The sequence below is a fragment of the Camelina sativa genome, chromosome 5 (genome assembly GCF_030686135.1).
Source record: "Camelina sativa cultivar CO46 ecotype springtype chromosome 5, ASM3068613v1".
NCBI lineage: Eukaryota > Viridiplantae > Streptophyta > Magnoliopsida > Brassicales > Brassicaceae > Camelina > Camelina sativa.
Window position 1 is genome coordinate 22720261 of NC_141884.1, and position 72089 is coordinate 22792349.

Sequence of the window (72089 nt, forward strand, 5' to 3'; positions counted from 1 at the left end):
ACAAAAATTCATTCACAAATCAGAAATATAATATTTACAACAAAATTACAGCCCAATTAAATTGAAATCTACAGGCCCATTACCATTTTGTGGGTATTCGTTACCAACTAACCCAATACTATCACTAAAAATTTTTTTATTAAAATTACTACTAAACTTAATAAAAACCTACAATAATTATACAATACAAATATATAAACTTAAACAAGTATTAGTTTGAGAAACACAAATATGAAAAAAAAATTCAAAAAAACCCTGCACGTATGTGCGGATCCGTCACTAGTATGTTTTACATTAGAAAGCAGCTAAATCTACCGAATTTACTTTACAAGTCTACCAAATTATAATTTAGAAATTTGCAAAAACAAATTTTCACATCCACCAAAAATGAGCAGACTTTATGAAAATATATTGAAAGTCTATTAATTATATGTCTCGAAGATAGATTTTTAGAAGTTTGCTAAAAATATGAAGTCTTTTTACAAGTTTTCCAAATATGTGTAGACTAAGTATAAGTCTAGTGAAAAACATACAGGTAAAAAAATACACAGATTTTATGCATGTTTATCATTTTTAGTAGACTAAAATGTAAGTTGTTGCTTAAATTTTAGAACTCTACCAAAAATATGCATTTTAGTATGTCAAATTTCATAGACTTCTACCGAAAATATGTTCAGTTAGTCTATCAAATGCATATAGAATAAATATAAGTCTGCTGGAAAAAATATTAAAAACTATTTAAAATACGCAGACTTTATGTATGTATTTAGGACTGGACATAATATCCGAATCTGAAAAAACCGATCTGAACCCGAGTCTAAAAATTTGATCCAAATTTAAAAATATCTGAACGGATTCTAAATTTCAAGATCCGAAAACTGAATCCAAACCCGATCCGAATAGATATCTGAACATGCCAAAATATAAGTACATAGTAACAATATCTTAATAATTTAGGTGCCTAAAAGTTTAATTTTTTGGATATTTTAAATATTTTTATGTATTAGAACTATTTTTGAGTATATTTAGGTAAAAAATACTCGTAATTTAGATATTTTGGTTCTTTTCAAGCACTCTCTTTGTTTCATAAATAGTATCTTTCTATAGTTTTATTCTTGTTTCAAAAAAGTGCAATTCTAGATTTTCAAAGCATTTTTTACATTAAATTTCCTGTTTTTACACTTAATCTAAAGCTAACTAAACCATTAACCACTTATTAAATATGTGCATCCTTTATCCTATAAAGCACAAGACACTTGCCCAATAAAAACATGCCACATAGATGTTTTTCAATTTTTTGGTAAACAAAAGATTAGATCAGATGAGCCAATTGGTTGGGAAACTGTTTACATACACAACCTGATGCGGAGAAGTACGTACTTGACGTGTCAAAGAGTGTGCAATTACATTTGCATTCTCAACAGTTTTTCACAGAGGTCTATACAAGTAATAGACGGGAAGTCTCAGTACAAGACTTTGCAGATTTCCAAAGCACTGTTTCCCCTGCAATTAATGACGATTTAACAAGATACTTTGATGGAGAGGAAATATACAGAGCTCTGAGTCAAATTGGCGATGATAAGGCACTAGGTCTAGATGGATTTACAGCAAGATTTACAAGCATTGTTGGGATATAGTTGGTCCTGATGTCATAAAAGATGTTAAACTCTACTTCTAAACAGCTTGCATGAACCCCTCGCTGAACCACACAAACATATGTATGATACCGAAAGTAATAAGTCCAGAAACTTTATCCGATTATAGGCCAATTGCTTTGTGCAATGTTCTCTACAAAATAATATCAAAGTGTCTTGTGAATCGACTGAAACCTCATCTTGACGGCATAGTTTCCAATTCTCAGGCAGCCTTTATTCCACGTAGGGTGATCAATGATAATGTGATGATCGCACATGAACTCATGCACTCTTTAAAAGTACGAAAGAGGGTTTCTCAGTCTTACATGGCTGTCAAGACAGATGTTAGTAAGGCATACGATAGAGTGGAGTGGAACTTTCTGGAAACAACAATGAGGTGTTTTGGTTTCTGCGACAAATTGATAAACTGAATTACTGGAACAGTTAGGTCGGTACACTTCTTAGTGTTGATAAATGGATCACCACAAGGGCTAATAACTCCACAACGAGGGATTCGACAAGGTGACCCTTTGTCACCATACCTCTTTATCCTATGTGCAGACATGTTGAGTTACTTGATAAAATCTAGAGTAACTGATGGAGATATTCGAGGTATAAAGATTGGAAATGAGGTGCCTGCAATCACTCACCTACAATTTGCGGATGGTTCTCTATTCTTTTGCCAAGCAAATGTTCAAAATTGTCAGGCCCTGAAGGATGTTTTTGACGTGTATGAATATTACTCAGGACAACAGATTAATATGACAAAATCTGTAATTACTTTCGGTTCACGGGTATATGGTTCAACACAAAACAAATTAAAGACTATACTACAGATTCCAAATCATGGGGGTGGTGGCAAATATTTAGGTTTACCTGAACAGTTTGGTCGGAAAAAGGCAGAAATGTTCACAAACATCATTGACAGAGTAAAGAATCGCACATCTAGTTGGAGTGCTAAATGTTTAACACCTGCAGGCAAGGAAATCATGATTAAGTCAGTGGCTTTAGCTATGCCTATGTATGCAATGTCTTGCTTCAAATTACCTGTAAGTGTAGTTCATGACATTGATTCTCTGCTTATGAACTTTTGGTGGGAGAAAGGTTCCAAAAAGCAAGGTATACCATGGATAGCATGGAAGAAAATGCAATACACAAAAAAGGAGGGAGGTTTGGGATTTCGTGACTTAGAAAAGTTCAATGATGCTTTGCTAGCCAAACAAGCATGGAGATTAATACATCATCCAAATACTCTGTTTGCTCGCATGATGAAAGCTCGTTACTTTAAAGATGGCAGTATTCTAGATGCTAAACCGAGAAAGAATCAATGATATGGCTGGTCGTCGATGTTAGTAGGCATTAAAGTGCTAAAGAGGGGAACACGGTATCTGGTTGGAAATGGGGAAACCATCAATATAGCAGCTGACAACCTAACTGAGTCTCATCCACCAAGACCCATTGACATGATTTCACCGGATGTGGACCCTAACACAAAATTAAACTCTCTCATCTCGAAATGTGGTTCTCATAGATATTGGAACACTGACCACATTCAAGCTTCCGTTCATCCTCGAGATCATGAATTTTTACACTCAATCCATTTATCAGTCATTGAAACGGAAGATAAGTTAATTTGGCACTACACATCAGATGGTATATACACTGTGCGGTTAGGATACTGGTTTCTCACCCATGACCCTGATAATCTCAACCCTCGACCTCCGGCTCCACATGGTTCGTTGGAGCTTAAAACAATGATTTGGAAATTACCGGTTTTGTCAAAAATTAAACACTTCCTCTGGCAAACTTTATCTGGTGCACTTGCAACTCGGTCTCGTCTTAATACAAGAGGTATGATGATCGATAATTTATGCCCACAATGTCGTATAGAAGAAGAAACCATAAACCATATTTTGTTCACTTGTCCTTATGCTACTCAAGCCTGGAGGCAATCAAACTCAATTCAACAGTGTCATAATCCATTTGATGAACTTGAAAGGAATTTTGAGCACATACTGGATTTAGCCAGTTCAAAGGAAATACAGGAGAGACAGCTTGAACCTTTTTGGGTAATATGGAGTATCTGGAAAGCAAGGAACAACTGGGTATTCAATAAATTTTGGGAAAGCCCGTCAAGAATTGTTATGAAAGCTAAAGCGGAAGTATCGGAATGGTGTATCTTACAAAACTCACAACATCCTCTGTTATCCATGCAACGGATAGATCAGCGACAAGACATACATTGGACTCCACCAACAAGATAGGGTTAAATGTAACTTTGATGCAAGTTACGATCCACAAACTTCAAGTGCTCAAGCAGGTTGGATCATTCGGGATCATCAAGGTGATTGGAAAGCTTGGGGATCAATTGATATGGGTAAAGTTTCATCTCCGTTAATAGCAGAAACCAAAGCCTTATTAGCAGCTATACAACAAACATGGATTCGGGGATACACATTGGTAATTTTTGAAGGAGACTGTGAAATACTAATCAAGACTATCAATGGTACTCATGCGCGATGGGAGATTGACAATTTGACAAAGGACATTCACTATTGGAGGCCAAAAAATTTATCTCATTCAGTATGTTATGTTAATAGATCTTGCAATATTGTTGCAGACCACCTTAGCAAGGTTCCTTTGTATGGAAGTTTCATTTCTGCCTCTGTAAACCCTTCACTAACATTACTGCTTTTGCTGTTGAATGATTTGAAATGAATATAAGTTATTTGGCGAAAAGAAAAAAGAAAAAAAACTCCTCTTTGTCGATGTTGATTTCTGTCGAGATATGTCGAGAAAGTCGGCCAGTCTGAAGGAGAATACACCATCTTCACCAATCTTGAACATTCTGTGAAAAATGCCACGTCGCGGTAGTCATGCCCGATCATGCACCGCATAGTCTAAATGAAAGCTTCTACTTCAGCATGCCAAAAGGAGAGGCTACTCGGAAATTGGTAGCACCAGTCGGCAACAAATCATGAGCACGCGAACAGAACCATCGTGCACCCGTAAACGTGTCACCTGCTTTCCAAGATCCATCTACAAAACACCGATAACCCGAGACACTAGTGGGAAGGGATCCCCCCAGCAAACGAGGGATATGAGCTTGTGGGGTTGAGGGGAGATCCTCAACATCACCCTCCCCTTGAGCCTGTTGCCAGGTTATCGCCTCACCTTCGGCAATTCAAACAACCTCATCAGGCCGTTCGACCTCATTCTCGAAAACCCGTGGATTTCTCACTTTCCAAATATACCACATAATCCAGGAAAAAACTAAAACCTGTGAACCAAGATTCTTAGGTCCAAAAAAAAGATCCATATTTGCATACACGGAATCCGTTGGAAAGGAGATTGAACCCAATGGTGCCTGAGATAAAGCCCATACCTGCCGAGCAGGTAAACAAACAAAAATGGCATGGTTAACGGTTACCTCTTTAGCACCACACCGTGCATAATGCAAATCACAAGTAATATCCCGCCGTCGCAGATTTGTCGATACCAAAATAGAACCTGACAAAACTTGCAACATAAAGTGTTAAACTTTTGGTGGACATTTGACCTTCCAAAAATGCTGGCAAGGAGAGGGGTATTCTCAGGACCACAACCAAAAACCTGTAAATGCCTAAGAGCTGCCATGCGTGCCTAGGGATGTCAAACGGGCCTAAAGCCCGCGGGCTATGCCCGATATGTCACTTAGCGGGGTGGACTTGGGCCTTTAAATTAATGCCCAAAAAAGAGCGGGTCTCGTGGACTCGACCCGTTTGGTTTGCGGGTCAGGTGGTTTATGTCCGATTGCAACCGCGGGTTTGCGGGTGGTCCGATGAATCTTTTGTCTTCTCCGGTTCTTCCAATCAGTGTCAATTCATCTTGAATTCTCCATGAATTGGGAGATTTTTCTTATGAATTTGAGTGAAAAACGGTACGAAATAAATCAATGATAGAGAGATGGCATATCAATTGACGTGAATTGCTACCATGAGTCTAAGTCGTTGCAAGCCAAAAAATTATGAAACTAATTACACAGATGATAACGCTTATGCGTTGTTGTTTTTTTTTTCAGAACCAAAAGAAGGTTCTCTAATCTCACAACCATGGCAAGAGAAGACTAGTGGGTTCTTTTCTTCATCAGGTTTGACAATTTGTTGTACTAATCTCCCTTTTTTGGCGTGTGTGTGTGTTTGTTGTGGAAAGCTTACTATGGCTTTTACTAAATTACTATATATGGGTGTTTGATTTTTGTTGTGTTCTGATAATCGATCTGTTTTTTTTTTTTTTTTTTTTTTTTTTTATTGCAGAAGGGTATCCATTTGAGCCTCCAAGATGCAATTTTCAACCAAAGTTTGGTAAGAAGATGATGACTCGTGTTTCAGTTTTTGTAAGATTTTAGCTTTGATCTTTGAGTCTGTGAAAGAAAGTGTCTTTTTTTGATAATGTCCTATTTGTGGTCAGGAATATCTATCGTAAAGTTGTGTTAAAGGGTCACTAACACTACTAATGTGGATGCAATGTGTTCTAATTAAAGGTTTATCTTTGTTGATGATTCATTTTAATCAAACCCATAGGCACCCAAATGTTAGTAGTCAAAGCGGGACAATATGCTTGGATATCTTGGAAGATCAATGGAGTCCAGCTATTACACTTACCAAGCTTCTAGTATCTATTGCGGCGAGAAAGCTAAAGGTATTTCTCTAGCTAGATTTTTCTGTTTTGTTTCCTTATTTTGCTTCTTCTATGTAAACAGAGATGGGAATAGCCTAGGTTGTGCTGCTTAAAGACCTTTACATGGAACATAAGAGAATGGAAGAAGGTTTACACACACAATATTCTGTTAATGTTCTCATGTTTCTCTTTGAATCCAAAGAGTTGTGAACTAATTCATGGAACTAGGTCTTTTATTAATGAATTGACAACATATATACCCACATATGGACCAGGATTGCCATTGCTCGTTTGAGCTGGTCTGCTTTGTATTCAGTAATTGAAGCTATATATACACATCACACATATATCAGCAACGAAGGACAATTGTGAATTTGTGATATGAAGTTAATTATTGACGTTTGCTCTTAGACTCTTAGTTTTTTTGTATTGAACTAGTTTTCTCATGCTCTTAGACTCTCATGTTCTCTCAAGTGTTATTAATAGGTTAACAGATAAAGAATGAAAAAAACAACTGATGAGAGAAGATGGCACTCTACAACTGAGGAGAAGAAGAAGAAGATGCCCGCGGGCATGCCTGTTAATCCGCAAAGCTAAGCGGGCGGGCATGGGCAGTGATACGTCACCCGCCACCCGTGGCAGACCTGTCCGCGGTGGATCACTAAAAATTCGAGACCATCACAGTCAGTCCGTTCGGGCGCGGGCATGCCCGTTTGACAGTTGGATGCGTGTCGTATGGTACCCGGACTTAACAGTATACTTCCCAGTTTTCGTAAAATGCCAACATAGAGAATGTTCCCGCAGTAAGCTTCCTAAGGGTAAAGCTGCTTTCAGAGCGACATCCGCTGAGTCAAACTGCTCAATGAGCTTATCCATACGCCATGTATTCGTCTGACGATCAATGAGGTGAAACATTTGGAGATAAGGTTCCTTAAGCGGACCCTTACTTAAGACTGGTCTCGGGTATTGAGCCGGAATCCAAGGATCAGTCCGTATAAAGATGGATTTTCTGGAACCTACTATTTTAATAAGCCTTTTATTTACCAGAGAGCAAGTTGAGACAATACTCCTCCAACCATACGGTGGAGAGTATGGCCTAATTGGAAGACCTTGGCGAACAAAGATTTCAGAGCTTCAAGTGGGAAGAGAATATAAAATCTATAAGTGGGTTTTATGATCATCAGATCTTGAACACAATTGATGACTATATTTTTTATTTTATTATATTTTCTTCAAAATATTGCTGATGATATTAATCATTGAAGTATCATCATTCCTTAAAACTGAACTTACTCTTGTAAATTCACTTTCACTTTGTTTTAGTGTTTACGATAAAAACTTTAAAATAAAACTAAAAAAATCAAACAAAATATTCAACCAAATAAAACTAGTCGTTGATATCTTTCACAAATATTTTGTATAGTCTTATCTCTTATGACTCTTATCCTATATGAACAAAAAAATTCAAACAAAATATTCAACCAAATAAGCTTAACAAATACAAATACCAGCTTAACCAATGCAAATATTACATCCTTAAACCAAACTAGAGTTTTAATTCTGATTTATTTATTGCTAATCAAACCCAAAGACCACCTTGTAACATCCACGAACCAAATTAGAAGTTTTTGGGGAGAGTGTCGATCGACACCCTTGCTAGTGTCGATCGACGCCATCAATTTCCAGTTCGACTGGGTTGATTTAAATTTGTCAATTTGGTTCGGTTTGGTTCAATTGAAATCCCTAACTGTCATATTAAAAGTTGGAAGTCGACTTGAGGGTTTGGGGATAGCCGTTCTTTGTCGTTTTTAGAGAGTTAGAAGAGAGAAAAGAGTTTTGAGAGATTTTAGGAGTTTTGGTGTTTTTCCTTGGAGATCTTTTGCTGTGGAGTGAAGATCTTGTGCTAGGAACTAAGGAGAAGCCTTCTAAGGGTTGGATTCGTCGTTGTTGGGTCAGAACTTTCTGCAAAAGAGGTGAGTGCATGACCATTGCTGATCTAAGCCTGAGAATCCTTTGTTTTGCTTGTTTTGTGGCTGTTTGTGTTGTTTTCTTGTATGCTTTTGGTTGGTTATGGGTTCCCATGAGTTTCGAGGATTTTTGGGTGAGTTTTGGAAAATTTGGAGGATTGGAAAGGGGACCTACGACTTTCGGCTTCCAGCAGAACGTGTCTACGGAGTCAGTGTCAATCAACACCAAGGTGATGACGGCGCGGAGACTTGGTGCATGTCAGATCAAGGGTTTCCGGGTCGAGGAGGGGTGTCGGTCGACACCAAGAGGTGGTGTCGATCGCCACCAAACCTTTTCAACAACGGCTGATACTTGTTTTCCTGGTTTGTTTGTGTTTTTTTGTTGTTTGTCTAACATTAGAATCTCAGTTGCTTGTGTGTATAGTGTGGTAGATGTGGGAATTGTCTCAATTTCTGTTTGTGGTGCAGATAAAGGCAAAATGTGATCGTGGAATCATGGCAATGAGGAGGAGGATGTTCTAGTGGCTCATTGATGTGTTGTATGGCTTCTGTTAGGTTGCTAGAGTTGAGTCATTAGAATGTTGCTAGGTTCCTGGTTTAATGTTTTATGACTATTGGTTGAATTATTACTGTTATTGATATATTCGTTACTAGATATTGGTTTAATGTTTGGTTAATTCCACTGTTTGGTGTGATTGTGTTTAGGTGGTTAGTGAGTATGAGATCACTAGATAATTATTAAATTTCTTTTATAAAAAAACGGGCGGGTTGTTTTAGTTTGATATCAGACCCCTTACGGTTCTAGGTACAGGTTAATTGTGTTTTTGTTGTTGATGTTGGGATTGCATGCTTTGATTGATTATTTGAGTTAGTCAATTGTGTGTGGCATGAAGTCCTAGAACATCCTCTTCGGGCCTACAGTGTGATTCATTGGTAAGTTATGTTTTGTGTACAGTTTAGATTGCTTCCTTAGCCTTCTGTTTATGGTAGTGCAGATGGTTAGAGTGGGTGCTGTTACTGGTCGTGGACGCGAACATGGACGGGGACGCGGATGTGGGCGTGGTAGAGGCAAAGGCCCATCGGTTAGTGATACCATGGATTGGAGTTTGATAGATGAGGGCGTCAGCGAGTCGCAGGGTTTCCAAGAGGGGTCCATGAGTGTGCCCGGTGTGGGTGCCGATAGTTCTGTAGGCGCCGAGGGAGTTGGTGTGGGCGGTGTCGGTGCCTGATTGGCCGGTGATGCTAGGTGCAGGAGTCCTAGTAGGTGGAATCCGTGAGGGAGGTGTTGACCTGTCGGGCTTGTTGACGCAGCTGTTGGAGCGGTTGTTGGGAGTTATACCGGCACAAGCTCAGGTGGTGCCACCTATGGTGGTGGAAGTGCAACAGCCAGTGGCTGCAGGTGCAAGAGCTCATTCTCGGTATGTTAGTATGCTGAACAAGATGGGGAGGATCGGTAAGGTGCATTCCTTTGGTGGTACCGACCCGACTGCTGCGGATGCATGGAAGACGAGAGTGTAACACAACTTCCAGTCTCTCAGGTGTCCAGAGAATTTCTGGGTGGACATAGGGGTCCACTTCCTAGTAGAGGATGCTCACTTGTGGTGGAGGTCAGTGGCTGCTAGGAGGGTGCAGAGGGAGATGTCATGGGTTGATATTGTGGAGGAGTTCAACCGCAAGTACTTTCCCCATGAGGCACTAGACCGGTTGGAGGTGCAGTTCCTGGAGTTATCTCAGGAGACCCAGACAGTGCGAGAATTAGACGTGGAGTTCAGTCGGCTTATGATGTATGGGCGTCGGGTGATGGAGTCCGAGGAGGCACAGTTCCGGAGGTTCATGAGGGCCTTTCGGAATGACTTGAGGGTTCACTGGTTGAGATCGCAGCTGTCATTGAGGAGGACATTCAGGCACAGGCTGTGACGGTGAGTCCAGCGTTCCATCCTAGACTGGCTCAACATCCTGGAGGTTCCGGCAAGGGCGGCAAGGCTTCGCAGGGAACCAAGAGGAAGTGGGTGGCTACGCAGAGGCCGAGTGGTGCTGGATGCTACGAGTGCGGTAGAATGGACCACAGGGTGGCTAGCTGTCCCCAGAGGAGTGCCACGCCGATAGCTCATACGGTGGTTTGTGTGTTACCATTGCAGGGAGCTTGGGCATATCAAGCCCAAGTGTCCCAAGTTGCAGCAGATGACGGTGGCAGTGGTGCAGTGCGAAATGCAGCAGTGGCACAGATTGAGCAGGTGCCGTGGGTGTACACGACCACATAGATTGGTGGCACCAGCGTTGGGTCACATGTATATTTTCCGAGACTCAGACTTTGTGAATTTCAGTAGTCCAGATTTTATTAATGTCTATGATAAGTGTTAGTGTTCTTAGCACATGAGGTTTGTGTAGGGACCTTATTGGTGGGCGGGTTTAGGGCCCACGTCATGTTTGATTCTGGAGCAACCCATACCTTCATTATCTCGGTCATGCAGGCCAGGAAGATGATCGAGGGGCAGTGTCGTCCGACACCAAGAGCCAATGTCGACATGACACCAAACCTTTTCAGCAGCGGCTGATACTTGTATTCCTAGTTTTTTTTGTGTTTGTTTGTTGCTTGTCTAACATTAGAATCTTAGTTGTATAGCCGATAGATGGGAGGATTGTCTCACTGAGTGTTTATGACAATACTAATGCATCTCAATTTGTGTTTGTGGTGCAAGTAAATGCAAAATATGATGAGGAAGATGTTCTAGTGGCTCGTTGATGTGTTGTCTGGTTTTTGTTAGGTTGTTAGAGTTGAGTCATTAGAATATTGCAAGGTTACTGGTTTAATGTTTTATGACTCTATTGGTTGAATTATTATTGTTATTGATTTCTTGGTTATTGGATATTAGTATAATTTTTAGTTATTTTTGCTGTTTGGTTTAATTGTGATTAGATGGTTAGTGAGTATGAGATCATTACATAATTATTGTATATATATATATATATTTTTTTTTTGTTAATCATTGGGTCACAACAGACCGGCCCATTAGCCTAATCCCTATATTCGTAGGAAGCAGGACTCGATCCCGGGTGTGATGGTGCCTTGTGCATTAAGAATTTACCTTTAGCTACACACTAAGATCACTTCACTATTATTATATATTTTTAAAAATTCGATTATCAGCTTTATCACCGATTGACTTTTGTAAAAAAAGAAAATACAAACACTGATATGGTTTTTAGTGGGGGTACAAACACTGATCACTACATTAGTGGGTACTGTTTGAATTCATTTTTTTGTTTTTTCATATGGTTTTTAGTTTTAGACTTTTCTATTAGACTATTATTTTAAGAATTCCCAAAAACTGATATTTGGTTTTTGAGAACAAAATACGTAGGAGTAAAAGCTAGATTCCCTAGATCATAAAAGAACTAGAAAAATAAAATATTGAATGGGAGACTACAACAAAATTTTTTTTTCCAAATCTACAAAACATTCAAGCGATCACCATCATTCTCACCAAAATAATATTTTTCATCACTTCCACCATATAATAAATGATCAAGATGGTATCAAACCCTATAACGCTGACCAAAATTTCATGTTTTGTGGGATATCTATATTCAACAAATTAGCTTCTTTTTTTGCATTTGGCAGACGTAGGAAAATTAGCTTCCTTTTTTGCACAATTATTCATACATTTGTATTATGTGCTCAACTTGGTACACTAAGCATCTGCATAATGAATTTCATATTAAAGTTATATATATATATATATGTGTATATATATATATATATATATGTATACATTCACCCTATGTTCCATTTCTTTGTAAGCTTCACCATATTTACTAGGACTCCTTGGAACTTGTTTAATCTTGAATTGAGACCAAAGATAACAAATATTCTTCCATCTAGGTTGGAAGAGAATATAAAATCAATAAGTGGGGTTTATGATAATTAGATATTGAACAAAATTGATGACTATAATTTTTCATTTTAGTATATTTTCTTTAAAATATTGCCGATCATACTAATCATCGAAGTATCATCGTTCATCAAAACTGAACTTACTCTTGTAAATTCATTTTCAAATTGTTTTAGTGTTTACGTTGAAAAGTTTAAAATAAAACTAAAAACATTATCAAAAGTATCATTGTATTTATGTTGTCGATATCTTTCACAAATACTTTGGATAAGACTCTTATCCTAGATTGACAAAAAAAAAAAAAAAAAAGACTCTTATCCTAGATGAACAAAAAAAATCAAAGGAAATATTCAACAACTTAAGCTTAACCAATGCAAATATTACATCCTTAAACCAAACTAGAGTTTTAATTCTGATTTGTTTATTGCTAATAAAACCCAAAGACCACCTACACGTCAAACATAATATTTTCTACAATATCTTCAAATCAAACAAAAGCTAATCAGGTAATAATAGATAATCAAACCAAATATTTTTTACAATATCGTCACATCAAACAAAAGGTAGTAATAGAGAATGTTTACTACATCGAGAGGAATACATTTATATACAAACAGAATAAAATAACTAATTAAAATTAAGGAGAACAGAGAATGCACAAGTCTTGTCATTGATCATCAAACAACTGATCTCGTGAGTTTATTTCCAAGTGACAACAACATAAATAGAAATAAAGAAATCCAAAGAATCAAAACATTTTTTAAGTCTACAATTGATCATGATACATTGATACTGCTACATATTATTTTTGTTACTTACAATCATAATTAACAGAAAAACCTACGAATTCCACCCAAATAAAAGCATATTTTTATTTTCTTACCATTGTAAAGCTAAGACAGAAGAAAAACATGAACAAAGAGAACCCATTAGTACAAATTTTTCGAAACTCAATCGTCTAAGTCAACTACCTCAAATAAAACAATTAGATTGGTTATATTGGTTCTCCTCTCATATGGTGGAGAAACATTGGATTTAATTCATTGATTGGTACTAATTTCATGAGAAATTTGATTGACATTGGTGGACTAATCTGCAGAAACAAATGGTGATTTCTAACATAACTTGGCTAATTTGTATCTCAAGAATCCTCTGTATATAAATACGAATCAATATGTGGGCACATTACACTGCAAAAAAACTCTACGTTATTCAGCTCCAATTATAAGCCAATAGATCTAATGTCCCTAACTCTAGCGAGCTAAAAGGTTGATCAGATAACTAGAAACGCTGGCTGAAGCAAACCGGAGAGCCTCGAATGATGCTGTTAAAGATGTGAAAGTAAACCGCAAGACAAACAGTGATTATCACTGAAGATTTGGCACCAACATATCCAACTACTTGACGTCCTCTCTCCGTAACTTCTTCATGAATCACATCCAAACTCCTCTTAAAGCTTTGTGACATTTTCAAGATTACAAATTCAAGAACTGATCTCATCGTCTCTAGCGTCACTCTTCCCGTAACATCAAACATAAACTTCCTATTACTCGGCACTGCTAACGTAGTCGTAAGCGCCTCAGCCCATCCGTTACCCGAATATTCTCGATTACTCGACTTCCTCACGAAGGAATCGTTCTTCTCCCTTGAAGACGTGAAGACATCGTGAGATGTTCTCATGAAAGTCTCAAGAGCTCCGTTACAAACCGAAACAAGAACATCTCTAGCACTATCTCGATGTTTCGGATTCGTCAAACCAGAGAAGATCTGATCATAAGTGTTAATCCCAACCGTCTTCTCGATATATACTGATACAGCTGAGCTAGTGAACCTCTCAATACAATCTGCTAAAAGCTCTCTACACTTATCATCACTAAGCAAACTCATCCATCTAGGTTTTGAAGAATCAGTATCACTCTCAGTCTCATTAGAGTAAAACCCAAGAACAAGATTCTTAGCAAAGCTACCAACAACAACAGAAACAAAACCAGCTCCTTCCTCTGAGAAAACTCTATCAACAAAACTCGAATTCGTTTCCTTTTCTACATTTTTCGAATCCTGATCCGAGTTATACCCACGGAAAACCCCAATCGCTACAGCTTCAGAAACCCTAGCTAACGAATCAGTGAACTCTTTCGATTTCGTAATCTTAGCTAATTGTTTCAAGCTATTGGGGATTTCGTCAGAATCAGAATTTAGAAACTCTTTCAAATCTCGAGACACGATACTTATCGTCTCAGCCGAATCGATTACGAGTTCGGCGAACGAAACAATGCCTGAGAAGAGTTTCGTAAGCCGCTTCGTCTTCCTCGCGATGTATTGAGAATTGTAAACCCTGTAAACTCCATAACCCGAAACACCGAACACAGCGACTAGAATTAGCCATTTCTTTCTTCTCTGTGAACCTAATTCTCCCAAACGAACCAGGTCCATCAAAATTAACAGTAAAATTGAAACTCAGAGAAAGAGAAAGAGAGAGAGGTCTAGGGATTGTAATGATATGAGAATTGGGGATGGAATTGAAACTGGGGAATTGTTGAAATAGAAGAAAGTGATGATTTTTATTTACCAGATAGATTTGGGTACAGACATGAATGTAGAACCAAGAAGTGAGGAACTCAAAAAATGCGAGTCAGAGAGAAGAAGATACAAAGAACAAGTTGAAGAAGAAGACAGACGAATCTTTAGATTTTTTAAGAAACCGGACCGGTCTAACCCCGGTTCAACCGGGAAACGTTTTTTAGGCAAATAAATGTATGTTGATATTTTTCTTTTTTTAAAGCCTATTAAAAAACGTAAGTAATATTTTCAGATTTACGTTTACCTCTAATTATATTATTTAAAATATATATTTCCATAAAAAAAAAAATAAGAAATTGAAATACTTAAATACAAAAATCATAATTTCCTTATATTTTGTAATTATATAACATTCCTATACCATAATAAAATATTAATGTTACAATTTTCAAAAACAATTCAGATTTATAAAATTTAGTAATATTTTCAAAAAAATCTTATTATATAAAATTTGATGTCAAAATTATTCATTAACAAGATCATGATACGTGTCAATTGTATCATTCAGATATTAACACAAAAAAATATAAAAATGTAAAAATCAAAACCTACCATAAAAAGGTTTTATATAAAAATAAAATAGAAAAATGAAAACCTAATTTTATTTAAAATATTTAAACAGTTTTAAAATTTAGAAAAAATTATTATAAGGAAAATATATATATATATATATAATTCGAAGTTATAATATTGTTTACTTATTTTAATTTTAAGTTGCTAATTTTACAAAAAAAAATATTAATTTTTATATAAGAAAAATGTTTGTGAAAATTATACAATTAATTACTGTTTCTAAAAAAATGTAAATACTCACCTTTACACAAAGAAAAATATTGTTGGAAAAAAAAACATAAAAAAATAGATTGTCTCATATTTTTTTCACCAATCAAATAATTTATTCAAAAGACTGCTATTATAATATATAAGATAGGAGTATGTAAGATTAACATATGCGTTTTTGTAACTACACAAATGTTAAAGTAAAGAGACATATAATACACTAGTGTCATGGCCCGCGCGTTGCACGGCCTAATTAAACATGGTGAATTTTAACGTTAAAAGAAGAAATAAATAATATTTCTTTGTCTTCCTTCTTTTTTTTTTTTTTTTTTTTTGTCGGCAATAATTTTTTTGTCTTCTTTCATCAAACAATCAATTTTTATCTTCTAATCTGATTCTCAGTCTCATCGGCGTCGACTGACCTCATGCTCTCCATCTCCAACAGAGTTAAATCATCCACCGACTGTTTAAATTTCAGCAAAGGTGTTATTAAAACCTAAATCAATTTCAGCTCATTCACATAATCAAACCAAATAATGAACACATCCATGTTGAATACTAAGTTGGGGATTATCATTAACCACTTTAGGTTCACAAATTGGAAACTGGTTCTAAAGAAATGAAGCAGAATACTCATGATCTAAAAGACCAATTTCAACATAAAGATACATAAGAGAGAGGGTTTCAACGAAATGGAACCTTGCCAGTCACGCATTCCACAAGCTTAGATAGAGAAAAGCCTCTTCAATATCACACAAAATTGAACTTGCTCTGAGTTCTCCTTACCAGAAAACGGTAAAGCTACAAAACTTCAAAATAAATCTTATACTCACTAAGACTCACCCAATTAAAAGCCACTTTAAATAAGGGAAACAAAAACAAAGGAGAGAGATCGTTGCTGAATTTGTAACCTTGACAATAAGCTTAGGGTAGACATCATCTCACTTTGGAGCTGTCCTTTTGGTCTTTTTTCTATTACCTTCAGCGATCAAATCAATACCCTGCAAACACGACCATTCAGCCTCAGAATCAAACCTTGTAAGCTTACATGTCAATCTCAAACCAAACTAAGAGAGATGAACCATTCACACTCTAACCCGAGGCTTAAATGTCAGAAGAAAACCTATCCATGTTCCAAATTTACTATACAACTACATAAATGACATAAAACACCCAAAATTCCTTGAAACTTCAGTAGCAAACTAAAGAACTTGTAGAAGAAACGAAGATTGGAAGACAGAGGAAGGGAGAAGTGTCATTGTAGTCCGGTGTTGTGGTGCTGGAACCGCCAACCATGTAAACTGAAAGATTTTGAAATAGAAAAACACTTCAATAACAGACTACAAACACTTGGATAACAGACTAAATAAAATTGAAGTTATGAATCTGTTTTATATAACGCAAGTTCTTTATCAAACTTGTTCCGGTTGTTAAAATATAAACAGAGAATTTGAGGAGACATAGATATTGATTGATTAAGCAATGTTGAACAAAATATACCAGAAATCAGAGTTCGTAAATTGCAAGAAGAAGAGATATGTGATTGATTGATGAAACCCTACAATCAGAACATGTAAGAACTTAAAAAAAATTACCCGGAAAAGTTGGAGGAAACCGGAGAATGAAGTATCGATTATGAACCTGCAATTCCGAATCAAAATGTAAGATTCATAATTCTGAAAACTAAGAAAAGATTGTGAAATTTTCAATCGGATGGGTATTAATAAGAGAAACAGTGATGAAGAAAATAAAATAGAATTGAGATCTTGGATTTGAAACAGCGATGAAAAACCTAAATCATAAGAAATTTGATTGAATATAAACAGAAGAAGAAAGCGATGAAAAATCTAAATCATAAGAAATTCGATTGAATACAAACAAAAGAAGAAAGCTATTAAAACCCAAAATCATAAGAATTCGATTGATTGAAAAACAAAAGAAAGCTATTAAAACCCTAAATTCAAAATAGAGGTTTTGATTTTTGTACCCGATTAAAGGAAAGAGAAACATGGATGAGAAAAGGAAGAGATTGAGAGGTTTTTGAAAGAAATCAGCTTGGTGTTCCATAACTGATCGAATTAAGGTGAAGTGGAGATCGTGGGGGAAGAGGGTAGTAGTTTTTAGCTTTTGCGTTTTTTTCCTCTGTCGCGAAAATAAATTAAGTGTTTTTTTGTGTGTTTTAATTTAAGATTTGTTAAGCAAAAATTGTGAAAGATGATAATTTGGGACTTAAGACAGGTGTCAGATGGAGAGAGCTGAAGTTAATTGAGAATTTACTTATGACTTATAGAATAAGGATTCTTTAATGTGTTCATAAAGACAATTTGTTGGTAGTAGTAAAGGCTAAAGAGTATATTTTAACAGTAAAATATATTTGTGTGTACAAATACACTTTTAATGGTGATGTAGATAGTAGATTTGTAAATGGATATACATTAGTATATTATAGCAAAAAAACAACAACTATTTTCTCTAATTAAAAGTTTATCTTTTTACTTTTATATATTGTTTTTACATACGAAAAGAACTAGATATATATATTCTTTGTTAAATTTAATTTTGTTTTAATAACTTTGAACTCATCTACATCTATTTTTCTTAACTAAAAGTGTATCTATTTACTGTTTTTTTTTTCAATCAAACAATTAAAAGGAAATTTCTCGGTTAGCTACCCAAACCGGAAGCAAAGGATTTACAAAAGAAACTTCAAAGATAAGAGAACACGAAGCACGGACAAGACAATCCGCCTTCGTGTTTGACGCACGCGGGATCCAAGAGATGGAGAATAGTGGGAAAGCCTCCAGGGAGTTAAACTCATCGAGCAAGTTGGAGAAGGACGGCCAATATTTAGAAGACTGAACCATAGTGAGTAACTCAGCACAATCAGTCTCAAAACGTTGACAAGCGATCCCTTCAACACGTATCCGCTCAATGGCCCACAACAACGTTTTTAACTCCGAATGTAGGGGGAGGGGCTCTGTTTTAGACACTTGGCCCCCAACAACAAAATTCGCTCCTCACCAATGCAACACCACCATCCCAATCATGAATGCACATTGGTTGCTTTCCAAGAACCATCAATCTAACAACAAGGTGAAGAAACCTGGACATCTGAATACGAAGATGGAGCTGACATGCCGTAAAAGAGAGCGCCTATTCCCAGGCTAAATTATCGCCTAAAGTCTGAGTAATTATATCATTCGCCTCTATCTCTTAACCTTGATTTTTTTTTATGGCCTACCAGATTGCCCATAAAATTCATGGTAATTGAAGAAGTTGATCAGGATCACCCTGTTGAGAGGCGTCCCTCCAGAAAACAAAATCCAAATTCGAGTACATCGACTCATATGGTAAACCCTCTGATAGGACCGGAGTCAGAGATAAATCCCAAACTTCACACGAACGAGTAAATTCAAAATAAAACGTGATTAATAGTTTCAACCGTAGAGTCGCATCTTTTACATCAAATATCACATTGGACACCTCGGTGTATCTATTTACTTACTAAAAAGTTTTACTTTATATTCTTTGATAAATTTAATTTTATCTTAAAAATTATAAACCCGCACATCGGGCGGGTTCTAATCTAGTTAAGAATAGAATAACATAAAAATGAAATAAAAGTATTGACTCAGAAAAATTAAAGGAAAATAAATCTGAAAATGTAATATGTCAAAGTAATTTCTAGGTTTTGATTTATAGACATTATATTAAGTTTCAATTCAGAAACCATCAATTCCAAAAAAAAATTCAAGTTCTCTTTAAATAAAGAAAATATTAATCATTAGAAAAAATTTAAAAAATATCACACAATGTAGCGCATGATTATGAATATCGGCGCTATGCGCGGACTTGTGGCTTATTTTTTTTAAAACAATTGTGCTATTAATTTCTTCTTTTTTATTTACCTTTGTTTTTTTTAATTGTGGAAATTGTGCAAAATATATTTTTGATATTGATTTTTTTTTAATACTTCACATAGGTTTTCTCATTTTGTAATTGAATTATTAGATATATGCATGAACAACTTTGTTTTAAGAGATTTAAACATTCTATAATTCTTGTCTAAAACTTCTAAAAACATATTTCAAATAAAAGTTTGATCTAATGATGCATAATTTGTAACAAAGAGTTTCTTGGTTGAATAAATTTTACATTCATTCAAAAGAAGCTTAAGTATTTAGATATCTTCGCTTCTCAATTATATACTATGAAACACTAACATTTTCTTTTATCAAGAATTGCAGCTTGGCTAACTCTTTATAGATATATTTAAGATAGACACATTCTTTTTATGTTAGCTCTTCTATTTTTTGAACATAACTCTAATTTCTTTTTAATAAGAATTTCATTTAATTTTCTTTTTGACAACTTCTAAATATTAGAATATGAAAATCCCCTTCCTCTTTGTCTATGTATTTTTCTAACTAACATTCTAAAGTTTAATTCAATTATCCTCCATTTGATAAAGAACAAAATCCCAATCTTCATCATACATAAAATTTTATTTCTTTTGGGACAAACTTTCATAAATTTCTCTACAAATATTAAGAAATATCTGGATCATTACTGCAACTCTTCAAACTATTGAAAAAATTGTAACGCCTAAACCATATGTCGATACATTCATGGTTTACGCCAAAAGGAAGAAGTGGCTCTTTGATTCACTTCTGATGCCTTTTTATCGTTTGGTGATGCATCTACTTTCTTGGGACATGTTCTAAGCTTCTCTAAATTTATTATGTGAATATTGAAACTGTTTTTGGGATATATATATTAAAGAAAACATAGAAGATGTTTTATATTCCTTTTAGTTTAGATTTGTTATTTTTAATGATGATAGATATGTGACACTCTCTCCACTGCTGACGTGTCAGTCAAATGTAGAGAGTTAGCCAACTTTTTTACTAGTATATATTTGTTTTTGTTAAGATATAGATTGATTAGCTTTTAAAAAATCAGCCCGGTAACGTCTACAAAATTTTGTTTAAAGCTTATCAAAAAAGGTTAAAGTTGTAAACTATATTTCTATATAGCTATATATGTTTATTGTTTATGTATGTAATGTATAGTAGTTTTGACAAGTGGTAATAAAGGTAGCTAAAAAGAGGGAATGAGAGCTAAAAAGAATGGTTAAATGGAGAAAGATATCTTCTTATTATCTTACCATGCAAACTTTCAACAAAAAATTACTAAACTCACCTATTTATAGTGTTATTACAATAGCTTAAGGAGCAAGTTTATTAAACTTGAAAGCAAAGCTACTTATTTGAAGACAAAGTAAAAGGTTGCCAACAAGGATGTATATGGAATGGAGATGTTTCCTTAACGAGGAAATAATAGACTAATCACATGTTATAAGCATATTTTATAACAATTAGTAGTATTTTTTTTTTGGTAGTAGTGTTTTTAAGGTTTATCTCTAATTACATTACTCTTTTTGAAATTTAATATACTCAATAAAAATAACAAAAATAAAAGGAGGTAATTAAATATAAAATCATAATTCCCTTATTCAAATTTAAGAAAATTTATTCATAACATTAACTTAATATAAAATAAAAAGTATTGACAGTAAATAAAAGGAAAATAAATCATATGTAAATACAATATCAAAATAAATTCTGTCAAAGAAATTTCTAGATATCATTAAGTTTCCAATTTAACAAAATTCTTAAGAAATTTACTTAAATAACTATATTAATTAATTTCGTAAAAAAAAAATAGAAAATACATTAAAATAGCACTAAAAAAAAGTTATGTGGCCCTAAAATGCCCTAATTATTTAACTGTTCGTCGTCGTTAGGCATCGAACCCGTCACCAAGAACTCGTCATAATATCTTTCTGTCTCTCAATCGTCCTCTGATCCCGCCATGATCGTCTAACTTCCCCCACTTGTATAAATCAAACTCCCCAAAACCCCCTTCGACGAGAGATTTTTGAATTTCCCCAGTCGCCGGAGAGTAATCGACTGACTTAAATTTCTCGTTGACCTAAACCCTAACCGGAAAGATGGATTCGATTGTATTCACAGCACTAGATGAGATCTGTTGTCAAGGAAACACAGGGATCGCTCTCGTCTCTCTATGGTCACGTCTCTCTCCTCTTTCCCCTTCCGTGAAAACTCATCTCTGGAGAAATCTTCTCACGATCCCTCAGCTCCAATTCAAGGCGAAGAACAACACTCTGTACGGATCATCGCATACTTCAATTCAACAGCTTGAAGATGCACTGAGACTCGATTTGAAGATCATTGCTAATGAGAAACTCCGAGCTAACTTCGTTGGCTTGTACGATGCTCAATCGAATAACGCAACTATCCCCGCGATTCAGCGTCGCGTTCTCGAGCGTTTAGCTATTGCTCGGTAAGCCAAATTCGTGTTTTTTTTTTTTTTTTTTTTTTTTTTTTTTGTCTTTAGTTACTATATGAAAAGTTTGTGATTAACATTATACTGTTGATGTGTAGTGATAATGGAGATGCACAGAATGTGATTGCGAAAGAGTTTGGTATTGATGGTAGGAACTTCTTCTATAGTGTGAAGCAGCTTGAGTCTAGAGGTTTGATTGTTAGGCAACCAGCAATTGTGAGAACTAAAGAAGTTGATTCCAAAACGACTTCATGTATTACTACAAACATGATATACTTGACTCGTTACGCCAAGCCTTTGGGGTCACAGCAGAGGTTTGAGATTTGTAAAGATGACTCTGTGTCGGAGCATGAAGATACTACTGACGTTGGAGATAGTATCAAAGAGGATACGCTCATCAAAGATTTTTTACCGGCAATGAAGGCAGTTTGTGATAAGCTTGAAGAAGCTAACGAGAAAGTTAGTGAATTCGAAGGATTCTTGTTTTCTTAATCAAGTTGGATCTTGCTAGTTGTGTACTCAATTTTTCTTGTTATGCAGGTTTTAGTTATCTCGGATATTAAGCAAGGCCTTGGTTATATGGGATCACATACAATGCATAGAGCTTGGAGAAGTGTAATTTATCTTTTTTTTTTTCTTTTTCTTTCCCTTATGGTTGAAGTGTATTGATATATCTTTGGAAACTCAATTCATGGTCAACTAAGATATTCTGAATGGATCTTCTTGTGCGATAATATCAGGTTTGTCGCCGGTTGATAGACTCTCATTTAGTGGAGGAGTTAGATGCTATGGTGAACAATAAGGTGAACTATACTCTGCATCTTATGCCAATAATTGTTCTTACTTAGCATTTCTGTTCTGTTTTGTTTGGATGTAAAACTGTTTTTTCTTCATGTTTGTCCGTTTTTGTAGGTTGAAAGATGCCTCCGTTTGTTAAAAAGATTTTCAGAGAAAGATTTTAACTACTCTGGGAAAAAGCAACTCCTTAAATTCGGAAGGAGTATTCAAAAAACAGAACAGATTTTGGAGCTTCCAATAGATAATCAAATCTATGATATGGTTGATGCTCAAGGATCGAAAGGCTTGGCTGCTATGGAGGTATTCATTTGATGGATAAAATTACTTACTTAAAAAACTGGGAAGGTGGAATGTGTATTAAATTTTTGTTTTTACCAGGTATGTGAAAGACTTGGAATTGATAGGAAGAAGATCTATCCTCGGCTTTGTAGTATTTGTTCAAGAGTCGGGATGCATTTACGGGAAGAAAGCCACAAGAAGACTAGAGTTTTTCGAGTTTGGACTTCTCGTCATGCTGCGTCCAAGTCTTCTTCTAATCTGTTTCCTGACAAAGATGAAAATATTAGCAGGGTACATAATGATTTTAACACACCTAATGGTAATAGTGGATTGGCTAAGACCTCTACAAAACACGGTATTGCAGCTTCAGATGCTAACTTATCTACACCTGCAAGTTTAAATAATGCTGAAAGAAATTCAGGAGTTCGTGGTTGTTCACCATCTAATGCCAAAAGAAGAAAGATTCATACACGTCGTAACTTACAAGAATCATTCCATGAGATCGGTGATAAAGTTGTTGATGCTGCAAAGGGATCCCCTAATTTGGCTGAACATCTCGTTCTACCGAAGCCGGCTAAATCAAAAGTGCAGCAACCTCATGCTACTATTGAAAACTCTCGGAGAGAGCAGAGAATACTTGAGCGTTTAAATGTACTTACTGTTCTCTTTATCCATGTTACTTGCATCTCCTTTTTTTTTTTCCCCCTTCTAACTGACAATTTGTTTCGTCTTTTTTGGCTGGCCAAAGGCGGAGAAGTTTGTTTTGAGAGCCGAGCTCTACAAATGGCTTCTTAGTCTTGAGAAGGACAGGAGCCCCCAGGTGGATAAAAAAACCATTGACAGAATTCTAAACAGGCTTCAAGAAGAAGGACGCTGCAAATGCATTGGCTTTCGTGTTCCAACTATAAATGATTGTGGTCGTACTCGTTGCTCTGTGATAGTTTTGCATCCATCTGTTCAAGGATTGACTGGAGATGTAGGTGGTGAAATTCATGATAAGATTAGGTCTTTTGAATTAGGATTCCGTAGCCAGAGATTATCGAAGAAGAAAAACAACGAGCCAATTCCAGAACTGAATAGAGTTAAGAGAGTTCAAAATAATGTGGATTTGGATGCGCGAGCTAGCAAATCAGGAGCTCCGCGAGCCAAAGGGGTTGTTCTTGCAAAGATGGTTCGAGTGAAGCTTCTACACTGTTTCCTTTGGGACTATTTTAGTTCTTTGCCTGGCTGGAACAATGTGTTTTCTTCAATACACGATCATAAATATGAGAATTTGTTTGCACTTGAAGATGCTTTTAGAGCTATGCCACTCGAACTATTCTTACAAGTTGTTGGATGTACTCAGAAATCTGATGATATGATGGAGAAATGCAAACAGGTTATGTATCTCTCTGAGCTTACTAGCGAAGAGTATAAGCTTCTAATGGATACCCATGCGACAGGAAGATTATCGATGCTTATTAATATATTACGCCGGTTGAAGGTAATATTAATTACTATATGTAACCTAAAGTACCATATTTCATATATTTGCAGTCAAAAGATGAATAATGACATAGCGTGTGTCTATTTTTGTTTTGTAGTTGATTCAGATGGTAGGTAGTAGACTCCGACGTGATGAGATTGAAGAGAAGTATTCTAATTTAACACATGCAATGGAGCTTAAGCCTTATATAGAGGAACCAGTCTTTGTTGTTGCTACATCCAATGTCATGTCTCTTGATTTCCGTCCACGTATTCGGCATGACTTTATTCTATCAAATAGAGATGCTGTTGATGAATATTGGCGAACTCTAGAATATTGCTATGCGGCTGCTGATCAAGGAGCTGCTAAGCAAGCGTTTCCGGGATCTGTTGTTCAAGAGGTATAAGCTTGCTCTTCTATATTATGGCTTACTATATATACAACAATTAGCTGCCTTTTATGTTATGTTTTCAGAAAACAGTTTCTAACTGTCAGTTCTTTTAGGTTTTTCGTGTCCGCTCTTGGGCATCAGACCATGTCATGACAGCAGAACAGCGTGCTAAGCTTTTACAGTGCATTGCAATTGATGAGAAAGAAAAGCTCTCATTCAAAGAGTGTGAGAAGATTTCTAAGGATCTGAACCTGACCATAGAGCAGGTAAAGATATGTTATGTTTCTGTTGTGTATATCATTAGGAGAACAATATTTGAGACCTGGTGGTAGTTTGGCGAATAGTTTCCTTATTGTCCTTGATCGTAGCGACCATGCCGCCTGAGAACCTTGATTGTTTCAATGTTTTAGTTATAAAACATGAAGTTAGTTGAACCTGGATGTTCTTATACTTGTTGATTGTCATTGCAGGTAATGCATGCTTATCATGGAAAGCATGGAAGACGCTTGAAATCAAAATCAAAAGATAAGAATTCTGGTGTAGAAAATAGTCCTTCATCTTCCAGGAAAAGAAAAAGAGCATCCCTCGTAAAGACTACAGGAGAAGGTGTCATAATAGAAGGACAGAAGGTTATAAATTCTGAAGGCATTGATGCCTCAAGTAGTGAGAGTTTTCAAGAATCATTACAAGAGGACCAAACCCCCATTCCAATGCATCAGGAGAGCAATCAACAAGAAAATGCAGAGATAAGGGATTTTACTGAAGATGAAGGTCTATGTTCTTCCATCATCAACCAGCATGCAAGTTCAAAGACCACATCAATTCCTTCACAAAGATTTTCATGGACAGATGAGGCTGACAGGTACGCTTGATACATCCAATGAACGTTTAGTAGTATATTTATGTGTGTATATGAATGGTGATGGATAATATATCAAATTGGTTCGTGTTGTAAACACTTTATTATTATCTCTTATTGATACAACTGACACAAGTTTTCTCTGTTCAGGAAATTGTTGAGTCAATATGTTAGACACCGCGCAGCTCTTGGGGCAAAATTACATGTGGTAAATTGGGCTTCAGTTTCAGAACTGCCTGCACCTCCTTTAGCTTGCAAGCGACGGATTCAAACATTGATGAAGAATGATAAAGTTCGAAAGGCGGTCATGAGGCTTTGTAATCTTCTCACTGAGCGTTATGCAAAGCATCTAGAGACGAAAGAGAAGTGTTTGCCCGAGAGCAACAGTTCACAAGTTCGTGTTAGACATTTATCCCAGGAAAATGGTGGAACGGAATCCGGTTGTGTTGAGAATCGTAAAGATATTTGTTCTGATGAAGAAAGATGGGACAACTTCAATGAAAAGAGTATAAGTCAAGCCTTTAATGATATTCTTGAGCTAAAGAAGATGGCTAAACTGGTGGCGTCTAAACGAACAAGAACTAGCTCTCGAGAGTGGTCAAACAAAGATATAGTTGATGAGGTGAAACCTTATTACTTACTTTTCTTTTCAATGGTTCTTTGTTTTTGGCGATAAACTAAAATAATGGGCTTTGCAGGGGAGTGAAATGGTTCCACCTGGAATTCACTCAGAGGACATTCAAAGTGTTTCTGTGGATCAAGTTAAAAATACATCTGGGCGAACTGGACATTATCGTCTTCATCAAAATTTTAAGCATTTAGATGAAAAGTCCCATGGTAGTATACAAGTGCACAAATCTCTGTCAGTTTCTACTGCTGTAGAATTGTTAAAGCTTGTCTATCTGAGCAAGCCGACAGCCTCTGGTATGCCAAATTTGCTGGAAGATACCTTACGACAATATTCGGAGCGAGACCTCTTTACAGCCTATAGCTACCTCCGAGATAAAAAATTCTTGGTAACAAAAACTACCTATTACTTTCCTCTTATACTAAGTTAAGATTAGATGGTAAATAATAATAATACATTTTTTTTTATCAAATTTATTTGTTTGTTTGGATGAACTTAGTTTTGTAATTGGAAACTGAAAGTCATTATTTTTACGAAAACGTCCAGGTTGGTGGGAGTGGTGGACAGCCGTTTGTGCTTTCTCAGAACTTCATGCATAGTATTTCAAAGTCACCATTCCCGGTTAATACTGGAAAAAGAGCTGCCAAGTTCTCCAATTGGCTTCTAGATCATGAAAGAGATCTTATGGCTGGAGGAGTCACTCTTACTTCAGATTTGCAGTGTGGTGATGCTTTAAATTTCTTTTCATTGGTTGCTTCTGGTGAACTCTCTATATCTGTATCCTTGCCCGAAGAAGGTGTTGGAGAGGCTGGTGATCGAAGAGGTTTAAAACGTAGAGCTAATGAAGAAGAAGAATCTGATCAACGGGATAATGCTAAGAAGTTTAAGCTATTAGGCGAAGGTGAAATCAACTTCCGAAAGGTAAAGGGTTTCCCGGGTATAGCGGTATCTGTTCGGCGCGTAAATCTACCGATAGCTAACGCAATAGAGTTGTTTAAGGATGATGACTCTCGCTCTGGTGAACTTCATTTCAAGTCGGGAGAAACAACTAGAGGCTGTGATTCTAATGATATGAAAGAAATTTTCAACTCTACTGATGCTACTGTAATATCAGGCAGTTTAGTTGATTCTCCCTGGCAAGTGATGGCCAATGTTGCTACTTGTATTATGTCCGGATCTGCAGGCGAGCAACTGAGTTTATTCAGTCCCGGGGTTTTTGAAGTCGTTTCCAATGCCCTTCAGAAGGCTGGTGACCAAGGTCTAAGCACTGAAGAAGTCCACTGCCTTATTAATTTACCAAGTAAGCATCAGGCTAACCTCTTCAACACTTAAAAACCTTCAGGTATTTGTTTTAACCACTGTGTTTGTTCATCTGCAGGCCAAGAAACTTGTGAATGCATTGTAGAAGTACTTCAAACATTTGGGGTAGCTTCAAAGGTTTGTCTTACCATCTCTTATTTTACAAAACACTCAAGGTTTACTAGTTTTATATTCCTGGACTATGAACTCTGTTCATGTTACATCATTTTACAAGTAACTTGTTAACCAGGTGCAATCTTTATTCAGGTAAATGGCTATAATGATGTCCGTCTTGTTCATTCTTTCTACCGATCAAAATACTTCTTGACATTGGAGGAAGGTAGAACTACCCAAAATGGCCAACAGTCTCTGCCAGTGAACTACTTAGAGAAAGCTCTGGAAGAACAAAAGTCAAGTAATGTTGTCGCCAGCGACTACAGTACTTCACAAGAACAGCGAGAGCATGTCGCTGAGAAGAGCCTTCATAAGGTTACGATTCTTAACCTTCCTGAAAGGCCACAAACAAGCGGTTTGCACGAAGCATCATCTGTCAAAGCTCCATATTTAAGTTTTGGAACGGGAAGCAATGGCGAAACAAAGGATTCAACTTCAGTGAAGTCACAACCTACGCCTATATATCCATGGGTAAACGCAGATGGATCAGTAAATAAAGTTATCTTTGATGGACTAGTTCGCCGTGTTCTCGGTACCGTGATGCAAAATCCTGGTATACCAGAGGTAAAAATACTCGTCTGTTTTTCACTAAAATAAGCTCGTACCGTCATGGTTTTGAGCTTTATGAAAATACTAATCAAATCAAACATTTGAATTTGTGGCAGGACGAAATTATTAACCACATGGACGTATTAAATCCTCAGGTACTAATACAATCTTTCTCCTATGGTTTCATATATAGTGAAACTGATCATAATCTCTTAAAGCTCTCATATAATATCTGTGTTTGCTCTCTGATAACATTATGTAACTTTTCAATCTCAGAGCTGTAGAAAGCTTCTGGAATTGTTGACACTCTACGGGTATATGAAAGTGAGGGAAATGGTGCGAACCAAATTCACCGGTCCTCCGTCTCTGTTAACCGGACTTCTCTTTACCGGTCATAGAACACCGGAACTTATCAGCTGCAAACACTTCTTTGCCAACTCCAAAGGACTCTTTGCCTTGTAATATATTGTAAACCCGTTTTATCAAAATAAATAAATAATTATACAGATATTGTAAAGCCGTAGGTAGAAATATATATATTTTTAAAAAATAATTCGTAATAGAAACTCTTTACTAATATATTGGAAAAATTACAAATAGTGAGATAATCTCTTATTGATATATATGATTGAACAAATCTGATGCATATAATATTGAGATTATGCCAAAACCGTATATCATAATATCGAACTAACTAATTATAATGGACAATACCCATTCATTCATTTTTTTTTTTTTGGCAAACAAGTAATCTTTTCATTCAATCAAACCAAGTAAATAAGGTTACAAAGTTGAGAGTTTTCAAAGATATAGCTTGATAATACAGATAAACAAACAAACAAACTTAAAGATAGAGAAGTCGACAATCATAGCCAAGAGGTGTTGAAGATTTGAGCAGAGTATCAAATCGCAAGCTAGCTCAATGTGCATCGACGCCACATTCACAGACAGGGTGAAGATGTGGTAAGTGGTCCATATCAACATGACATTGGGACGTTGAGAGGGTTTCCATAGCCGAGAGACACAATGGTTTGATTGGTTCATTGGCAAGGAGGAGGGTGTTTGGTGGGTTAAGGGTGGGCATGGCTTGCTTGAGGAAGGTTCGGTAACCATACTTCTATGAGTTATGATCATAATGCCGATATTCTTCAGAATTTGCCAAGGGAGAAAATCATTCCTAGCTTTTGTGGTTTGTACATGACAATAATCAGGGCACAAGGAATATATGAAGAGAAGGGTAGGAATGCTTCGGTAACCTCCTCTCCATGGAGAAGAGACATTAATGCCGACTTTCCTGATACCTTCGATTTTAGAACAGCTAATACAAGGTAATAATTGAGGTCATTGATGGTGCAGCTGAAACAGAGAATGCCGACTTAGGAGGCACCGGTAACCTTTTCTCAACCGAGAAGAGATCATAATGCCAGTCCTCATCAGTCTTTGGCGGTTAGAGGTAGGGACCCTTATGGGAACTAATGGCAGGGTTCTCAAAAGCTCATTGCAATAATAGAGCAACAAAGAGGGATTATGTTCCAATTGCATTCTTCGGACAATGGGAAGCATAAATCGACAACAATGTATACTACGGGAAAGCAAATGAGAGTTTGGAAAAGACCTGGATTTATGAAGAGCAGAGTTTGGGTCTCGGGAGATTGTCAAGGTTGTGCGCAGTTCTGGCGTCAACACAGAGCTCCTGTCCAACTGAAACCAAACAAGCTGCTTGGTGAGGGGATCTAGGTCTAGGTCCAAGGAACAGAGAGATGATGGGGTTGACTTCAAGGGAAGCATATGGCTAAGCCGAGACAAACGGTAGAGATGGTGTTTCAGAGTCTCAGATCTGGAATTGAGAGGCTGGTAACTCGTGAGAATCACCTCACTGGGAGGAACCACCGAGAGAGACGGATGGAAGGGGAGGGGATGAAGCTGGAGCATGGCTGGAGTCGATGGGCGTGTACTTGGTGAGCCTCCGGTGCGTTCACCGTCGAAACAGAACAAAACTAAGCTTAGGTAGAAGAAGAGACACTGGGGGCAACATAACAGTTGCCCGGCAACGCCGATCTGAATCGACGCCGCCAGGGATGAGACATCGGAGGTTGGGCCAGAGAGAGAGCGCTAGGGCGAACGCGAATCACTTAGCTCCACATTTTTATTTAAACCAACCAAATAAGGGATTTTAGTATATTCTACCACATTTGATATAGAACTTTCCACTTCTACCACAAACAAAAAACTTTTTCCCGTTATATCACATGTGATACTGCAAATGTCTAAACTGCCCTTCTTATAGTTATAAGAAAATCAATTAAAACTAGATTTTAACCCGCGGTACACCGCAGAACAAATTCTTTTGTAATTAAAAAACAAAAATATTTGGGTACAATGGATGATGGTTACATTTCTTGATCAATCTTTCAAACATTTACATTACATTGAGATCTCAGAAATCTGTGACCAAACAAAACCCTGCAAATATATCCACACCCAAACATGAAACATGAACCACCATAATAAAAGAATCAACACCATAACCATTCCCCAAAAGCCAAAACCTTTTGATTAAGGTAACATATAAGAAAGGAACCGTTTCTTAATACATCGTAAAGCATAATTGTAGGTTTAGGTTTCGTTTGTGAAGGTAGTATTTATAGATTTCAATATGTTTGATGAGCAAGGACTTTACAATGTACTCATTAAAAGAGAGATTGCAGTAATCTTCGTTTTATTAAAACAGATTTTTTCAAACAATATTTACTTTACAAAGAAGATATATAGAAAATTAAATGTTTGTCTTGGTGGTAACATTATGTATTTATTTGGAAATATGAATTTAATAGTCTGATAATTATGCATTTGATTATAGGAATAGGTTGATAATTGGTTGTATCTTTGAGATTTGTAGAGATTATAGTAATCGAGTGTGAGAGATTATGGCAATAAAATATTATAATTTTGGTCGATTTCTCATATTGTACTAATTGAGTGTTTTGAATAGTTTAGGGATCAACATTGCAAAATATGAGTTTAAATAAGTACAAATAAAAGGGTAGAATCCAAAATGTACTTAAAAAATGTATATATAGATATAGATATAAATGTTTGTTGGTTTTTCATGTGACATAAAGAAGAAGAAAGCGAACATACCGCGAGATGGTACGATGTCTCTTACTTTGCATTTAATGTGGTATTGTAGCTGACATGACATTTAATTCCTTGTGACTTTATTTTAATCTTATTTGATTTCTCCTTGACACATAACAACAACTGCTCTCCCTAATTATATGCAATTCTATATGTACGTACACAACTTTTAAAATTTATTTTAAATTATGTTTTTGATTGGCATAAATTATGGCTCCTATTGATGTCAAAACAGTGATGCCACCCAATTGTGCACCCATCTATGACAAAAATTTAGGCGAGGACAAGAATCTGTGCATGGAAAACAATTCTATCAAGGACAATAATCCAGGCAGAGGTCAACAATACACACACGACGACAAGAATTTAGGTGTGAACAACAATTCACTCGAAGGACAAGAATCTAAGTGTGGATAACAATTCACTGGAGGACAAGAATCCAACAAAGAAAATAATTCGGACTTTCCAACTAGGTAGATCCTGATGTATTCAAATCCTCTAGTAGACCATGTTATTTAATGTCCACAAAATCTAGTTTATGCTTTCATGTATGTGTTGGACCCGTTTAAAAACTTTATACTCGTCGTTTCCCTAAATGTAACCGGGATGACACATTTTTTTCTAATCGGGATGTATTTGGATCTCTTTGTTCTAAATATGTTCCATCTGTATTTATTATGGATTATGGATCAAACTGATTCACCATTCTTTGTCCAAACTCCAAAGACGCAATCGCAACTTGTTTACTGAAACACCTTACACAACCAACTTGTCTACATAACCAAATTGTTGACAAGGTATTCATCGCCTAAAAATCTGATTGGAGAACCAGTCTAAGTGACAAGTACTTCTCCGAGTACACATGGTGCACAAGATGGACAAATCATTTCGAGTCAAGTGTAGACAAGAGTTCCTCAAGTTGTCTACAGAAACAACTTACTTTGTAGACAACATTTTGGTATGCTAAATCTGGTCCACCATATCAACTAACTTTGTAGGCAGTTTCTTTCGACCTTCTTTTTGTTCTTTGTTTTTCTTACCTATTATTGATTCCATTAGATTTACTCGATGGGGTTTGAAGACCGTTGCTGGTGGGATCGGATCTGAGTTATTCACGACAGCGAGTGTGTTAATTTCTATCCCCTGGAGGAGACCACAACTTTTTATTTGGATTTATATTGTGAAATTAGTAAAATTAAATAAGGGATATTTATGTCTTTCTTGTATAAGACTGTGATATTGAGTGAAAAGAGTTATCAAATGTGGTAGAGAGCAGAAGAAAAGTTTTGAATAACCTATATTAATTACATGTGGTAACTATGCTACAATATTGCAGCTAAAAAATTGGGATTGGCTAAGACTTTGTAAGCATATATGAATCAGAATTTAAAGCCCGAATATCTTCTTAAAGGTGTAACATTTGCATCCGGAGGAAGTGGTAATGATCCACTAACAGCACAAATTATGGTGGTACTATGTTTTCTCATCACGATCGTTGATTTTTCTTGTGGGTGACGATTCCTTTTTTATATATATATATATTTATTTTTATTTTTGTAGTCAGTGATATCGGTGTTGGGATCAACTAACATATTTCAAGTATATCTAGTAATTAGAATGATTATGACATTCTTTTTTCAGACAAAAGAAAGTGAGAATTTAAGAGTCTGTTAATGAACTTGAAGGAAAGAAGAAGACAAACATGAGCATATGATGTTCTGCTACCAAAGAGATACATGTTGTTTACATCAATGTTAATTATGTTGCCACAATTCCACGTCGCCTGAGGCAAACCATGGTGTGAAAGAGATACCAAAATAATTCAAAGTAAATCCATATGTATAAACCAGGAGGGAAAAAACAGTGAGGTGGAGTTTCCAGTTATGACGTTCATTGGAATGATTGGATTTTAGGCAGGATGGAATCGTCGCCGTGGGCACTACATGGTGGTGTTTTGACGTACGTAGAGAATTCAGTCTCGTTAATTAAGGTTGGAATCAATTAACGAATTTGACGTTTGAGATCGTGGTCTTACCAAAAACACACATGGATTTTCTTTTGTAATAAAAACAGTAACTAGATACTGACCCACGTTGTAGGAAAATATTTTCCTAAATTTGGATTTGTTTGTTACAAAATAATAGTAAAAATTTATTTAATTTATAAAATTATATATCTAATTTATTTAGTTTTATACTCTGATTTTGACCCGTAGTCGATACTATCATTTTGGTTTGACTGCAACATCAAATTCGCTAATTATAAATTTGCTAAAGTCTTAAAAAATCCAAAATCTTGGTTAGAAGGAAGAAGCGTAAAACACAAGCGAGTTGGTTAGAAGGAAGAAGCGTAAAACACGTTGTAACAAACCTTTTGTCCCTTACAGTGAATAAAGCCAAACCCAAAATCTTATCTGCGATTCTGGTTCTTACAGTGTACGTTTTAAACCATTCATTACTCACTCCTTATCATGAATTCACACAATAACTTATGTCATCCAAGTAACTAAAAAATCTTTGCCCTACCATGCCTTAATTCCACTTATGTGCTCTCTCATACAGCAAATTCTTTAGCGGGACAAAATGAGTTAATGAAATAAATATACGGTTACGCTATGAACATACAAATCATATACTTAGCGCTAGCATGCAAAGCAAAAATTGAATAGTAGATGTTCACAATATATAGTATCAAATTCAACGTTTAATTAGTTCATAACGTTCGCTAAATGAAACAAGTTTTCACGAATAAATTTTGATTTTTCCCAAACATAAAATGTTATTTTGAGCAGATTCGCCGAAGGTAAAATAGTTTATGGTAGCCGTTGCGATAGGGTGGTCCAGCCCGTATGAAGATTCTGTATAGCTTGTTTAAAAAAAGTGTGAACTAAAGTGTGTGGTGGAAAACTGTAGAACAACTAGTATATAAGCAAGTCTTGTTTCATCACCATTTCATCAACACAAACTAAATATATATTGTGATCAAACAAGTAAGAAATCAAAAGATGGAAGGCAAAACTGTGATTCTAAGTGTTCTCATAATGAGTTTGGTCATGGCACAAATTCAAGTGGAAGCAAAGAGTTGCTGCCCGTCAACAACTGCTAGAAATATCTACAACTCTTGCCGTTTTGTGGGAACCTCCCGTCCAGTTTGTGCATCACTCAGTGGATGCAAAATCATTGGTGGGAGTACATGTCCGAACGGATATAAACATGACACTCTCCAAAACTCAGGTAAATTTTTTTTTTTAATTGTGCTTATCATGTCAATTGTTGCCACTTGCCAGTTCCATCAAGACTAATTTATTTTTGAAAATTTTACTCAAGGTGATGCGGTTTCAGTCAATGAATACTGCAAGTTGGGGTGTGCATCTTCAGTGTGCAGTGCCATGAACACACTCCAAAGCTCTGGTAAAAGGAAACATCAACACTAAAAATTTATAATATTATTATATATCTTCGAATGGTAGACAAGAGAGAATGTTAACCCATTCTATTACTGCTTCGCTGAGTAGATACGAGTGAAATTGTGAATGGAGCAATAGCACAATGCGCAAAGGCATGTTCTAGTTTCTGCACCAAGGGATCGGCAACTGAAGTTGAGACTGCCTAAACAAGCGTATCCATGAAGTTACGACTTCCAAGTTTCAGAATGTTATTTTCGTTGTTTTCAATAATTGTGTGTATGTGAAAAAAAAAAATGCTAGAGTTTGGTGCTAGTATTTGAATAAGTTATTTCCAGTTTGTGTATGTGTCATAGAAGGTTGTCAATCCTAGATTGTACATGACTTCTATTAAATAAAAAGTTTGGTCACTTTAATATTTATTAATATTCCACAGTTGCTACAGAATTCTTGCCCTAAACATCACTAGCTAATAAGGAGCTCATATCGATTCTTTCTGGCCAAATCAGTATCTAAAACATTTATTGCATTAAAGATTATACAGAATATCCACTAGATTAGAACTTTAATGCAATAAATGTTTTAGATACTGATTTGTAATTAAGTGTCCACTTAATTACTATCCACTTAATTACTATCATCTAAATAAAGAATTATGTGTCCTTCTCGACCATTTTATAAGTAGCTCATTTAGTTTTGAAAAAAAAGAAAAAAGGAGAAGAAAAATTGAAAGAATATTAAGTTGTTTTGAAAAAGGAAGTATGCATAATAGTTTAACCGGATCTTTTTGTTTTTTTGTATCCAAAACTTTTGGAGACTGAAACTATGCACTTCTCTAGAGCTTTCATGTTCGTGGAACATTGCCATGGATCTTGAAGGTGTATGTGTTGACTGAGTTTTATAAGCTGTCTGAAACATGTCATGGGACTGCTACTAAACCAGGATGTCATACAACTGTTTTGATATATGAGACAACAAGATAGAATCATCACAAGATGTCTCATAGATGGTGTGAAGACAATGAGCAGAACTAACAAAGATGCTAAGGGACTACTTGACACAGCGGATAGAACATGTGCAAAGTTCTGAAGTAGTACAAGAGGTAGTACAAGAAGTTGAACTGTGTGACTACCTTGAAGGATGGAATACAGAAGCTTGGGAATGACTTAGACAAGCCAAGAGGGTCAGATATATCAGAAGATGTATCAAATGTCTGAAGTAGTTTTTGTACTAGTTCTGATGTTAATACAGGAAGTAGTACAAGAAGCTAAATTGAAGACTTTGAGTACATAAGCTTAAGGCCAACTTGGACAAGCCAAGTGGCGGCTGCTTAGCTAGATGAACATCTTGAATGGAAGATTCAAGATGCAATCATGAGAAAAACTTTCCTTATCCAAAAATAAAAAGGAAACTTCTCAATTTCCTATTTGTTGTATAATAGGAAAGTTGCCAACCCTAGGGGTTGTGCAATTGATATAAATACCAAGAGGGCGCTTCATGAAGACTTGCGCGCTTCAAGGTAGTTTCAAGAGATGCACATAAATTGTGTGGTGTCGCCCCATCAACAAGATAGAGAGATCTTTTGATGGTTTTGTTGAAGATCTACACTAGTCGGAAAAGACAATTAGTGGTAGTCTTCATTCATTGTAATTCTAGGAAAGAGTGGTGGGTGCCATATAGCAATTGTAGGTTTCAGCCCTTTCTAGTGAATGAATTCTGGACTAGGTCCCGGTGATGTAGGTTATCCAAACCCCGTTAACAAAGCTTTGTGTCTTATTTACTTTATGCTCTTACATACTCAAAGTCGGTCATATACATAATTAGACTTAGCCACAAATATGCGTTTTCAGATCTGTCTATCTGGATAATGCCATTTTTAACCGATAAGAACTTGCTAGCTAGGAAGTCATTATCTGATATGAATCCACCAAATCTTATTGATCACAAGATGTCAAGAGTTGACAAGCTTTGATGCGGAAGATGGACGATGATAGAGATTGTGATGGAGTTTGACATCCTAAAGACAAGAACAAGAGAACACAATGACGACACTTTGTAGAAAAACTGAACGTTTAATTGAATCAATGATAATAAGTGCTTTACAATGAATTCGAAACAGAGCTTTTATAGGCTCATATACAATGGTCTATACAAGCTAAATGTGGAAAAAAAATAAAATAGTATAAAGTGTATGGTTGTTGGAGCTTTTGATGAAGAAATCGGCCAAATAAGGTGTTGATTGGTTCTCCTGCTACATCCCGCAAACGCAGCGTTTGCAGGTGGTAGCGGATGGTAGGGATTGGGGCCAGTCACACAAACCGCTCTCAATCGCTCATAACCATTCAAAACATTTGAATTCTAAAATCTGCTTCTCGCAAATGTTTGCGGTTGCGGACGATTGTGGTTGGAATATAGATATATTTTTTCTTTTTCTTAAAACAAATCAATTATACCAAAATATTTTTTTCTTATATCTTCTACCTAACCATTGTACCTATCAAGGATAAGAGAAAATGAAGTACCAATACGATTGAGGAGATTAGAAAATAAACAATTACAAGAAAATAAGATTTCAACTAACAAAAACCCGGAAAATTTGATGTAAATTTAATGATATATCGCACATAAGTTCAAAAAAATATAAATAAATATAACATTTCATCAGAACTTAAAGAAAATAAGATTATTTGTGAAATATATTAAAACATATCACCAGTGTCTCTTTTCAATTCTCGCTTGATCATTCCAATCGATGCAATTGCAGTCCCACGAAAATACATTACAAAAATCGTTATGTGAGAGTCAAGAAAACTAAAAATATGTGTCTTCCAAACATCAAGTACATTGGTCTTTTATAATTTTACCTTGGCCTTGTGATTTAATGTGGGGAACTTATTGAGTGTGTGAGATTTAACAGAGAAGATCTACGATCTAAAGCATATGTTTTATCATTTATCACATTACTTGATTACATTTTTGGTAAAAAGCCAAATGCACAAAGTAATAAGTATTTCAATATAAAATTTATTTGTTTTTTTGACTAATTGTTTTAGTATTTTTAATTATAAATCAAGTTTAATAAAGTTTTTTTGAAAATTTTAAACATTTATATAATTATATATTACATTTATTATGTTTTAACTGCTACTTCACCCGCTGGTCAACCAGTCGTAAAACTCCTACAAACACACACATTTTAAAACGCTAAATCAGTTATTTAAAACGCTTAATAGCGCTTAAAACCATAACCTCCCGCTTCCGCAATCTCCCGCTTCCGCAATCTCGCGCAACCGCAACCGCAACCGCAAATGATGTGTTTGAACAAGTCAGACCCTAAGTAAATGTCTTGAGGATAGCTTGGGGAGGTAGGTGCGACTTGTTGGGAAATTATAGAAGCAATTTAGGGGCTAAACATAAAGGGACAAACCATTGAAATGTTACACCTTAAATGTAAATGGTTCCGAATATGGAAAACTATAGAAGCACCAGCTCCTTGGAAGTATCTTTCTTTTGGACAGGGTCTCATTGTCGTGTATAAGCTCCAGAAAAGGAAGGAGCTGTTGTGAAAACTCCTTTAGTGCTCCTGGTGGGAACACGTTTGTAAAAGGAAAGTGTAATATGAAAAGATCCGTCTGATCCTATGGGTGCTGGTGCAAGAGAAGACTTCTTTTAGATTTCTAAGAGTCTCTCCACTGTAAAAAAAAGGAGTCTCTCCTGGTCGCCAATTGATAGTTATGGAGTGAACCAAATATTGAATGATCCAATTTTTGTAACATATGGCCCGGGAAAAGCCAAATGAGCAACCCCTTAACCAACTCAAACCGGGGTGACGTGGCTCTATAGTAGTAAACCCTCGACCGACTGTCACCTTTCTAACTGGTTCCATGATCACTTTCAGCCCATAGGACCATCTCTCTTAGTGAGCCCACGTTGTGCGACTAAATATCAAGATGAGGTGGTGTTTAGAATGACTAATTAAGTAAAAATTGTCCGGGAAGTAGAGACAAGTGGATTGTCTATCACTCTGTCAGATGTTGAAGAAGTCTGATGCGGGGTGATGGGAGTCTACGAATGTAAGGTGTTTGTGGAGCTGAAATACATTTGTATGACTGTGGTTGGTAGATGCAGAGTATAGGTTACTTGGATCTCATATTGTGGAAGTTTTTGTAAGGAAATGTTGACGTTTGTTGTCTCGTTGAAAATATGGGGTTGTGGTGGTGAGATCATTTTTCGTATGTCATGTGCGAGGATTGGAAATCCGGGTGAGGTCGTTTCAATAGTTCTTTATAAAATAGGCGTGTTGATGAGGAATTTTGAAGCCCACATCAAATTGACGGATGGTTTGACCTGTGGTTCCATGAGCTTGATCTTGCTATTGTCGAAAAGGGGCTTCATGAACCATCTTCGCTTCTCTGAACGACTTATTTTCGATTCTTCATTGGTGGTTCTTCATAAATTTTCCACAATAATTGTGAGTCTTCAATTTGGTTTGGGAAAACTCTTCATCTATTCGGTCAACTTGGATTTGGCATGCTCTGGATGAGTCTTCAAGAAATCTTAAAGTCATTATTTTTACGACAATGTTTCAGGTTGGAGGAAGTGGTGGGCAGCCATTTGTGCTTTCTCAGAACTTTTTGTATAATATTTCAAAGTCACCATTTCTGGTTAATGCTGGGAATAAGAGCTGCCAAGTTCTCCAACTGGCATCTCGAACATGCTGGGGAGTCACTCTTACTTCAGATATGCAGTGTGATGATGCTTTACGTTTCTTTTCATTAGTTGCTTCTATGAAAAGCATGAAGCTGATGACGTAGAAGAATCTGATCAACTGATAGTGCTAAGAAATTTAAGCTATTAGGCAAAGGTGAAATCAACTTTTGAAAGGAAAATGGTTTTCCAGGTATAGCGGTATTTGTTCGTCGTGTAAATCTACCAATAGTTAACGAAATAAAGTTGTTTGAGGATAATGACTCTCGCTCTTGTGAACTTTATTCTAATGATATGAAAGAACTTTTCAACTCTATGGACGCTACTGTGATATATGCAGGCAGTTTACTATATTATCCGTGGCAAATGATGGCCCTCGTATTATATATGGATCTGCAGGCGAGCAACTCAGTTTATTCAATCTCGGGGTTTTTGAAGCTGTTTCAAATGCCTTCATAAGGCTAGTGACCAAGCTCTAAGCACTGAAGAAGTTCACTGTCTTATTAATTTTCCAAGTAAGCATCATGATAACCTCTTCTACAATTTAGCATGTATAGGCGACTTACTTTAGTAGTTGACTTTAACCTCTGTGTTTGTTAATCTGCAGGCCAAGAAACTTGCGATTGCATTGTTGAAGTATTTCAAACATATGGGGTAGCTTTAATGGTTTGTATTACTATCTCTTATCTTACTAACACTCAAGGTTTACTAGTTTTACATTCCTAGACTATGAACTCTGTTCATGTTACATCATTTTACAAGCAACTTCTTAACCATACGCTATCTTTATTCAGTTAAATGGCTATAGTGATGTCCGTTTTGTTCTTTATTTCCACCGATCAAAATATTTCTTGACATTGGAGAATTTCTAAAACTCCTTTTTAGGTTTTAGAAATCCTTAAGGTTTAATTTTTGGCTGCAACCTTTGAGAGAGAGATTTTGTGAGCTTTTGGGAGAGAAATATCTGAACTCATCGATAGAGAGAAGATTTCTAAACTCCTTAGTTTTTATTTTGATTTCTATTGCAATTTATTCAAAAGATGTCTTGTTCTTCATTAATTATGTATGGAGTAATCTCCTTGTTAGGTTTAGGATCTCTCATTAGGGATTTCATGGTTTGTTTACCGATCATTAGTTTTAAAAAATCTTTGGCAAAGATGATTTCCTAAGCGTTGGAGATAACCGGTTTGATCTGAATCTATTTCATAGAGAGATTCTAAATCTCACCGCCTTGAAATGGGTTTATATGGGTAACAGAAGTGTCACTGGTAAGATTCCAGAGGGAATTAAGAACCTTCTTCGTCTACAAAACTTGGCGCTCTCTGATATTGAAATCTCTGGTGAAATACCAAGAGGGATGGTTCAGTTGATAAATCTTAGGCAGCTTGAGATTTACAACAATTACTTTACTGGTAAGTTACCATTGGGATTCATTATCTTCTTATTCTTCATCTTAGGTTGTTCTTCATATTAATTCTTGTAATATCGGCAAACCAAATTGGATGGTTAAGGGATGTGTGTCTATCGACACAAGAGGTATGTCGGTCAACACCAGCATCTGCGGTTTAGCCAATTTTGGTTTTAAATCGTCGGTCCGATGCGGTTGACTTAGGAGAACCCTAAGGTTGGGTATAAAACGGGGAAACTCGACGTCTTTGGGAGTTTTAGCCTCTTTTACCGTTTTACAGAGAGTTTAGAAAAGGAGAAAAGTTCCTTTTGAGTGTTCTTGAGTTTTATAATCCGTTCTTGGTGAGATTTGTCTCTCTGGGTGTAGATCTGAAGCTGGGGACGTGGTTGAAGCTTGCTAGGAGGATGTTTTCGTGAGTTTAGGGTCAGAGTCTTCTTGTTGCAAACGTGAGTGCATGAACATGGCTTATCTAAGCTTGAGATTCTCTTATTTTCGTGTTTATGTGTTGTCTGGTTGATTACTTTGTTTGTTGGAGTGATTTCGTGGTTTGTGAGACTTTGTGAGACTCATGTGTGATCATGGATTGGGCTTGGTGCGTTTGGGAAAGGAGATCTGGCTTGGAGCTTCGAGGAAAATGATGCTCGACATCTGTGTTGATCGACGAAAGGAGTGTGTTGCTTGACCCAAATGGGAGGACGGCGCGAGAAACTTAACAAGCATCGATCGACTCTATGTGGATGTGTCGATCAACGCGAATTAGGGTTTTTGGAAAATGTCGAGGTGGCTTCAATCAATACAAGGAGTGTATCGGTCGACAATAGGTGTCTGCATTGATCGACACAAGGAGTGTGTTGGTCAACAAAAGGAGTGTGTTGGTCAACAAAGGGAGTGTGTCAGTCGACATGACCTTTGCCAGGTGTTAGTGTCGATCGAAACCTGGAGGGTCATCCTTCAACATCGTCTGAACTTTGTTTGTTGCCTAGTTTGATTGTGTTATTTATTGTTTTTGATTGGAGATTCTCAATTGCTTGTGTGTTCTCAATTTCTTGTGTGTTTAGCCGAGTAGATAGGAAGATCGCCTCAATGAATATTTGTGATAATACTCTCATGCGTCTCAGCTGTTGTTTGTGATACAAGTAAAGGAAATGTCTGATCGTGGAATCAAGGCAATGAAGAGGAGGATGTTCTAGTGGCTTGTTGATGTGTTGTTTGGCTTCTGTAAGGTTGTTAGAGATGAATCATTAGAATGTTGTCTGGGATTGCTGGTTCATTGGTTTATGTTATTTTTTTGGAAATAGCTGGATAGTCTTGGATTATTGATATTGGATTAGTGCTTTTGGTTTAATTGAAGTATTTTCTGGTTTAATGTTTGTTATTTATTTCCGCTATTGTATTGATTGAGGCTAGGGTGTTAGTGTGTATGAGATCACTAGTTAATTATTATATTAAAAACAAAAAAAGGGGTCAGATCTTTTCAATTATTGATTGATCACCTAGAAACAATAAACTAGTAAAATAAATCGATATTAGAATATAATTGATTTTCCTGACAAAAACCTTTTATGAACAAAATTATGTTTTTACAAAGAGATTTGATTTTGTAATTTTGTTAACAAACTAAATTTGTTTGCAAAGCTAATTTTTAACTATAATTTTATAAACAGATTTGGATTTTCTGGTTTTAAACTTAGATAATATTTGTAGTGAGAACTTATTTATTTTACAATTGAGTTTAGAGTTCAAAAACGTTTTTTTATTGATTAAATCCTGTTTGATTGATTGATTTAATATTCTTTGATTTCCTGAAAAATTTTCGAGCCCTAGCGTTTATCATCTTGAATTTGCACAAATTTAATTTATATTTTGCATTGCTTCTTAAATACAAAAAACTCTGTTTGGCGTAATCATAAAACTCTATAATTTATTGTGTGATCTTGAATGTCTATGGATTCGACCCCCAAGTACTACAACTGCAAATCTGTTAGTACCTCTAATGTATTATAATTTGAGCTTATCAACTTTCCTGAAAGGCATCAAACAAGTGGTTTGCACGAAGCATCTATGAAAGCTCCAACTTTTACTTTTGGAACAGCTATCAAAGGCGTAACAAAGGATTCAACTTCTGTGAAGTCACGACCTATTCGTATATATCCTGGGTAAACGCAGATGGATCAGTATATAAAGTTGTCTTCCATGGACTAGTTTGTCGTGTTTCGGTACCATGATGCGAAATCCCGGTATACCAGAAGTATAAACACATGTCTATTTTTTAATCAAATAAGCTCCTATCGTCATGTTCTATGAAAATACTAATCAAAACGGTTCAATTTGTGGCAGGAAGAAATTATAAACCAAATGAACGTACTACATCCTCAGGTACTAATACAATCTTTCTCCTATGGTTTCATATATAGTGAAACTGATCATAATCTCGTCAAGCTCTTATGTAAACGTATTTGTGGCTAAGTCTAATTTTGTATGATCGACTTCGAGTATGTATGACCATAGAGTAAATAAGACACAAGTTTTATTAACGGGGTTTAGATAACCTACATCCCCGGAACCTAGTTCATAATTCATCAATAGAAATGGCTGTAACCTACAATTGCTATATAGCATCCACCACTCTTTCTAGAATTACAAAGAAAGAAGACTGCCACTAATTGTCTTTTCCGACTAGTATAGATCTTAAACAAAACCATCAAAAGATCTTTCTATCTTGTTGATGGGGCGAAACCACACACCTTGTGTACATCTCTTGCGAATACTCTGAGATGTGCAAATCTTCATGAAGCACCCTCCTGGTATTTATAACAATTGCTCAACCCAATAATTGACAACTTTCTTATTCTACACTGATAGGAATTTTCCTATTCTAAACAAAAATAGGAATTGAGAACTTTCTTTTTTCTTTGAAAACTTTCCTTTTTTATTTATGGACAAGGAAAATTTCTCTTCATGTCCATCTTGAATCTTCTATTCAAGATGTTCATCCAGCTCAACAGCAGCCACTTGGCTTGTCCAAGTCGGCCCTAAACTTATGTACTCAAACTCTTCAACTCATCTTCTCTTACTACTACCTTCTTTATTATCATCGAAACCTGTACACATTTGATACCATCTCTGTTGTATCTGACCCTCTTGGCTTGTCCAAGTTATCCCCAACCATCTGTATTCCAACTCTTCAAAGTAATCTCACAGTTCGGCTTCCTGTAATACTTCGTTTACTAGCTACCTCATGTACTACTTTGGAACTTGGCATATGTTCTTACCAAAACTATGTGCTTCAACATCTTTGTTAGTTCTGCTCATTTTCTTCACAAAAACTGTCACACCATCTATGAGACATCTATGATGATTCTACCTCTTTCTCTTATATATCACAATATATAGTTGTATGACATCCTGGTTTAGTAGCAATCCATGACATGTTTCAGACAGCTTATAAAACTCAGTCAACACATACACCTTCATCTTATATAATATTAGTGTGTTGTTCTCTGATAATATGTATGTATGTAACTTATCAATCTCACAGCTGTAGAAAGCTTCTGGAGTTGTTGCACTCAACGGGTACATGAAAGTGAGGGAAATAGTGCAAACCAAATTCACCGGTGCTCCGTCTCTGTTAACCGGACTTCTCTATACTAACGGAACTTATCAGTCGACAGTCGCAAACATTTATTTGCCAACTCCAAAGGACTCTCTGCCTTGTAATTTTGTAAAGCCGTTTATTTGTAAAGCCATAGGTAGATTTTTTTTTTTTTTTTTTTTTTTTTTTTTTTTTTTTTTTTTTAACTCTATTAATTCGTGCAAGAAAAGGTATATATATATATATATATATATATATATATATATATATATATATATATATATATATATGATTGGTTGCATAGAAAAAAAAATAGCATATCTTATAGGTATCTTATTATATAAAGTTCAATGACAAAAACTCTTATTAACGAGATCGTGACACGTGTCAAAAATATTGATAAGATCTTGACATGTGTCAAATATAAATATAGAAACAAATTTGATTTTTACTATTTTACTAATCTACATGAATCTTATTATATAAAGTTCGATGACAAAATTACTAATTAACAAGATCATGACACATGTCAATTGTATCATTCATATGTTGACATATATCAATTATAAAATTTATTAAAATTTTAAAAAATAAAAATGTAAAAATTCAAAACCTACCATAAAAAGGTTTTCTATAAAACTAAAATAGAGAAAATAAAACCTAATTTTATTTAAAAAAAAATAGATATATATATATATATATCATAAAATTCGAATTTTAATATAATTGATTTATTTTAATTTTAATTTGCTAATTTGGCAAGAAAAAATATTACTTTTTATATAAGATAAAAAATAATTGTGAAAATATACAATTAATTACTGTTTATCAAAAACTGTAAATACTCACCTTTACATACTGAAAAGATGGTTGAAGTAAAAAAAAAAAATAGATCGTTTCATATTTTTTTTCACCAATCAAATAATTTATTCAAAAAGAGTGTTATTGTAATATATAAAATAGGATTATGTAATATTAATGTATACATTTTTTAACTATAAAAATATTAAAGTAAAGAGACATATAATAGATTATTTAATATTATTATATAAAGTTCAATGACAAAATTTCTTATTAACGAGATCGTGACACGTATAAAAATATTGATAATATGTTGACACGAGTCAAAAATAAATATAGAAACAAATTTGATTTTTACTGTTTTACCATCCTACATGAATTAAAAACAAATATTGGCCACGTCTTTTTGTTTAAATATGTCAATTAATTTGATTTTTACTATTCTACGTTAATTATTGGCCACATTTCTAGAAAAAAAAAGTTCAGAAAATATTTACCTATCACTATAAGGAAATTGAGTATATCTCTTATTATATAAAGATGTCTACTAAATGGTATCCCATATCAAATAAAAACCTTGAGTACAGTAGAAAATCATGAACTCCAAAGAGACAATTACAAACCATGAGACATCGGAAAACCATAATAGCAAAAGAAAACGGGATATCATGAATGATAATCAGATTGCTATGATGGAAAAAATACTTGCAGATGAACCTCATATAAAGCTGGATTTAGCTACACTTCAAATATGGGTAGACAAACTAAATCAATATGTAAGTACAATCTTATTATATAAAGTTCGATGACAAAATTACTAATTAACGAGATTGTGACACATGTCAAATATATTGATAAGATGTTGACACATGTCAATTTTTTTTTATAAACGTAATAAGACAGCTTATTATATTTACAGAATTTTACATGTTTATATTTTAAAACATTTATATTCCTAAATCAAAAAGGAAAACTAACAAAATCAATATATTTTCCATTGTATCCTAATTATATTATACATGGTTTCTCAATAAATTTGACATATGTAACCAAAAATTTAATTCATTAAGCATGTATATTAATCAATAAATAATGAATAACAAAGTTAAAAAGAATAACATAAGTTATTTAACATAATTTTAGTCGGATATAAATTATATTTATCGCTGTAATATAAATTATTGTAAGTAAGTACACAAAACCTTGAAACAATAAATAAATTTAAAAAATCAATACATGATTTGTATAAGTATAGTTTTACATGTTTTATTTTAAAGTTTTAATGCATGTAGTAATATGATAAACCTGAAAGAAAATAGAAAAATGAGTTTGTTAGAATGAATATTTGGTTAATTGATTAAAATTGACAAAAGTATTACTTATAAAATTATGACATATAGAAGAATATATTTAGGATATTTTTGGATTTCCAAAACTTTTGTGGATGTTAACTGATTTTTTTACTGATTATTTTAAATGTTAAATTTTAAATACTAACCAATATACATATTATCTCATATTATTTTTGTTATTAAATTTTTTAACTAATCCATGAAGAAGTGAATTATGGTTTTACGATGAAATAGATAGTTAGATGTGATTACTAAACTGAATGTCTAACGATGAAATTTATTTTAGATTAAATAGATTAAAAAGTTTTCAAATATTAATTTGTATTATTTAAAAAAAAAATCATTCAAGAATATTAGTAAATTTTAATGTTTAAATTTATAATTTTAACACATGTATTTTTGTAATGCATATGTCAAAATATAAGATAATTTGTATACAAATTATAAATTACAGGAATAAATCTTTAGTTATTGAGAATTTCTCTGTATCTTTATATATGTTTTTATTTTATAAATTTTACTCATTTTTAAAATTGATTATGACATGAGGTAAAATTAGTACTTATGAGATAACAACATAACAAATATATGTTAAATAATGTTGATTGAGTTTTTTTTTGGCAAATTATATTTTGTTAATTTTTATTTATATTTTCAGTTTTTACTAAGCTATAGATTTGATATGATGTATTAATTGTGATTGATATAAAGTACTTAGTTCTATGAATTAAGATGAAATGTGTAATTAAAATTAAAATATGGTCTCTTATGATGATATAAATATTTAAATGGTACTTCCTGTCCTATAAGAGTTTTTGGGTCAAAGTACAAAGATTAATAAATAATAAATATTATGTCATTTATAAAACTTCGACCAATAGAAAATATACTGCATAATTCAAATAGTCATAAATTGTTATATTAATAAAAATTATACATAAAAATTTGAGAAAATATTATAAAACTCTTATATAATGGAACCGAGAGAGTATTAAATGAAATATGAGAGGTTTATATTCAATATTAAAATATTATAAGATAAAATCTAAAAATATGTATGTTACTACTTAACTATTCTCAATAAATTTTTTAATTTTTACCCGCGTTATTACGTGGGCCTTATCTAGTCTTGTTATATAAAGCTTGATGTCAAAGTTACTCATTAACGAGATTGTGACACGTGTCAAATCTATTGATTAGATGTTGACACGTGTCAAATCTATTGATTAGATGTTGACACATGTCAAAATTTTTATTTTTTTGTAAACGTAGTAGGACAGCTAATTATATTTACAGAATTTTACATGTTTATATTTTAAAAATATATTTTTCTAAATCAAAAAGGAAAACTAACAAAATCAATATATTTTTCATTGTATGCTAATTATATTATACGTGTGTTCCTAATAAAATTTGACATGTGTAAGCAAAAACGAAATTAATTAAGCATGTATATTAATCAATAATAATGAATAACAAAGTTAGAAAGAATACCATAAGTTATTTAACATAATTTTAGTCGGATATAAATTGTATTGATAAGATGTTACTTGTATTGCTAAGATGTTAACATGTATTAATTCTAAATTTACTAAAACATTAAAAAATTAAAATTAAAAAGTAAAAGTTCTAAACCTATTAACTATCAATATTTGTTTATTCTTTCTTTTTAGTATTTTAATTTAATTACTAGGGGATAACCCGTCCTACAACACGGGATTATATTTACTTTTAGTAATTTGTTTTTTTTTTAAATTTTCCTTTTTTTTTGTCTGAGTTAGGTATCTAAACTTATTTTCCAACTTTATATAGTGTTTATTTATATATTTGTGGTTATACAGTAATTCAGTCTCTTGATTAAGTACGTACTTTGCATAATATAACTTCTTACGGAATCAGACACACAACAATATTGAATAGTAGCTATGTAAGAGGATATATCTTCCACAATATAGGATAGTAGGTTCGTAAGAGATTAAGCACACAACAATATTGGACTATAGTGTTTTTGGTTTGTGTTTTAAGATTATTTTTCTACTAAAATCACTAAATTTCAATTTATAACTGTTAGTTAGTTTTATACGTTTTATTTGATGTTTAAGATTGTATAGTTGTATTTTGATTGTTAATTATACGATTTAATTTGTGGTATACTGCACGACAATTTATTTTTGTTATAAATTAATCTATAGTATTAATATCATTTTATATTGTTAAGTTGTTGTACTTGTTGTTTATAATAATTATGTATATAGAGGTGTCAAAGAGGTTGGTCCACATTTTTTTTCTTGGACCACAACGGGTAAACCCGCTAAGACCACGGTCATTAAAGTTATTCCCAAATATGTCCCCGACATAAATTTTATATTAATTATTCTTAAAAATTTAGTGGCAAAGAAAAAAAAATTAAAATAATTGATAATATTGATATTTTGTTAATATCTTAATTGTTACAATAATTTTCTTCACATTATCAAATATTTCACATATTATATTCACATAAATATGTTAAAATATTATTTATATATAATATATTTATTTTAATCATCTATTTGTAGTCTTTGGGACGATCCGTCAAACCACATATGTACCTAGCTAAAACCTGTAATCCGCATAGACTTAACCGTGAAGACCGTCTTTTAACATGCTTAATATTTTGTCTATACCCACTCCGTCGTAGTACTATTTAGGATATATACATGTGGATTAAGTGTTGTGTTTGCTCCTATTTTGACTTAGAACCTTACTCCTCTAATGGAAAGTAATAAGAGATTAATATAAAGCCTCGTTTGTCCAAAAAAATATATAATGTATAGAATGAGCAATTAAAGAAGAGAGTTGTTATTTGAATATTCATGGAAGACAACGGAGAACAGCAAAGATAGATTGTACACTACAAAGTTCGTTTACCAGATCAAATTGACAAATTCTAGACTTGTTTACGTCTCGGAACTGAAGCTCTAAATTGGCAGTCACATAAGTACGTATGAGAATATACACTGATGTAAGTGTCTAGTGTTAGACCTGAATTTGAATGTGACTGGAATGGTTGACACTGAAATATAATTCTTTGTTGCTTATGAAATGGTACTATATATGATTTTCTTTTATATTTTCCACTCAATCTTTCAGCTTCAGCTTTGATGTACTTATTTGATTACAATTAGATGTTGAACTACGCCAGATAATATGCATTTCTACTATTAATACACTTTCTAGTAAAATGCATTTGCTTGATAGGTGGCCGGTAATACACAACAAAATCAGCCGTAATAGCTCAATAATTTTGATCAAGCTAGGGATACAATGGTTAGTAACCAATTTTCATTGCATAAGTTGTGTAAAAACTCTAAATTTCAGAAATGTAAACTGATTGTTGCTGGAAAAAAACAAAAAATTGATTGTTGCTGAATAAAATAACTCATAGTATATAAGAATGTAGTTTGGATATAGGAGAGTATAGCGTAAATCAATAACTTAATTAATGAAATAAATAATCCTTACAATCAAAACATAGTTTGAGCGAACGTATTAGAAAGGTAAAAAAAACAACAATGATTATAATTAAAATTTTCTGCTTGTGTGTTTCGTTTTTTTGGTGTTATGAGCTGTGGTGAATGAGCAGTATTTATAGACTTATAAGGAGATCCTAGGGTTGTAGGTGAGTGATTAGCGATAAACTTGTCGAGAAAGTAGATAATATTTTCAAGATCTCATATATGAAATATGCGAGTAATATATCAATGATTAAGAATATGCAATATTGGTTTCCATTTGCTATTAATTATATGACTTCCAGCTTCCATATAATATAAATCGAAGATGTAATTAAGATATTATAGTTTCTATAATCTTAAAATATTGAATGTTGTTTGATTTGTTTAATTAGCATTGAAGATCGAGATAATTTTGGTAACAAAGATATGGAAAGATTATCCTGATTTATGCTTTATTTAGGATACTATTATGGTTCTTAGAATCACAAAATATTCCTTTTTAAAGATTATTTGTTAAGATTGAATCTCGGTTATTAATCAATTATCCGAATTTTTGGTAATTAAAATATATGGTTTTAATTTAAATACCATAAAGGACAATGAAGTCATGTTTGTCTCTAATGAATAACTCTGTTTGGTAACGGAAATTACTATTCTTGAATCAAATAATATTCAGGATCCAAAAATGATTAATCTGGAGTACAAACAGATCCTTGGATTTTTTTCCTTCTGTTCTCGGGTAATTTTGGATCCGCGTCCCGACCCACAAAATTTTTATTGATCGACTGAGGGTATATTGGTCATTTGTCAAAATCGAAACTATAGGTTAATGAAATTAAATTAAGTGATTATTTAATTATTTTTAATGAAAAACCTACCAAAACAAAGTCATGGCCCATTTTGAATATAGGGAGTACTCTTGCTTTAATAGTATAGATGTTGCAGTATTTTTAGATTTTAGTTATATTATTTAGTTAAATTTGAATTCTTATTAGAAATTCGTGATGATTTTAAAATATTCCTTTTTATATTATTTTGAATTTTTTTCTTTAGTTAAGGATATGTAAGAACAATATTTTGTTTTTCTTATTTTTTTTTTTAATGTTGTAGTATTTTTAATTGTTTTTTAGTTTATATATTATATCTCTAAATTATTTAAGACTATAATATCATTGTGCTTATAATTTCAATTTTTATTTTTATTATGTCAAATTAACTATCTTTCAATTTCTCAAATTTTATTGGGTTGGTCATAAACTTATTGCAATCGTGTAGATAATTTTTCTTTTTATCTATCCACAATACTTTTTGAGTAAACAATTTGAAAGAAATATTTTAGTGGTTATACACACTGTCATAAACAAATTTTAGTGGTGAAAAGGAATTACGTCAAATTGAAAGTAAATGAACAAAAATTAGTTTAATTTGTTCACAAAGTCATTTTATAGGTTGTGATAAAGAGCAAACTTTAAAAATAAAATATTTTTGGATGTAAGAACATATTATTAGTGGTAAAAAATAGAGTAAAATTGTACATGGATTCTAATAAGATGCAGTTTACAAAAAATATATGCTTTTAAAACTTTATTTTAGTAGATATTTTTCAAATCCGGCATAGAGCGGGTCATAATCTAACATATATATATATATATATATATATATGATTGAATATTAATCTTGAGGTTATCCTATGTTTAATGTCAGCCATATATATAGGTAGGAGGATAGGAGAAACCCATACTGCCCTTACCAGTCAATTTAGTTATGTGAAATACCAAACAAAAAAAACACATAATTAAGAAAAAAAAAACATGTGGTCTAAATAAACTCCTACGCATGTGTATGCTTCTACTACATTTTTTTTTTAAAAGGAATACTATATGTTTACTAAAATATAATAATAATTTTTTTAATCTTTTTTCAAAAAAAAAAAAAAAAACAGTAGTCGATTATTAATCATAGTTTGAATATTTTCTGAAGATATATGTATTTATTAAAACAAGTTTTAATGTCATATTCAAGTTTGGCTGTACTCAGAGTTATAACAAACTATGGTTATATTACTTGTTTTGGTGTAAATTCCAAACATAGATAAGAATGAACAATAAAATTTTGCTTCGTAATTATACAGTACTAAAGATTGCGTATAACCTAACAACTTTGTTAAGAGATAACTTTAGAAAATCAAACAAATACATATATAAATAAGCATGCACACATGTCTTCAAATTTGTAAAACACATACAAATTTCTCAGCAGAAAAGTGAACAAATCAAACAAGAGAGAATGAAGTTTCGAATGTTGTGGCTCGCTTTGGTATTAATAATCGCAGTCGAATCTAATGCAGCCGCCAAGCAAGGGAAAAACACAACAATCGCAGCATTAATAGTGTTTGGAGATTCAATAATGGATACAGGAAATAACAATAATCTTCCCACTCTTCTTAAGTGTAACTTTCCTCCATATGGCAAAGATTTTCCTGGAGGCTCCGCCACTGGAAGGTTTTCTGATGGAAGAGTTCCTTCTGATCTTATTGGTAACCCATTTAATTTATTTTTGTATATCTAAAAATTGTAAATATGAAGATAAGTAAGTATGTTATAAAATATAACAGCGGAAAGGTTGGGATTGGCTAAGACATTACCAGCATATATGAATCCGAATTTGAAGCCTGAGGATCTTCTTAAAGGTGTAACATTTGCATCTGGAGGAACTGGTTATGATCCATTAACAGCACAAATTATGGTACACTAATGTTTTCCGATCATGATCGTTAGTTTTTCTTGTGGGCGATTCATTTTTCTTATAGATATGTTTATTTTTGTAGTCAGTGATATCGGTATGGGATCAACTCACATATTTCAAAGAATATATATCAAAGATCAAGAAGCATTTTGGAGAAGAAAAAGCCAAAGATATTTTGGAAAACAGTATCTTTCTTGTGGTGTCTAGTAGCAATGACCTTGCTCACACTTATTTAGCTCGAGCTCATAGATATGATCGGACCTCGTATGCTAATTTCTTGGCTGACTCTGCTGTCATATTCGTGAGAGTAAGTACATTATTTCTAGTTTTATATCTATGAAAAAAAAAAATATATATATATATATATAATCGTATTCGCAAACTAATTTATCTCCTCCACTGTTCATAATTAGGAATTACATAAGCTTGGAGCTAGGAAAATTGGAGTATTTAGTGCAGTCCCCGTTGGTTGTGTTCCACTTCAAACAACTGTATATGGGGGTTTATTAACAAGAGGATGTAATCAACCTTTAAACAACATGGCAAAACAATTCAATTCAAGACTTTCGCCAGCACTAGATTCTTTAGATAAAGAGTTGGATGGTGTTATCCTTTACATTGATGTTTATGATACTCTCTTCGACATGATCCAACATCCTAAAAAATATGGTAAGTCCATCTAACAGATTTATCTATGTACTTTTTTTCAATTTTATTATCTAATTCGAAGTAAATTATAATATTCATATTATCTCATTTCATTTCAGGTTTTGAGGTAGCTGATAGAGGATGTTGTGGTAAAGGAACTCTTGCGATGTCCTATTTGTGTAACTCATTGACCCCATTCACCTGTTCGAATTCTTCGGCTTATATATTTTGGGATAGCTATCATCCAACCGAAAGAGCTTATCAAGTTATCGTTGACAATTTACTCGACAAATATTTGAGGAAAGTCTATTGATGTTGACATTTGAATATGTATGTATATATATTTAGTCTCATTCTCTAATGAATGCATTTTTTTTTACTCAAGTTTAATTATATTATATTATTTTTCTTCATCAACTTATTAATTTTAAGACTCCCTAATAAAAATCACTGTAAATATTTCTCCTTTTAAAGCGTCTCGGATTCTCGGTGATTAAATGTGGAAGGTTGGCAAAATTCTTCTTGCGTCTAAGTATGGCATCATTCATATTAGTAGCTGACCATCGTCAATGGTCTAGAAACCGAGACATTACCAATTAGAGTTTTCAATTGAGTAATGAGAAGTTTCAATTATTTACCCTACGTACCTCATTAGCTGTATAGTCAACTTCCATGTTATACTAATGAAAAGATTATGAACTAACAATTTAAAGACAAAAGAAAGTGAGAATTTAAGTATCTGTTAATGCCCTTGGCTTATATGAACTTGAAGGAAAGAAGAAGACAACATGAGCATAGGATGTTCAGAACATCATGTTCTGCTACCAAAGAGCTACATGTTGTTTACAATTCCACGTCGCCAGGATGAACTCCTTAAGTGTATTGACTCATGAATCAACCAGTGACTCATGATAAAGGAGAAGAGCAATAGATCATAAAGCTAAAGATAATGTAAAATCTTCCAACCTAGAGTTTAAAATGTCTCTTGACAAAGAAAAAAAAGGAATTTAAAATGTCTATGCAAGTTTTTTTGTTTGTCTTTCCCTTGAAGATTGCTATGCCAAGCCATTCATTTTCTTGTCTTAATAATGATAACTCATCTGATGTCTTCATAATCACAATAAGTGTCTGTTTTCATATATTCTTCTCAAGAGCAGGGTATTAATTAATTAGGTAAGCTTCTCTCTTTGTGCAGGTTTAAATGCTTCCCTTCAACAATCACCACCTTTATATCTTGGTTGCTCTATGTACTTGTCAGTTGTTTAAACCACATCAGAGTGTTTCAAATCTTACTAAAGATATATATGGAGGATGGTAAGACACTTCTAATCATCTGGCATGATAAAATAGTGAACAATACAAACTTTCCTACTATAATTTGTATCAAAAAAAAAAATTCATGTTGGATAGGAAACATACTATTCTAGGCTTCTAAACTGGCTTGGTGCACAAGAAATTAATGTGAATAAAATCAAAAACAAAAAGACACCAAAATAATTCATAGTAAATCCATAATGTAGATAAACCGTTAGGTAGGTACCTGTTATGCACACATGTGGATCGGGCTGGCGAACCCAATTTGAGGCTGTGATAGCATCTTGGGAGGGGTAAGTTGATACCTTGTATTTTTTGTGAGTTTTATAGCTTGCTTTGTCTTTGGGTTGTTGCATACTCATAGGCATTTAGGTCTCTAGATGCATCTCACAATGTTATTGTTTTCGATTTTTATTTGCTTAGATTGGAAATAATTTTAGAAATTTGGAAGCATTTGGTAGCCAATAGAGCAAAAAGGAGCTAAAGAAGGCAAATTGAGGGTGGAGTTTCAAGAGATGGAGGAGAGGAGTAAGAACCATGAAGAAAAGAGCTTGTACAAAGAGATTTGGTGCTCAAATTAACAAGCAATAACCAAAGGAATATGAGGGGAAGAGCAAGAGAGATGATTATCCATGATCAATATGAAGTACTTGAGTGATCACATTATTTGAAGACATTTCCCTATGACTTAGCTTTGGATATCTTCATCAAAGTTATTGGAAACTGAATCAACTTTCTAACAATGGTGATTTCGGGTCCAAGGAATTAGCAGATCAGGTCGACTGGAACCTGGACAGATAAATGTAATAGATTTCATGATCGATCGATTGGTTTTGAGGCCATGATCGATTACTTGGTCGATTGTATGATAGATCTCACTTGAAAAATACCAGGTTCGATTAGGTTTGTCTGGGTTTGATCCAGTCCGCATCGGTTTCTATATAAGTGTTTTTATGCATTTTTTTTAACAACTCTTTTCCCCATTTAGGCTTGGAATTAATGCTCATTGACCATTTGATTGTCTTTAGAAATTGTTGATGATTTGATGGTTAGTGATGAGATTAGTACCATATGGGAATGGATTAGTCTAGATTAGTCATCGAAGGCCAAAAGTATTAGCATTGTTAGATTTGAGTAGTAATCAGCCGAGTAAATAATCTAAACATGAAGACTTTAAAATCTTGTTAGTCTTTTATTTTAATTTGATAAAACCAAAACCAATCTTCTGTAGCTTAGAATAAATGATAGCATGCACTCCTAGTGCGTCAAAACATTGTTCCTCGTGGATTTGATCCTAGAGGGCTACATAGATAGGCGATTCGATTGTGGTAGTATACAAATTAGGTTTAATTGATGTGTTAATCATCAGTCATAATGTTATGAGCATGACAAAATCCCGCAATGTTTTGTATTGTAACAATTCTCCCTGTTTGGCGGTATAAAGTGTAGGCCCAAGTAGTTGTATGTCTCGTTATCAGTCTAACACTTGTACATCCCCTGCCGTAGGCTAAAACTGGTAAAGCAAACTGAAACTTCAAGCTTTGTTTGAAAAACAGTAAGAGTGAGGTACCTTTTAACACAAGTGAGTGTAGTCAAAGTAGTGTAATTCCATCAACAAGGAGTCACCAGATGCCTTTCCCTCTGAGGAGTTGCTGCTAAACTGTCCCTATGAAAAGAACATGTAAGAAAGAAATGGTATTTCGAGTCTTGATTTCGATCACATAAAGCACATCTGCACGTCTATCTAGTTTACCACTGTAACCCATTGAGATAGTCCGTCCATGTAATATGTCACAGAAACGTTTAAGATCATGAACATCCAAGTAACCATTCATTACTCACCTTGATCCTTATGATGAATTCACACAATAATTCATGTCATCCTGTTTGGATACAAACCAACGCGAAAGTTTCTAATACATAATCCAATCTAACTTCAATTAGTATGAGGCCTTTTGAGAAGGAACCCAATAACAAATCTGTGCGGACTTTGTCATCTCGACCCAAAACGAACAAAATCATAATTCCAACACATCCAAGTAACTACGAAATCTTAACTGGTAAAGACTAAAGAGTATGGTTAAACAGATTGGATAAAGAGGGGTAACATACAACACGTTCTGACAAAACTATTTTGTCCCTTCCTCTTTAATCACCTCGTATTCTTCTTCCAGTCTATCAAGGCCAAACACAACAAATCTTATCCGATATATTTTGGCTCTTACAATAATCCGTAAACGTTTTTAACCCATTCATCCGTAAAGATCACACAATAATTCATGTGATCCAAGTAACAATGAAAACTTAACAGCTAACTAGTATTATGAAATAATAACTATTAACTATACAAGAAATCATAAATAAATAAAAATATACTTTCAAATACTATCACTTAAGAGACTATGCCTTATTCCACTTATGCTCTCTTATACACCAAATTATGAGAGTGTGACGAAATAAATATACGGTTACGTACTCTAGGAACATAAACATCATACTTAGCGCAAGCATGCAAACCAACAATTGAATAGTAGTTGTTTAGAATATATATTATCAAATTCAACGCTTAGTTCTATAATGTGCTCTAAATGGACCAATATTTCACGAATAAATTTAATTTTCCCAAACATTGCAATTTTTAGAAACAAACACAAAAGGTTATTTTGAGCAGATTGGCCGAAGGTAAACTAGTTTGTGGTAGCCATTGAGATAGGGTGGTCCAGCCAATATGTAGAATCTGTGTAGCTTGTTAGAAAGGTGTTAACTAAAGTTTGTGGTAGAAAACTGTAGAACAACTAGTATATAAGCAAGTCTTGTTTCATCACCATTTCATCAACACAAACTGAATATATATTGTGATTAAACAAGTAAGAAATCAAAGGATGGAAGGCAAAACTGTGATTCTAAGTGTTCTCATAATGAGCTTGGTCATCGCACAAATTCAAGTGGAAGCAAAGAGTTGCTGCCCGTCTACGACTGCTAGAAATATCTATAACAGCTGCCGTCTTACGGGAGCCTCCCGACCAGTGTGTGCATCACTAAGTGGATGCAAAGTTGTTCCTGCCAAATGTCCGAACGGATATCATCATGACATTCTCCAAAACTCAGGTAATTATTTTATTGTGTTTTATTATATGTCAATTGTGAACATTGTCATCAACGTTTATTTTTTTTTTGAAATTTTACTCAAGGTGATGCTGTCAATGAATACTGTAAGTTGGGATGTACATCTTCTGTGTGCGCTGCCATGGTGACACTCCAAAGCTCTGGTAAAACGAAACATCCAAGCTCACTAATTACAATATTATTATTTATTTTGTAATGGTAGACAAGAGAATGTTAACCCATTCTATTACTTTTTCGGTAAATAGATGCGAGTGAAATTGTGAGTGGAGCGGTCGCACAATGCACAAAGGCATGTTCTACTTTCTGCACCAAGGGCTCTACAACTGAAGTTGAGACCGCCTAAACAAGCATATCCATGAAGTTACCACATCCAAGTTTCAGAGTGTTATTTTCCTTGTTTTCAATAATTGTGTCTATGTGAGAAAAAAATGCTAGACTTTGGTGGTAGTATTTGAATAAGTTATTTTCAGTTTGTTTCCGAGTTGTAGAAGGTTGTCCATCCTATATTGTACATGACTTCTATTAAATAAAAAGTTTGGTCACTTTAATATTTATTATTGTTCCGTAGTTGCTAAAGAATTCTTGCCCTGCACGTCACTATCATATAAGGAGCTCATATCTATTTTTCTGGCCAAATCTGTATCTAAAACATTTACTGCATTAAAGAATATACGAAATATCCACTAGATTAGAACTTAGTTAGTGATGTCGGTGTTGTCATGTAAATAGGATATTTGAAGCATACTGTATTTGCTGAACGTAGACGTTCGCATATTTTATACTAGAAATAGGCTCGCGCAATGCGCGAGATATATTTAATTTTTTTATTAAATATAATATATATTAAATTTAGAAAAATATTTTTGAAATGGATTTTTTTAATATGAAAAAAAATTATTTTTTAAAATATTTAATATGTGTTCTTTTATATATATGGTTCTTAATGTTTTGGCGAAAAATAAAATAAACAAAACATATCATAAATATTTTTGATTAAAGTAAATAAATCCCTCAAATTTCTGTTATTTTGGATTTTATTGTTTTGTGTTAAAAACATTTCCAACCCCATTCTATTTTAAACTCAATACTCTATTATAGAGTAACATTTGCTTCGACTCTACTCTCTATCTTACTCTAAATTAGAGTAAATGGTAGGATTACTCTATATTCAACTTTTTTTACACTAACTATTTTAGAGTAAAAAATAGAGTGATACATTGAAAAAAAAAACTATGCCCTATTTTAGAGTAAAAAATAGAATATATTGGAGATAGTCATAGCACACATAAAGTTTGTATAGAGACCATATATCAAACCTTTAAAACAAAAATTGAGTATTAAAAATTATTTACAAATATTACCAGATAAATCTCATCTTGTCCTACATATTTTCCAAAGCTTTAATATATGGATGCGATCAAGACTTATATGATGATTCGCTAGATCTCTATAACCAGAAAATTATTATGAAACTCAGTAACGATGAAAAGAAATAAATAAAATTTATGTTTCAGTCTCAATAGTAAAGAAAAGTAATTGATTAATATTGATCTTTTTGCAAGTGGTATTACAACTTTGTATATTATTTAACTCAATCTTAATATTTGATTTCTTTTTACTCCACAATATGTTGCTACCGTTTGATTTTCTTCAATTAGCCTCATAACAATTTTCTTGTGAATTAGAAACTTTATATGAATGCTGAAAATGTGTTATAGTTCTATGATGATGGGCTATTTCTCGGTCCTTATACTATATTTTTATTCAGTATGTTCTTTTAATTATAAAAAAAATGAACTCTCCAACATATCGGTGTAATGGAAGGAAAGACAAAATCAGAAAAATTGATATCAACAATAGATACATTCCAATTAATTTTCTGACATAACTACATTTCTATTTTATTTTAACTTACATGTAAATGTATTTTTTAATTAACTATTCTTAAACTTATAATATCTATATGTTGACTTTTCCATCAGATTTTGATGATTGATAATTTCAAAACACAATATGTGAGAAAAAAAATCAGATCAACTTAAATTCATCCAATCCATAAACTAATCTTCTGAAACCGGAATTTTGTATTATACTAATGAGATTATGAATCTAGACAATATGTTTTACACAGAGGAATCACCAATGATTATTTCTAATAATTAGTAAGTGTATTTGCGATTTACCATATGCTCCAATTTTTACTCTCTAATCTCGTAATCACCGTTAATAAAACTTTTTTTTGGAATAATGTATATTAAAATACGGCTCATGTCATAAAACTTTATGAAATATCTTATATTGTATCATGCATGAAATTATGAATAAAATTCATGAAAAGAAAAGTGTGTCAAATTTAATTTTTTCAGAATCGATATATTATCTCTATTTTCTAATCATTTAAAAAAACTACTATAATTAACATTAAATTATTTTTTGAAACTATTGTTTTCTGTGATTTCATGGGGTAATTAAGCAATTATCTTCTGATACCATTATGTTATTTTTAATTTCTTTTTAGTACATACGTTTTACAAACAGTCAACCAGTAACTTATAGAATATTAAATACAAATTTAATTTTATCTGGGTTTGTCTTTAATACAATATATATGATTATTGAATACAATGTAATTTTTTAAATATATTAGAACATATTCTGTATTTTAAAATTAGTTTATCTTACATTAATTTGGTACAATTTTTACTTTAAAAGTATAAAAACTTTTTTTTTTGTTTTAATTGGTTTGATCTGTAGTTTTTATTTTTAGGTTATGTGGTATATGCTTTCATTAGGAAATATATTATATGTTAAAACTAAAAGTTGGTAGAAATATATTTTGTAACAATGTGAAAGAAAAAAATTTAAGCAAAGTATACCCCATATAAGATAAAAATAATATGAAGTAGATTAAAAAATGTTTAGTTTAAGATTAGTGAGAAAAACATGTGTCACAAATATAGAGCGCCAAGTGTCGTAATGGTAGGAAAAGTTAGAAAAAACCTTCTCATATTATAGAAGATATCCTATGAGCTTTAATACACTACATCCAAGGAGATTTGCTATTGGCAGCAGTGGCAGACGCACGAGAAAAATTTACCCAGATCAAAAAAAAAAATTAAAGCCAGTTAAATAGAATTAAAAAACTTTATAAAATATTTAAAAATATTAAAAATTTCACGAGAAAAGAGACGATAATTTTGGTTTTAGAGTTTGATAAGAACAAGTTGTGTGGTACTTTAACACAAAAAAACCATAAAATGATTATTTAGTTGAAGAAAGTGATGCAATTGGACGGTGAAAGTGATGATGACAATTACCATAAAAATTTGATAATGAAAAGTAAGAAATTAGTGAATGTGAAAAAAAAACAGGAGAAAACGAAATTAATTTATGATTTTTTTGATCATATTTGATTTTTAAACATAATTAATTTTTATAACTTTAAAAATTTTAAGAAAGAAATGGTCTCTCGAGTCTTGATTTCAATCACATAAAGCACATGTTTGTCTAATCCACCACTGAAACCTATTGAGATAGTCCGTCCATGTAAATATGTCACAAAATTGTTTAAGATAAATAACCGATGCAATTAACATGTGTTTAGGTATTCTTTTCTTGATCCAGATTTTTAATGACATGGAGCCATTGAAGAGTACTTGAACCTCAATTCACTACGCGCATCTTAATTATCATTTATTTTGGATGTATTTGAGATCATATGGATTTTCCCTTGTAATAATGATAGGAAAATGTAACGTCAGTTTGATCCCACAAAGCTAAACTAAACTAAACCACAAGAGAGTTGGTTAGAAGGAGGAAACGTAAAACACGTTGTAACAAACCTTTTGTCCTTCCAATGAATAAAGCCAAACCCAAAAATCTTATCCGAGATTCTGGTTCTTAGAATGTACGTTTTTAAACCATTCATTACTCACCTTGATCCTTATCATGAATGTACACAATAATTCATGTCATCCAAGGAACTACGAAATTTTTACAGGTAAAAGATTATGGCAACTATTTAATAACTAGAATTTGTACCCGCGCACGTGTAGAATTTTAATTTAAAATATTTTTTATCAATGAAAATGGTTGAGCTCAAATATAATCATTCTAACTTTTGAGTATAAATCTATATAAATACTAAACTTACTTTACTCAGTGATATACAACATATATATTTTTGAAGATAATATTTTTTTTGTTATATCTATTTGCGATTTTACGTGTGATTTTAGTTAAAATTTTTATCAATAAGAATTATTGAATATGAATATAATTTGAAGATTAAAAGATAAATCTATATAAATGCTGTACTTATTTTACTAACTATATATAACATATATTGCCTAGTGTCGCGATAATATTGTTGACAATCTTCTGATAGTTTATCTTTAAAAGAGTTAATTCCATATTCATATCCAATGAAAACATAATTTAAAAGTTCTAACATCAATGTCGATCGTTGGCCTAATTATAGAGACCATTTAAACATATCGATATCCTACATTAATACGAATATACAAAGTTTCTTGAACATTTTTATTGTTATGTCGCTACAATGAGGTTTTCCAAATGCATCATCTACCATAATAGAATTTCCGACTAAGTCAAGAATGCTTAAATGAAGAAACATTTAAACCCCTCAATGAATATCTATTCACTAATCTAAATTAAATATTTTTCTAAAATCTCATATGTTATTTGCAGATGTTAATTTTGTGATGCAACCCCAACTTCGTCTTTTAAAAAAAAAACATAGTGTACTTTAAATATGTTAGTTTTGCCAATGTTTTGGGTTAAAAGCATTTGATAATATATATGTATATATATGTTATATATGTTTTATATCATGTTATAAAATTGTAGCTATAGTTGATAATATACCTTATGAGATATGCTACACAAATCATATACCACTTTTTGTAATGGCTTACATATAATTTTTTCTATATTTCCTGACCATTGATTTTGTTTTTTTAGATAGATAATTTTTCAAAATTCTTTTTCATAGTTTTCCCAAAAAATGTGTGCCCCTTACATTGTCTTTGTTTTAGATCAAAACTTTTAGTCCCTCAGGTAGAAATGTCAAAATAAGAATGCAGGCAAGCCCAAACAACACCTCTACCACTTCATAGGGACCGATGGGTCTGGTGAAGAGATTGAATGGTCCTGCACGAGCAAGAGGTGGATGTAGAGATGTTAAAATGGGACTATCCTGCCCATTTAGACCCTGCTCATTTAAGCCCTGCCCATTTAGGACCCGTTTATATCTGCCCGTTTATACCCTGTCCGTTTAGACCCTGTACCCGTTTAGACCCTGCCCATTTATTTGGCCCGTTTAGACCCGTTTAGATGGATTTTTTTTTTTTTTTTTTTTTTTTTTTTTTTTTTTTTTTTAACTAAAGATTGTATAACTTGTATATTTAACATTAATGATATATGAATAAAAATATAATAGAGATTAGAAATGATCAAAATATTTTAGAATAACATAAGTTCACTAAACAAACTTAACATGATAATCTCATAATTTCCAATTTCAAAATGCAAAAGTAATAAAAGTACTACTACATAGATAAATCTCCTGATCATAAAGCAACAAAGAACCATAAACAACAGAAGCAACATATATTCAATGCATGATAGAATCTCCTGATCTTGAACATTCTGCTCCGGAAGTACTCACTATCTTTGTAGCATCTTCTGTTGTGCCAATGTCATAGTTGTTCTCTATGTTACCTGTTAAAGATGTGAATTAATTAAAATGTCACTTATTAAGGAAAATAATTTTATGTAAAAGTTAAGAGTTTAGTTACCTTCATAATCTGCAAAACCACGTAACCAATTACGGGTACAGAGCAAAGCTTGGACGTTCTTTGGAAGCAAACGGTTTCTGTAAGGAGTTATGACCCGAGATCCAATACTAAAGGCTGATTCAGATGCTACTGTAGTGATGGGAATGCTTAGTATTTCACAAGCCAAAGAGGCTAATTCCCCAAGTCGATGCTGGTTGTCCTTCCAAAAGGACAAAACATCCAATTTTGGAAAAGACTTTCTCTCCAATCTTGGCTCTTCTAAATAGATGTCCAGATGTGTCTTTGTCTTGCCTACTCCAACTCCGATGCTTTTTTCAAGCTCAATAAGATCCTACAGAAAAGAAGCAACACAAGCAACATAAACAACAAAAGCAACACAAGCAACACAAGCAACATAAACAACAAAAGCAACATTCTTACATGTCATAATCATCATCAAGTGGAGATTCATTGACCCAATCATGCGGATTTGGAGTTGCAGAAACACTTGAAGAACAAGTCCTAGACTTAGCCTTATAATCTTCATAGAGATTCTTCATAGAGATTCTCCAAATTGTTGCATTATCTAAGGTAATAGAAAATACCTTTTTCTCCAATCCCCATTCTTTCATACATTCCAGAATCTTGTTAGAGATTTCTTCACCAGTGTGAGGAGATTTAAGTTCACAGAAAGCCAAAATCTTGCTATTCAAGTGCCAGTTTTCATCAATGTAGTGCGCAGTCAAGCAAATATAACTCATAACTGTACCTTTTGCTGTCCATAAGTCTGAAGTGAAACAGACACGCCCATGTTGGTTTGCATGTACTTCTTTCAGCTTGACCTTTTCCATCTCATACTTCCTATACACATCCGCTGCAGCAGTCTGTCTACAAATTGGTTGACACTCGGGATTGAGATACAAGTCTCTTGCTCTAACTTTCTCATAGTCAGGATAGCGAAATGGCAAATCATGGTAAATGATGATCTCACTTGTCATCTCACGGTTAATCTGATGATCATATGGAGGCCTATCTTCATTCCTTGGTTTCTTTGGACACTTCTCCAAATGACGAATCAAGCTCTTAGTCCCATGTGTTTTAGTATTGATCACCAACTTGGCTCCACAGTGGATGCACTTGCCTCTTTCTTTGCCATCTTCTTCAACCCCAACTGACACAATATCTTTCCACACCTTTGAAGTTAACTTTCTCTTCCGTGGAGCATTTGGAGCTGCTTGAGTTGCTTGAGTTGTTGATTGAGTTTCACTTTGATCTGTTCCATGCATTTCTGTCTCTTCCTCCTCAGTCCCATCAATTTCTACATCTATACCACAATCTTCCTCATTCTTATCCATATATTCACTTTGAGCATTAAGCCTTGCTATCAAATGTTCAGTTTCTAAGTCCATTCTGCAAAATTAATAAAACAGATTTGTAAGTGTTTATGAGTCATCAAACAGTGAAGAAACAAGCTTTAATAAACATACTACTCCCATCGATAGATTAGTAGATGTGCTAAAACTCAAAACCTACTCAAGAAGAATACAAAGGAATCTAAAGTAAGCAACCAAGATCGTCAAAAAAGAAACAAACACGACCAAGTGGAGAAACTAACACGCTTAATAAGAAGTAACACCAAGGATGAAACATAAATAAAAACTGATGGGAATAAGAGAACCGCACCACACTTGTATACTGGAACAACGTTCTTATAAGAAGAGAGGTTTTACAATGTTCTTTGGGAATCAGCCTCAGCGTCTTTCACTCCAGTCCCGTTCTCAATCTGAATCGTAAACTGCCCAAGACAAACACACAATCAAAGTCATAAAACACACAATCAAAGTCATAAAAACTCAGAAAAGTAAATCTAGAAACGATCATATAATAGAAATCTACCAAATCGGTAACTTCAATTGAAAAAAAACTAATCGTGCTAGCTAGGTTTGGTTTTAGCATCGATCAATTCGAAATTTTGAACACGACCCACAAATTTAAGAATCGAACTGAGCAAAGATTTTGAAGACAATTGAACTAACCTTTCCGATTACATACAACGACGGAGCCTTGTTGCTATAAAACGGAACCCTAATTTTTGGGTTTGAGTCAAAACGTCTGAGAAAGAGAATAAGAAAAATGAAGAAGATGAGAAGAAGATGAGAATGAGAGACGACATCGTTTGGAAAACGGGTAGCCCGTTTAATTTTCATCAGACCCGTAACGCCCGCGGGTTTAAACGGGTTAACCCGTTAAATACCCTTTTATTTTACAGCGTTATTAAACGGGCCACATGCTTAAATTTTTAAAACAGACCCGTTAAGCCCGCGGGCCTCCTGCCCGTTTAAACATCTCTAGGTGGATGCTTAACCGTAAGTGGAGTGGACCGATTAATTGATTCTAATGATGAGCCGACTTGTCATGCACGACTTGTTTGATATGCGTGTAATAAATTGTTCTGTGACACCCTAGTTTCAGGGACATGCAGAGAGGTTTAAAAGAATTGATTTGGCCATCTATGTCACAAACGTTCACTTATCGTTTCGGTCAATGGTCCTGAGAGAACTCCAGAGTTAAGCATGCTTATGCTGGAGTAGTCACAGGATGGATGACCTTCCGGGAAGTGACTGTCAAAACTGTGCGAGTGAGGACAAAACACAGGGAAAGATCATGTGGTGATTTGTAGGGAAGGTAACAAGGTTTTAAAGCCCCCCAGATGTAACAAACCGGCCGTCGGATTATGATGGGCTTATGGGCCTAGAGAGAGGACGTGAGACCCATTAAAGAAGGTGGGCCCATGGACTGGGAGTGGACATGAGGCTCACTAAGAGGTGGCGGTCGGGGCGTTACAAGTGGTATCAGAGCCGAACCCAATCAAATGTGGAGTCGAGTGGGCTCACACTATCGAGGGTGACGATCTTGGTGCGTAACAAGGATGTTGCGATCTGTTAGTAGGGGTAAATTGTGACACCCCGGTTTCAGAGACATGCGGAGAGGTTTAAAAGAATTGATTTGACCACCTATGTCACCAAAGTGCAATTATCTTTTCTGTCAATGGTCCTGAAAGAACTCCAGAGTTAAGCGTGCTTATGCTAGAGTAGTCTCAAGATGAGTGACCTTCTGGAAAGTGACAGTCGGAACTGTGCGAGTGAGAACAAAATACAGGAAAAGATCATGTGGTGGTTTGTAGGGACGGTATCAAGTCTTTAAAGCTTCTCAAACGTAGCAAACCGGCTGTCGGATTATGATGAACTCACTGTCCTAGTGAAAAGACGTGAGATCCATCAAAGAAGGTGGCCATAAACTCGGAGTGGACATGGAGCTCACTAAAAAGTGGCGGTCGGAACGTTCGATGTTATTTCTCAATTTGAAAAAGTCCAATGTACTCGTTTTAAACATATCACCTGAACACGTGGACAAGAATTAAAACACAACCAAAACAACGACCCGACGATGAAAATATTTTTAATAACCGCAAGAAAGTTGGGTAAATAGAGGTAACATAAAACACGTACGTTGTGATAGAACTATTTTGTCCCTTCCTCTTTTAATCCCCAGGTATTCTTCTAGCTTTCAGTGTATCAATCCCGAACTCAAAAATCTTATCCGATATTTATGGCTCTTACAATAAATCCGTAAACGTTTTTAATTAACCCATTCATCTACCAACTTCAGTCCTTATGATGATTCATTAGTAAATATCACACATGCAGTAATTCATGTGATCAAAGTAACAATGAAATCGTAACAGCTAAATAGTATAGTGAACAATAACTATTAACTATGCAAGAAATCATAAATAAATAAATAAATAAATAAATAAATAAATAAATAAATAAATAAATAAATAAATAAATAAATAAACACTGTCAAACACAATCACTCAAGACCATGCCTTATTCAACTTATGTTCTCTCATACACCAAATTATGAGAGTGTGACGAAATAATATACGGCTACGTACATTAGGAACACACACATCATACTTAGCGCAAGCACGCAAACCAAAAATTGAAAAGTAGATGTTTAGAATATATATTATTCATAATTCAACGCTTAGTTCTATAACGTACGTGCTCTAAATGAAACAATATTTCACAAATAAATTTTGATTTTCCCAAACATAAATTGCCATTTGTAGAAACAAATATAAAATGTTATTTTGAGCAGATTGGACGAATTAGGTAAACTAGTTTGTGGTAGCCATTGGGATAGGGTGGTCCAGCCAATATGTAGATTCTATGTAGCTTGCTAGAAAGGTGTGGAATAAAGTTTGTGGTAGAAAACTGTAGAACAACTAGTATATAAGCAAGTCTTGTTTCATCACCATTTCATCATCACAGGCTAAATATATATTGTGATCAAACAAGTAATCAATCAAAAGATGGAAGGCAAAACTGTTATTCTAAGTGTGCTCATAATGAGTTTGGTCATGGCACAAATTCAAGTGGAGGCAAAGAGTTGCTGCCTGTAACGCCCCCGAACCGTACTATGACCACTAAGGCCATCGGACAGCCACGGGACGCCACTTGTGGAATTGCACCAAAGTGATCCGGTCGAGGGACGGAAGCTGCAGACTTCCCGACCGGTCCTCCCTAGCACAGTCCCACCCGCAGCCGAGGTTACTTAGGCTTTGCAACCCTCGCGGCCTGGTGCGTTGTGTTAGCCCGGACTAGGCCGAGTATCAGTTGCAACTTGCCATGCTTTCCTGAAAACCGTATATATATCACTTTAATAAGATACTTCATCGAAAATAAATCATTAAAGCAATATATATAAAGATAGTCGGAAAACTTTACACTTGTTCTTTTAAGAAAATATAGGGTTTTACAAGAAACACAAGAAAACCCTATCCGGTACCCTAACGTTTGCTCCGGCTCTAGACTCACTTAGGTTTCCCTGCAAAACCACAACAAATGAGACATGAGTAATCTAAGATTACTCAGTGAGTCCGGGTACCCCCTTTCTATCCTAAACAGGATATTACTCCTCCAAACCGACTACCCCGGCAATCCCAAGAAGCTAGCAAGCCACAACAACTAGCAAATAACATCAAAGCAACGCAACAAAAGCTTAGCGGAAGCAATTCAAACTTCAACATGCAAGAGAGGTTAGATCAACGCGACTCGTCTCGACGCTCTAAGTCCTCTACACGACTAGCAAGGACAACTAGGATAAACAAGGAGCTCTTGAACTACCCTAACTCCTTGACCGAATAACCAAACAAGACGTCTAGAGTACAACAAGGATCGCTTGAAATACCCTCAGCTCTTTAACAACACGCAACACACCACATGTAAAGACGACTAGACATAAACAAGGGACACTTGATTACTCTAGACTCTTTACCCCTAGGGCCCTTCGATAATCTGTTCCGTTCCAATCCTTCCCATGCCGAGACCACAAAGTTCTCCGGCATGAACCCACCTTTAGCTACATCGTCATGTAGCGGTTACGCTGGTAGCTAGCCAGCCGTAACAATGTCCCCGCATGAGTGGTCATCGGGAACTCACGCGTGACAAACGCTTATGGAACCAGAATTATCGACACACTACGCTAGCTACGACTCAAGAAACACACTCAAGAGCCTAGCTGAAATACAACACCACCTCTATTTAAGTAACGATTTATCAAGCACGCATGCAAGAAATCGAACAAGAACAAATCATGCAATAATCACACAAGAAGCGAGATAGGAAATCAAGCAACTTAGGATTATTGTATACGCATGCAAACCATCATACGAGAAAACCCAACACGAAATAATCAACAAGAAGCAAGATAATAAATCAAGCAACTTAAGATTATTTTACATGCATGCAAACAACATAATCGACTTAAGCAAAACAGTTGCAACAAGTCCTAATATGCATGCAACCAAATAAGATTTAACCGTTTAAATCTTTAGTCCAATTTACACATGCAAGGCCATTCGATTTAACTCATTAAACCCTTAGGTTCATTTAGCATGCTATTAATCCCATCTGACTTTTATGCAATAAAAATTGCTAACAAACTTCAACTCCCAATTCGCATGCAATAGCCTTGTCCAAATTTTAAGTAAGTCCAATTTACTTAAGTGCATCCAAATTCTTCTTTAACCAAGTATTGAGTGAGTCCCAATTATTTTGCATGCAACTAATCCATTTTTGCATGATGATTCTAGCAAGAATCCCATCATGTTCGCATGCAACCTACTCAAACCGCAACTACATGTACTACACTACATGCACTACCTCAGACTCACCTCTTGCGTAATCGTCGATGATACTCGGACTTCACAGCACCACCCGATCAGACCACTCGCTCCTACTCCGCGTCAACTGCTTCTCACTACGTCGGTCGCAACCCGTTCTTTTCCCCAATGATCGTTGGCCCAACCGTCGGCCTTTCTCAGCGTTTTCTAAGCGTACGCGTCGATCACTTCTCCTCTCGATCTCCTTCTTGATAACTCTTGATCTTTCTCTCGATAACTCTCTTGATTCCTCTCGATTTTATGTGAAACAAGAGAGCTTATGAACTTAAAGAAATTTGGGAAATGAGAGAATGTAATCCCACATCCCCTATTTATAAGCTCAAACTCTCCTCTCTTCCCCTTAGTGCTTCTTGACAAATGGCATTCTCTTTGGCTGCATGTTGGGCATGTAGCTCCTCCACCAATGGCAGCTCACCACTTAAGCCACTAATTCTCCTTGTATTAGTGCATGTAAATCTCCCCATTAGTGCATGTAATCCCTTCTTATTAGTGCATGTGGGTTAAGTGAGCTTAATCCCAAGCTTTCAACCAATTGAATTTCGCCACTCCGCTAATCTCCTTGGATTAAGCTAATTCCCCCACTATCTCTTCTTAATCACCTTGAATTTTTAATTCCCCCCACTAATTCTTCCTTGATTATTTTAATTCTCCACTTTCCTCAATTTTTATTGGTCAAAATTTTGAGAAAACACTAAATTTTCCCAAAATGTTTGATCCTTCGTCCGGCACCTTCGACGTTCTCTCCGGTGCTTCTCGACTCGGTCAGATCATTTTCTCGACCGTTCGGACGTTCTGCTCGGTACGTTCGGCAGTCTATCGGGCAATTTGGACCGTACGCCTCGGCGATACGTCTCGGGCAACTTTGACTATACGTCACGGATATCTCGACACTCTCTCGAGTCATCGGCAGTTTCCCTCGAGCTTTCGACAATTTTCTCGGGTACTCGGCATATCCCTCGAGTCTCGACAATTTTCTCGAGTACTCGGCAACTCCCTTGAGTATCGACAATTTTCTCGAGTACTCGGCATCTCCCTCGAGTCTCGACAATTTTCTCGATCTTCTCGACCACTTGTCTTAGTAAATACTTAGGGTCTCGACCGTGCGTCCGGTACTTCGGTCTTGGCTCGGCCATTCTTTGACTTACACATATTTCTCCGGACTTCCTTGGGCCATTCACCTTTATTTCTCTTCTTCTTCTTTCCTAGGTCTTTTCCGTCCCATTTCTTCGACCTTTTTGTTTAAAATTTCTATTCTTGGTGAGGGTCATTACATTCTCCTCCCCTTATAAGAATTCGTCCCCGAATTCCCATGCCTTCTCCTTCTTTTTGGCTGCTTCCTCGCATCGCCTTGCTTCTCCAATTATACCACCGTTTCTCTTAAACACCCGATCATTTGTGGTTGATGCTTTTTGGTAAGCTTCTTCATCTCCAGCATTCCCTTGGCTCCTCTTAATTTTTATGTCCTCCAGTACTAAGGCTTTTGCCTTGTTGCTTCATGACTTGCCCACTACGTGGACTTCTTAGTTCAATACTTCTCTTTCTTCAGTTTGTTCCTGACTCTTTTCTTTTCTCCAACGTTTTAATACTTCCTCGTACAACTCCGTACTCTCTTTAATTTATGAATCACCGTGCTTTGCTCCTTTGGTTCCCCCCAGTTTTTTTTTCAACCTCGATCTTCTTTCTCCAATTCTTTTAACTTCATCTTCCTTAGGACTTCTAACTCCTCCAACGCTTTTAGCTTCACGACCTATTGGTTTTCAACTTTTCCCAATGCCCTTGGCTCCATAAAACCTCTCCCTAGGTTACTCTGAGCCCCACTACGAACTTCTTCATCAACCCCCATACTTTTGAAATTTGGTTCGATAACCTTGCCCATACCTTGCCCCTTAGCATAGAAATGCTGTTTCTCTTGCCGCCCATTATTTTCTTGCTCCCTCTTTGTCTATTCATAGACTCTTCTTTTCACGCATTATCTTTTTGCGTCCT

The 72089-nt window shown here is 34.5% G+C and overlaps 4 protein-coding genes, 1 long non-coding RNA gene and 2 pseudogenes across 9 annotated transcripts; 5 read left to right on the plus strand and 2 right to left on the minus strand.

Annotated features, from left to right (window-relative positions):
• Positions 1-13286: 13286 nt before the first annotated feature.
• On the minus strand, positions 13287-14809 carry LOC147944204 (protein PHLOEM PROTEIN 2-LIKE A10 pseudogene; annotated as a pseudogene). Its single transcript, XR_015557391.1, has one exon. The product of XR_015557391.1 is annotated as a protein PHLOEM PROTEIN 2-LIKE A10 pseudogene (transcript).
• An 818-nt stretch (positions 14810-15627) lies between these two features.
• Positions 15628-17713, minus strand: LOC109133106 (uncharacterized). 4 transcript variants are annotated; one of them, XR_015557394.1, is made up of 6 exons: positions 17501-17713; positions 17109-17154; positions 16611-16814; positions 16425-16514; positions 16213-16322; positions 15628-15976 (listed from the first exon to the last, which is right to left on the minus strand). It is a non-coding gene; the product is annotated as an uncharacterized LOC109133106 (long non-coding RNA). The 4 variants fall into 4 exon arrangements; XR_015557395.1 differs by having other exon boundaries at positions 16213-16314; positions 17501-17709; XR_002038135.2 differs by having other exon boundaries at positions 16425-16814.
• A 3565-nt stretch (positions 17714-21278) lies between these two features.
• On the plus strand, positions 21279-28923 carry LOC104789391 (uncharacterized). The gene is made up of 17 exons (XM_087450593.1): positions 21279-21879; positions 21981-22341; positions 22423-22497; positions 22623-22685; positions 22795-22980; positions 23059-23610; positions 23708-24442; positions 24543-24824; positions 24929-25081; positions 25286-25677; positions 25825-26296; positions 26373-26690; positions 26849-27602; positions 27681-27739; positions 27869-28339; positions 28441-28479; positions 28601-28923. The coding sequence occupies exons 1-17, from the start codon at positions 21527-21529 to the stop codon at positions 28784-28786; spliced, it is 5451 nt and encodes a 1816-aa protein (XP_087306719.1). The 5' UTR covers positions 21279-21526; the 3' UTR covers positions 28787-28923.
• Positions 28924-34420: 5497 nt separating this feature from the next.
• On the plus strand, positions 34421-35287 carry LOC104787214 (thionin-like). Its single transcript, XM_010512750.2, has 3 exons — positions 34421-34695; positions 34789-34872; positions 34977-35287. The coding sequence occupies exons 1-3, from the start codon at positions 34467-34469 to the stop codon at positions 35072-35074; spliced, it is 411 nt and encodes a 136-aa protein (XP_010511052.1). The 5' UTR covers positions 34421-34466; the 3' UTR covers positions 35075-35287.
• Positions 35288-38922: 3635 nt separating this feature from the next.
• On the plus strand, positions 38923-44697 carry LOC147944205 (uncharacterized; annotated as a pseudogene).
• A 7760-nt stretch (positions 44698-52457) lies between these two features.
• On the plus strand, positions 52458-54005 carry LOC104787215 (GDSL esterase/lipase At1g59030-like). The gene is made up of 5 exons (XM_010512751.2): positions 52458-52758; positions 52837-52967; positions 53050-53274; positions 53381-53636; positions 53735-54005. The coding sequence occupies exons 1-5, from the start codon at positions 52509-52511 to the stop codon at positions 53926-53928; spliced, it is 1056 nt and encodes a 351-aa protein (XP_010511053.2). The 5' UTR covers positions 52458-52508; the 3' UTR covers positions 53929-54005.
• A 3758-nt stretch (positions 54006-57763) lies between these two features.
• LOC104787217 (thionin) lies at positions 57764-58605 on the plus strand. The gene is made up of 3 exons (XM_010512752.2): positions 57764-58037; positions 58121-58198; positions 58301-58605. Exons 1-3 carry the CDS (start codon positions 57812-57814, stop codon positions 58396-58398), a joined length of 402 nt encoding a protein of 133 aa, XP_010511054.2. The 5' UTR covers positions 57764-57811; the 3' UTR covers positions 58399-58605.
• Positions 58606-72089: the final 13484 nt, after the last annotated feature.

What these genes read in the sequence shown, in the direction of transcription:
- LOC104789391 (XM_087450593.1), top strand. Translation starts at nt 21,527, where the DNA reads ATGGATTCGATTGTATTCACAGCACTAGATGAGATCTGTTGTCAAGGA. An exon ending in TGCATAGAGCTTGGAGAAGT is followed by an intron (nt 22,498 to 22,622) that starts GTAATTTATCTT and finishes CGATAATATCAG; the next exon opens with GTTTGTCGCCGGTTGATAGA. An exon ending in TGAACCTGACCATAGAGCAG is followed by an intron (nt 25,082 to 25,285) that starts GTAAAGATATGT and finishes TTGTCATTGCAG; the next exon opens with GTAATGCATGCTTATCATGG.
- LOC104787214 (XM_010512750.2), top strand. Translation starts at nt 34,467, where the DNA reads ATGGAAGGCAAAACTGTGATTCTAAGTGTTCTCATAATGAGTTTGGTC. An exon ending in TGACACTCTCCAAAACTCAG is followed by an intron (nt 34,696 to 34,788) that starts GTAAATTTTTTT and finishes ATTTTACTCAAG; the next exon opens with GTGATGCGGTTTCAGTCAAT. An exon ending in GAACACACTCCAAAGCTCTG is followed by an intron (nt 34,873 to 34,976) that starts GTAAAAGGAAAC and finishes TTCGCTGAGTAG; the next exon opens with ATACGAGTGAAATTGTGAAT.
- LOC104787215 (XM_010512751.2), top strand. Translation starts at nt 52,509, where the DNA reads ATGAAGTTTCGAATGTTGTGGCTCGCTTTGGTATTAATAATCGCAGTC. An exon ending in AGTTCCTTCTGATCTTATTG is followed by an intron (nt 52,759 to 52,836) that starts GTAACCCATTTA and finishes AAAATATAACAG; the next exon opens with CGGAAAGGTTGGGATTGGCT. An exon ending in CTGCTGTCATATTCGTGAGA is followed by an intron (nt 53,275 to 53,380) that starts GTAAGTACATTA and finishes GTTCATAATTAG; the next exon opens with GAATTACATAAGCTTGGAGC.
- LOC104787217 (XM_010512752.2), top strand. Translation starts at nt 57,812, where the DNA reads ATGGAAGGCAAAACTGTGATTCTAAGTGTTCTCATAATGAGCTTGGTC. An exon ending in TGACATTCTCCAAAACTCAG is followed by an intron (nt 58,038 to 58,120) that starts GTAATTATTTTA and finishes ATTTTACTCAAG; the next exon opens with GTGATGCTGTCAATGAATAC. An exon ending in GGTGACACTCCAAAGCTCTG is followed by an intron (nt 58,199 to 58,300) that starts GTAAAACGAAAC and finishes TTCGGTAAATAG; the next exon opens with ATGCGAGTGAAATTGTGAGT.